The sequence below is a fragment of the Marmota monax genome, unplaced genomic scaffold, assembly GCF_021218885.2.
Source record: "Marmota monax isolate L192 unplaced genomic scaffold, Marmota_monax_Labrador192_F-V1.1 WCK01_AAM20220418_F8-fsc00156, whole genome shotgun sequence".
Taxonomy (NCBI): Eukaryota; Metazoa; Chordata; class Mammalia; order Rodentia; family Sciuridae; genus Marmota; species Marmota monax.
In genome coordinates this window covers 2,416,544-2,488,632 of record NW_026694013.1, presented here as the reverse complement: position 1 = coordinate 2,488,632, position 72,089 = coordinate 2,416,544, and the positions used below count along the sequence as shown (strand labels likewise).

At 35.4% G+C, this 72,089-nt stretch overlaps 1 protein-coding gene across 4 annotated transcripts; it reads left to right on the top strand.

Moving 5' to 3' along the window:
• The first annotated feature begins 24,741 nt into the window (after positions 1-24,741).
• Positions 24,742-69,615, top strand: LOC124106437 (T-cell receptor-associated transmembrane adapter 1). Of its 4 annotated transcripts, none has more exons than XM_046464053.2 (6): positions 24,743-24,964; positions 36,555-36,665; positions 49,119-49,155; positions 60,280-60,341; positions 63,077-63,162; positions 67,856-69,615. In XM_046464053.2, exons 1-6 carry the CDS (start codon positions 24,958-24,960, stop codon positions 68,135-68,137), a joined length of 585 nt encoding a protein of 194 aa, XP_046320009.1. In that variant the 5' UTR covers positions 24,743-24,957; the 3' UTR covers positions 68,138-69,615. The 4 variants fall into 4 exon arrangements, with proteins under 4 accessions (XP_058441451.1, XP_058441450.1, XP_046320009.1 ...); XM_046464052.2 differs by having other exon boundaries at positions 63,074-63,162; XM_058585468.1 differs by lacking the exon at positions 49,119-49,155 and having other exon boundaries at positions 24,742-24,964.
• The last annotated feature ends 2,474 nt before the right edge of the window (positions 69,616-72,089 follow it).

Sequence of the window (72,089 nt, the reverse complement as noted above, 5' to 3'; positions counted from 1 at the left end):
GGGTTATATGGGGGTAATGATTTATAATTACTCCCTACATTGTATATGTGTGCTTTGAATAGTATTGTAAACATATATTTCATGATACAATGGTAAAAAATGTTGCTCAAGGAAGTAATACATTCATACATTCAAAAGGTATGTTGGATATAATTTATGTTTATTTGTATATTTAAGATTTGTGGCTGATGGACATAAAACCAGATATTTTCAGCTAAGTAAAGGAAGTACCATGTTGAGAGCCACAGCTGAAGGGGCCCCAGCAAACTTCCAGCTGCCAGCAAACTTCCAGCTGCCGGCTGATGATTGGCTCACAGCGGCCCCAGCAACATCTAGCTGATTGGCTCCTCTGCGGTGATGCTCATTGGGCTGTTTCCCTGCCCTTTCAGACCACGGAGCTGCTCATTGGGGGACTTTTTTGGCTCCGCCCACATGACCCAGCCAATGGGCCTCAAGAGCAGGAGGATTGTGGGAGGTGGAGAGAAGCTTGTGTGGGAGAGAGAGGCTTGTGGAAAAGCCGGTGGTGGCAGTTGAGGCTCTGAGGGTTTTCCTGAGAGGCTGTTTTGTTTGGCGTGTGTGGTTCTAAAAATAAAGTTAGTTTCTTTTGACAAGTGGCTCCTGATTGTTCCCAGCCAGACTGCGGCAGTACCATATATTCAAAACATGAATTATGATATATAAAATGGTTCTATGGCCTTTTTATTGCTAGTGATAAAAATTTAAATCAGTGGCAGTTGATGTATTGCCAAGAAGAAAAGCACAGACATTTTTGAGACTTAAGTATGAAATTTTTCATCTGCAAAAGGCAACTAATGAAAGTTAAATTCAGACTTTAGCTCTGACATGTAAAGATCCTGGAGGTCATCACTCTCACCCTGACAACAAAAAGTTGGACAAACTGAAAATCAACATCTTGTTTTAGACCCATCAGGAAACTGACTTTTCAGGACAATCCCCCTGAAATCTGGAGAGGCAGGCAAATCTCAAGAGCCACAGCAGGATTTGCTTACTTTGGATAGAAGTCAACAAAGGTGTAAACTGGTGGAAATACTTAAATGGTAGTTTCAATGAAATGCTGAAGGCTAACTGTGGAGTAGTGTGGGAGTAACTCCGAGGGACCTCAGTTTTGAGGGTACTCTCTTTGTGAGCTTTACAACCAGAAGTCCAACAACTTATGGTTCTGGCAGAAAGAAAGAATGAGTAATTACCATGAAGTGTACCTGCCTAGAGACATCTCCTTAACAAAGGCCTAGTTCTCATGGGAAAAATTTAAAGCCTGTTCCAGAGCTTTGGTAGAGAGACAGTTTTGCACTCTGACTCCACCTATCCTTCTGCCTCTCCAAAGAGAGTGGGCATGCTATTCAAGAAGAATCACTTGTGAAAGTCACAGATCAGAGACAGAGGCCCACTAAAAGACTATGAATTAATTGACAGATTAAAGAATGTCCCCCTACACACACCTTTATACTACATCAACAGGATTCCAGGAAAGTATAAATAGATAACCTTTGAAAGACTTGCAAAACACAAATTATCTTTGAGGAAGAGTATTTATGAAGCCCAAAGTGAAGATGGGAGACAAAAAATAAGGAAACTAGATAACTTAAAGCTTCTGTCTTCTATATCTCCAGAAAACATTAAATGGAGCCAACTTCCAGACCTTAAACTATACTACAGAGCAATAGTAACAAAAATAGCATGGTATTGGCACCAAAACAGACTAGTAGGCCAATGGTACAGAATAGAGGACACAGAGACTAACCCATAAAATTACAATTATCTTATATAGACAAAGATGCCAACTTCTAATAATATTAACATAAATCCTGATTCTGGAGGCCTACTGAGCTAAGTTCCTATTACTTAATACAGCGTATCTGACTTTCAACAATGTATAACAAAAGTCAAGAAAAAAGTCTGAAGAGACAAATCATTAGAACCAGATTTATGTATAACATAGGTACTGAATTTATCAGAAAGAAATTTTAAAATAATTATGATGAGTATGTTAAGGACTTCACTGGAAAAAGTAGAAAATATTAAAGAAGAGATGAGTAATATAAACAGAAGTGGAAGCTTTAAGGAAAAATCATTAGAGACATAGGCCCACTAAAAGAATAAGACTTTCAAAAGAAAATTTTATAAATCTTGATATGGCTGAAGGAAGAATCAGTGTATTTGAAGATAGTCCAGTAGAAAATTCCTAAACTGAGAGGTAAAGAAAAAAAGAGTTTTTTGTTACTATAATGAAATACTGGAAGTTGAGTAAATTTTAAAGAAAAGTAGTTTATTTAGTCACAATTTTGGAGTCAGAAAATCCAACTATGGAGCTGGCTCTGGCAAGGGCTGCCTGGCTGCATCACATCATGGCAGATGGTATCAAATGAGAATGTGTGCAAAAAAGTGGGATCATATAGTGTGATAGGGAGCCAGAAAGTAAGTTAAAAAAAAGTGTCTTAACTTTAACTTCAGATTTTATATTCAATGAGATTATGCTTCAAGTGAAGGACAAATGAATAATTTCTCAGACAAATAAAAATTGAGACAATTCATGGTTAACAATGTCTACTCTGTGAATATTAAAATAATTCTTCAGGAAGAAGGAAAATGATAAAGATCAGAAACTTGGATCTACATTTAAAAAGGGAAAGTTTGGAAAGTGAATTTAGGTAAATTTTTTTATTTTCTCTAAAAAGTAACTATTTATCAATAATAGTAAGGTATTACATGATGATAGTATGTGGATAAGTGAATGAAAGGAATGTCACAGGGGATGAGGGAGAAATCAAGAATACTCACTCTATCATAATGCACCTGCACTATAAGTAAAATGGAATAGTTTTACTGGAAGGTGGACTTAGATTAGTATAAAATGTATGTTATAAACCCCAGGATAAATAATAAAGTTTTATTTTTAAAAGTAATTATTAATATTCTAAGAGAAGAGATAAATTGGAGTCTTATAAAATGCTCAAATGAAAAAAAAAATGTTCAAGAGAAATCAGAAAAAGAAGCCTCTAGCAATCAACTGAAAACAATTTCAAACTGGTTGATATGAATTCAAAAATATCAATAATTGCTTTAAATGGGAATGGCTTAAATATGCCATTTAAAAGAAGAGACAGCTGAGGTGGACTATAAAAGAATTCATCGAAGAGAAATTGTTTTAAATAAAACAGACACTAATAGGTTAATAGGAAAGGGGTAGAGAAAGATACATCATGCTAATGCCAATAAAAAGAAAGCTGGAGTAGATATGCTAATTTTAGACAAAACATACTAGGAAAATTGTCAGGGAGAAAATGGATACCACATAATAATAAAGGGGTCAAAATTCTAAGAAAATATACTAATCCTAAACATGCATCTGATGACAGAGTATCAAAATATGAGGCAAAAGTTGACAGAAATGACAGGATAAATAGACAAATGTATAATTATAGGCAGAGTCTTCAACATCCTTCTCTCAGAAACTGAGAAATCAGGCAGGCAGAAAATTGATAAGGATTTAGTCGAGTTGAATAGCACTATCAAAAAATTTGATCTAATTGACATTTTTGGAATACTCCACCCAATAACAGGAGGATAAATATTCTCAAATGTATATGAACATTCATCAAGATAGACTATATTCTGGGTAATAAAAAGTATCTTAGAAAATCTAAATCATGCAAAATATATTCTTAGTCTACAATGGAATTAAAAGTTGACAATAGTAACAAGAAGATAATTAGAAAATCCCCAGACACTTGGAAATGAAATTATGAACTTCTAAATAAAGTGTGGGTCAAAGAAGAAGTCTCAAAAGGAGTTAGAAATTAATTGAATTAAAGAAAATTATAATTTATCAAATGAAAATATAATTAATCAAAATTTGGGGGGAATAACAAAAGCAGCGTATAGAGGGAAATATGTGACATTAAATATATACATTTTTTTAAAAAAGAAAAAAATTGGATATCAATTGCCTAAGTCAATTGTTTGTGTATATTATGTACTTATATGTATCTATAAACCTAAATAGCAATGATGGATAACTGAACTTTGAAATTTAAAGAAGTGATAGAACTCCCAAAATTAAATACTTTGGCATGTGAAGGTTTATGGTAGTTTAATTCAGCTCAAACTGGAAGTGATCAAGATGCCTTTCAACTGGTGAATGAATAAACAAACTGTGGTATGTCCATGCAATGAAAAGAAACTAGTGAGCATATTGCTTAATTACATATTGCTAAGTGAAAGAAGGCATTCTGGAAAAGTTACATTCTATATGACTTCAATTGTATGCTGTTCTGGAAGAGCAAAAGTATGAAGACATATCAGTGGTATAAACAGATCAGTGGTGTTTGGGAGTTTGGAAGTGGGAAGAGTTAAAGTGCAAAAGACTCTTTAGCATGATAAACTCCTCTGTATGAATATACAACATTAGCGATTTAACAAACCTCATAGAATTTCAGAGCACATAGAGTAAACCTTATGTATGCAATTTTTTCAATCATTTATAATACCTGAGTATCCCAGTTTAGAATATAGACTGTGTCAAAATAATTTAAATGTATTACAAATGTTTCAAATGATTTCACTTAATGACATAGGAGAATAAGGTGCTGACCTAAAAACTTTGGAAATGAGTAGAGTGTCAAAACAAACAAACAAACAACTACAATAAAATTTCACAACATTTGATAATGTTGTTTCTCTACGGGGTACGGATTATCAATTCTGAACCCACTGAGTGGGTATACTAGAATTGAACAATTAAATAAACAAATAGCGAAAGGTAAAAGTCAGGTTTCTCACTGACTTTTGAATTTTACAGACAAGCAAGGGAGGAGGAGAGTAAATGCATCCCTATGGTAATGAACTGGAGATGGAGAAAACAGTATGAACCTATATGTTCAGTTTACTATAGGCTTAGATGGATACACATAGAAATATTTGTAGATATGCATATATACATGGGTTAGTATATACACACACATTTCCTTGCTCTGTTCATTGTTGGAACCTAGAAGCAATGACATCCCAGAAGAAATGGCACACCTAGCATTCAGATCTTGATTTCTAAGAGTATTCTCCAGGCAACCAAACCCAGGTTCCTTGAAGAAATGCCCCAGACTAAGATTGGGGCAGGAAATATACAAGACAAATTGGAAGCATAATGTGGTGTCAGAAGATAAGTTGTACACAAAACCAAGAATTTTTTTTTTAATACCAAACACACAATGAGGGTTGTGTGTCAAAGAGACCAAGAGCCAATGGGAAAAGTTTCAATTGGCCAAAACAAAAATGGTTTTAGCAACAAAAAAATAGTATTGGATTATTATCCAAAGCATAAAATAAATATCCATGAGCCCATGACTACATAGGTAAATTATTAAATAATTGAATAGGGCAAAAGAGACAAATACCTATGCAGTATCAAATAATTTAAATGGAACTGGCAACTATCATGTGAAGTGAAATAAACCAATCCCCAAAACCCAAGGGCCAAATGTTCCCTCTTATAGGTGGATACTAACACTCAATTAGGAGGAGTGCAGAACAGAAGTTCCTTGGATTAGACAAAGGGGAATGAAGGAAAGGGAGGGACGATGGAATAGGAAAGACATAGAATGCATGGGACATAAATTTCCTATGTTCATATATGACTTTACAACCAGAGAAACTCCACATCATGTACAACTGCAAGAAGGGGATCCTAATTACAATGTTACCTTCCATGTATGTATGTCAAAACACACTGTACTGTCACGTATACCTAAAAGGAACAAATAAAAGAAAAAAAAAGAAGAAGAAGGCAGAGCATCACTCCTGGCTTCTCAAGCCTGGGCTGTGCATAGTGGCCATCTTCCAAGTGGTACACTGTGAAGAGGAAGATAAAAGAGCTGATTTTCAGTAGAGAAAATTGGTAAGCACTACTTCAATCCATGTGACCAAGGTTAACATCAACCTGGATAGGCTATGTGGCCATGCCTTTGACATGATCTGATAACACTTTACCTCTGTGGTCTTCTTCCTCAAAACATATCACCCCAGTCTAATCAGACAAATCCCAACAGAGGCACATTTTGTTTTTCAAATACTGGAACATAACTCTTTGAAATTACCAAGATCATCAAAAAACAAGGAAAAACAAAAAGAAAAATTTTCAAAATTAAGAGAAGTCTAAGATAATTTGATTATTAATTGCAATGCAGTGTCCTATATGAAAATCTGATATTAAAAAAAGGTACTAAGGGAAAATGGAAGAAATGAACTGAAACATAAAATTTTTAAAATGCATGACAAAATGAAGTCCTTCACATTATTTAATGGTGAATTCTGGGTAAGTCGTTGTATAATACAGAACTGTCTAGGCTTACCAACTTGATTTAGCACTAATTCCATTCTGCTATTAAGTAGACAGGTGAGCACCCACTGTGTTCATTGAGCCCCCTCAAACATTGAGAAGACTAATCCAAATGCATAAGAAATAATTTCTACCTAAAAGGGTAGAAATACAAATAACACAATTTTAAAGCCTTTATGCAAAATTTCTGCATCACTTACCTTTCTTACAAATCCAGCTTTTTTTTTTTTTATTACAACAGAGTAAGTAAATAAGTTGGACTTTCACCATGTGGGAATTTGTATGTTTTACTTATAAGGTATAAGCAGTGTTGATTTCTTCTCAACCACACAATACTTCAGTTGACACTGAGCTAATAGTTCTATTTAAAAAAATAGATTTATCTGCATTTCCATACCTGACTAAAACTAGATTCTCATTTTTCTTTTGGACATAATTAATTAAATGTTCAAATACATGGCAGTTTCTGAACAAGCTGTAAAATACCAATATTTATCCTTGGTCACGATTCTCAAAGTGATTTATCACTCTTTTCTTTTGCCTGTAGGGTTTTAAGTGCTTCAATCTGACAGCTTTTTGGTATCCTATGAGGACCTGGATTTCTGAGCAAAATGATATCCCGGTGCTGTGATATCTTCTACCCAGTTTTGCTTCTATGAAAAACAGAGAGATTATAAGCTCTTTATACACTCAATGACTGATAGTATGAAAATGAAAGTAGGCAAAAGATCTTTTACATAAATTTAATTCTCTCCATAGTGAGAACAGGCTTAAATAGAAAGGGATTGTAGTAATGTATGCAAAGAACTTCAGTAAGAACTAAACAAATACCAATCATATGTGTAACACGTACATGCTCCTTTTTCTATTTCTTCCCTTTTCTCTAGAAATATTGATACTTAAAAATAGTCATTTTAAAAAAGTTGCTCATCTGCAGAGCTTCCTTGGAAATTATGCCAAGTAAGACCCAGAGGTGGGAAGAGGAGGAGGGCTAGAAGTAAAGTGGTGGTTTCCCTCAGGAAATCCATCTTGCAGCTTGTAGTGAAACTGACTTCAAAGGCACGTTAATGAGATTACAGTTTGCTAAGCATCCTGACACCCATCATTTACCATTTCTAAACAAGATGGCAATTATCAGGCAGCTTCATCTTATAACACCAAAACTGCTTAGGTCCATCTCTCAATGCTGATATTGCAAATTATCTAAATATAGAAAAGTGAAAAGTTTCAAAAAGTCATTATATTAGTCTGCTATGATTAGCAGCATGAAACTCCTTCTCATTCTGGCAAAAGCCATGCAAATGTTTTCACTGCACTCATTGCAGATGAAATCATCAGGAAAATACCCTCCCTCAAATTGTACCTGCCATGTGTTTCAACAAATATTTAATAGAATACCATGTGAAAGTCTCTGAGTTATGCAGCTTGAGAGCTATAAAGACAAATAGACTAGGGCACAACAAGTTATGGCTCTAGACATAAGAGAATTGATTAAATGGTTTGGAATGGTAGATAGAGGAATAGTCATACAGGCAAGGTAGGAAAATCATACCTTGGCACTTTCTCCACTTTTTAATGGACCTCTATCCTTAACTCTCAGATATTTTGTCTAACTTCACAAACCCTAGTGATTGCATTGTCCAGAACCCTCCACTTCAGAGTGACATCTAAGCCCAAAATCATCAAGCTCCAAAAAGTCCTCCTTAGACTGCTTCTCCCTCCATAGTTGACGAGTCTCTCACAATCACTAGAAGTGCCAGCTACTTTATCTCTTCTTACAGAATACTTAAGTCTATCTAAACATGATTAGCTGATCTGCAGAGCAGTTTCCACTTGGGCTGGTGAGAACAATGTTGACATTTTTAATCTTGGGGTTAGTAGCAAGTCTGGCTGAGTTGGTTCTCGGGGAGTAGGGTGGCGAGTTGAGAAATCTCAGAAAGGTATCCCTTTAACTTCTGAAATCTCTTAGTTATATTAAGATAACAATAGCCACACTTCTGATAAATGGTCAATTCTGTTCAGTCATGTCTTGCCCCATGCTTCCGGATATTGCATCCCATAAATATTTGTCGAATGAATAAATGTGTGAATGAATGAACGAATACCATGAGCAATTTGACTACCTCTGGGAGGTGTGGTCATAGAACTGGTTATTCTCTCATGCACTCTAGATTGTTTTTAAAGGAGAATACTATATTTACTATGGGAAATTCATATTAGAGATAAAGCTAAATGACTAAATGTCATTGGCTATCATGATTATTTTTTTAAATCAACAAATATTTGGTAAGTATTTACTATATGCAGCCACTTCCCGGGTATTGGTCAACTATGGAAGGAGGAGCAGTCTAGGAGGACTTTTTGGATCTTGATGATATTTGGCTTAGATGTCGCTAAAGGAGTGCTGAAGAAGATAGATCAGGGCCTGACTTCTGGAGCTTAGAATCTATGGAGGAAAATACACAATAAACAAAAACTTGATCAAGAAAGTTTCTATTTCTATTTTAAGATGCTATCCAGAAAACAGTGAGATATAACTAGGTGTAGTATATTGTGAAAAATGTGTTCCCTACTTTATTTAAAGTTACGAAAGAAGGCATAGACAAATGCAAAGGCCAGAGGGAATAAAGAGTTTATCTTAATTACGAAGGGGAAAGGATGCTTTAAAGGAGTGATTGGCCAACTTTTGTCCTAAGAGGCTTGGTGTTAATAGCTTAGTCTTTGTGGGCCAAGTGTTCTCTGTTGCAACTACTCTAATTTGCTATTATAGCACAAAAGCAGCCACAGATGGTATATAAGTCAATAAATGTGGCTATATCATGATAAAATTTTAATTGCAAAAACAAATGATAGGGTGGATTTAGTTCATCAACTCTTGTTCTAGAGAACAGAGCAAAAGAAAAAGCATTAAGTGTTAAGATTGGTTACTGTGTAAGGTCCAGACCATATGGTGCCTTAAGGGATAGTAAGTAATTGGGATTTTATTTTTAGGGCAATGTAAGCCCATTAAGCAAAGGAGTGATTTGATCTGATTTAATTTTAATGTATTCTGGAGGTTATGTGGGGAAAGGATCATAAAATCCATCAATGTAGAAAAGAAGCAAAGAAGCTATTTGCAGTGCTCTGGACAAGAAATGGTGATGTTTTGTGGTAAGCCATTCTTATAGACCATGGCCGCCATTAGAAGATGGCGCCGGCTTCCACTGTGGCCTGTGATAAACAACTCCTTTTTTGGAGAGTTGGCGCGCAATCCCTTACCACCCTATGAGAGAGATCCACGTGGCAGCTTGGGATTGGTATGCGGGAGGCTTTATTAGGCTGTGCTTGGGCGCTCGGCGGGGGGGGTCGCTAGAAGATGATACTTGAATCAAGGCCTGAATAAACTGCTGAAAGAAGAATCCTGTGTCGTGTTTTCCCTTGCCGGCGAGGGGTCGCGACAATGTTTGTCCTGGAGGGGGCAGCAGAGAGGCATTCTAAATGCATTGGTCCCTGTGTGTCTTCTGAATATGGGCGAAAGATGCCCAAGTAGCAAAATGGGCTCCACCTTTCTTTTGAACTAGTAATGATAGCACTATTATCAAGATGTAGAAGCCAGAGATGTCATCAAAAGTTGAGTTTCTGAAAGTTTTTGACAGTTCTGTGAGACATCCTATATCACCTTGATGGAGAATACCTAAATAAATAATTATAAGTAAAAATGAATGACATTTTTAAAGAAGCAGGTGAAAGATTGAAGCAAATACCAAAGCCTCTCTTAACTGATCATGATATATAGAGATGCCAGGCTGTGAAGCTACATATCAAATGCAACTCAGGACTTTGTTAAAGTGTCTACAACCATCACTTTCTGTGTCAGAATAGATCTCCTTCTTCAGTGTAGGAAGTTGACATTTCCACCCTGTGTCTCTGTTTCTGCACTGTCAATAAGCAAATTGGCACAGCAGTAAAGGGGGTTTGATTGCAGATAAAAATAACTGTGTGAGAGACACAGGATGTTACTTGTGACCAGCAAACAATGCTGCAAACATACTGCTATACCTGTTTCTCTGTTGGGTTTTGACCACATCCTAAAACACAGCTCAATGTGTCAATATTGCAGATTTAGTTTGCTTGCTTAACTACTAATCTTTCTTTGGCATAAGAAAAGAGTAACAATATTTTGTTGTTTTTTATTAAATTCAATTTAAACAGGATGCTCCTAGAAATACTGATTCAGCAATCTCAGAAATAGAAAATCAGTTAATAAACTATGAATTAGGACACATGTTAAATAATGTTTCCCACTCCATTCCATGTTAGTAGGTGAAGTTGAAAAAAGTGTCTGTTGGTTAAATATATTTAAGAAGCATATTTTTTTCTGAAGCACACTCTTTGTTTAGATCAGTTTATGTACGGCAGAACATCTGAATGGTAATCACTAATACCACTAATAAAATGAAGCAATAGGAATGTATAGCTTTTGGTGCTTATGAACTTACTGAAAACACACCACAATTTGATAAACACACAAGCACACACACACACACACCCATAAACACTACATATAGATTACATATTTTAGCAAAATCTTCTAATGAGTTATCATCCCAATTTATAATTATAGAATCAGTATGGATTATGCTTTGCTGAAAGTAACAGAATCCCCAATTTTACCTTTCTAAACCATTTGGGCTTATTTTCTTAAAGAGTAAGAATCCCAGAGTTATGTTTATTGCTTCATTTAATAGCTCAGTAATGGCAGAACAAAATCAAAATTTCTCTTGAGCCTTCCCCTTGTTTGCAAGAAGTCTGCTGCAGCTACAGGTATTCAAGAATCAGGATGAGGGAATCAGGATAGGTAAGAGATTGCCATCTACATTTGCTCTTTTTAGTAAAAAAAAAACAAAGGATTTTTTTTCAGCATCCCTATTACAAACAATTCCTTGGGTTGTATTGTCTGGAATTAGGTTATATGACCATATATAACTACAGCAAAGGGTGAGAGGGTAGGGAAGACTCTAGAAAATCAGAGAATAGGATTCTAATAATTGGTTTGGACACTTCCAGTGGAGCTGGGTACATCATTGCTTCAAATAAATGTGACCATAGGGAGTAGCTGGATCTTGGGTAGGCAAATAATGGCCTCTGCTTTGAAGACCCCACATCAGGCAAGCTGAGTATACCTCATTTGTTATTTCTCAAATTGTACTGGACACTGGCAAGTACTATCCAGACCCCCTTTCAGGAATAAAAGACTGATTACCCAGTTGCTAAAAGATGGGTTGCTTAAAAATAGGTCTCAAGCTCCAGGGATTGCCTCAATGGAAGAGAATCACCTTACCAAGAACACACCCCTTTCCAGTGCCACCAGCATGGAAATTGGTCCCTCTCTTCTCTTTCACACTCTTCCCATCTTTTATTCCCTCTCCCCTCACTCCTTGCTCTTCAGAGCTGTTTTACCCATGTTCAGCGCTGGGGGTCTCCCTCTGCCCAATCCTACTTTTCCTTTGCTTGTAAAAACTGTTGATCCCTATAGCACCCCTTTATCCAACCTCCTGCAGGCTGATATCCATTTCAGAGTCTCCTTCTGGAGAATCCACTCGCTTCAGAAATAGAATAGAAACTTAAATGTTCTCAAAACATGTTCCTCTATCTATTTTAGTTTTCAAGTTTATTTGAGATCTCAAAGTAAATTTTTAAAGAAATTTAAAGTTATTAAAGTTAAGATGGAATTTTTAGAGACTGGAAATTCCAGTGAAGTTCTGTGTCACTCAGCATTGGCAAGTGTGATAAATATCTGCCATATGCACCAATTGTTCATTTCCCCAACTGAGTCAACAGTTGATTTTGTTTATAAAGATTTATTTTGGGAAGTAAATTTATTTTTCAGAATACAAAATTAATTCCCACTCATTGTAACATTACAAAAAGAAATAAAAGTTTAAATAAGAAAATCACTAATAATCTGAATACCTGCTCATTATTAACCTTTGGGTAATGTCTGTCCAGACTTTTAGAAAGAGCTAACAGCTGTCTCTTTGGCTTTTCAGTTAGTCTTGGGAGACCCTGAGGATTTCACCAATATTCAATCCTATTGATAATGTTACTGGAAGGAATTTTTATGAGTTTTACTAGAGCAGAGGCACATCAAAAAGAATCTGGCTAAAGAGCAGATATAGGAACAACTACCACACCTCATTGTGGAGACATAGTAATGAATAACTATCATTAATGAGATGCAGCTGCCCCCAGAGGATTGGGGCTAGTCACAAGCAGCTGGGAGAGCAGTGTGACCAATGAAGAGACATGTAGGAGCCCTAAGTTGAGATAGTCTGTACATTTTCATTTTCGTTTCTTTTGATTGTGCATGCTCTATAATCAGCATGGTGGAGACATGATATATTTCCTCTAAGCATTGCTTGAGCTGTGTCCCATAAGTTTTGATCTTCTATTTTCACTTTATTCTAGCTTAAAGTATTTTGCAATTTCCTTGTGATTTCTTCTTTGTTATTTAGAAGTCTGCCATTGAACTTTAAAATATTCGGAGATTTTCCCAAAATCTTTCTGTTATTGATTTCTAATTTAATGTCATTATTATTTTTAAAAGACTATTATTTTAATCCCTTTAATTTTTAAAAACTTTCTTTATGGACTGCCTTGCAGTCTATGCTGATGATTATTCTATGTGCACCTGAAAATAATGAGTATTTTGCTGCTGCTATGTGTAGCACTCTTTGAATGTCAAGTAGGTCCTGGAATTTAATAGTGTTATTCAAGACTACTACATTTCTTACTGATTTTCTCTTTATGACTACTAACTCCTGAGAATAAGACCTCCTAAATCGCCAATTATAACCACTGTATTTTCTATTTTTCTTTAAATTCTGTCAGTTTTTGTTTCATTTTTGGTGCTATAAATGTTATAGGCATGTATATTAGTAATTGTGTCTTTCTGATGTATTCAGCTTTTTATAATTAGGAAATATTAACAAATTTATTCTCAAGTGATATCTTTGTCTTGAAATCTATTTCATCTCATATTAACATAGTCATTCCAACTCTTTTGTCACTGTATGCATGCATATCATTTTTGATGTTTTTACCCTTACCTATTTGGGCCTATTGAAGACAAATAGTGAGGTCTTGATTGTTTATCCATTTTACCTCTGCCTTTTGATTAGGATATTCAGTCCATTTACATTTAACATAATTATTGATATGGTTGAATCTGTATCTTCCCTTTTGCTATTTGTTTTCTGTGTATTTCATTTCTCTTTTTTTCTTTTATTTCTCTATTTCTGTCTTCTTTTGTTTTTAACAAGAACTTACTGAATGCTGTTTTCATTCCTCTGTTAGTATTTTGGCTAATTTTAAAGATTTTTTTTTAAAGATAGATTAAAACATCTCTCTAACTTTCATGATTTGGTTAATGCTAATAGTAACTTAACTCCAGGGAAATATAGCAAATTTGTACCAGTAAAACTTCATTTCATCTTTCCATTTCTCTGTTTTTATTTTATGCAATAATAAAGCATGGCAGAAGAATGTGGCAGAAGAGCACTTTACCATTGGCAGAAGCCAGAAAGCAGAGAGAAAGAGAAAGAGGAGGGTAAGAGAGGAGATATGGAGGGGCCACAGGAAAGACAAACCATTCCGGGGCACACCTTCAGTGATCTATCCTTTCCAGCCACATCCCAACTCCCTATAGTTAGTTCATTCAAACTAGGATGGACCAATTAGGTTACACTTGTTGTCATCTAATCATTTTACCTCCAAATATTCCTGCATTAATACAGAAACTTAGGACCTTTTAGGGGATGCCTTGTATCTAAACCATAACATACATAGACAGAGTCTTTTCCCTTACATAGTTTTTTGTGATCTCCATTTCTTCCAGTAGATCTGAGATACAATCTGATAGTGTTTTCATCAGTCTGAAGCTCTTCCCGTGTTTTTCCTTGTAACTAAAGTCTGCTAGCCATGAATTCTCTCAATTTTTGTTAATCTGGGAATGTTTTTATTTTGCCTTTTTTTTTTTTAGGTATATTTCCCCATGGTATCAAAACCTTGTTTTACTGGGTTCTCTCTTTCAGCATTTTGACTTTGTCATTCCTCTGGCTTATGACATGCATTGTTTTGGGTGAGAAGTCACCCATTGACCATATGGTTGCTTCCTTGTATATGATGAGCTGTTTTATTCTTGTCACTTTCATGATGTTCCCTTTTGTTTGGCTCTTAGATGTTTGAATAGGATGTGCCTACGCTCTTCTTCCTTTGTGTGTATGTTAATTGAGTTCATTAGGTCTGGAACTAAACCAAAATGCAAGTTTTCAGTGATTATATTTTGAAATTATTTTCTGCCCCTTTTTTTCCCTTCTTCCATGACTCTCTGATAAACATGTGCTAGAATTTTTGAAATTGTGTCATAGTTCTTTGAGGTCACATTTTTTTTTTTCTTTTGAATCATTTTTGTCCCTATTCATTGAATTAGGCAATTTCTATTGATTTATCTTTTATTTTATTTTTTTTTATTTTATTTTTTTTTTAATTTTTTTTATTGGTTGTTCAAAACATTATAAAGCTCTTGACATATCATATTTCATACATTAGATTCCAGTTGGTTATGAACTCCCAATTTTACCCCAAATACAGATTGCAGAATCACATCGGTTACACATAAATCACCAAATCTTCTACTATCTCAAATGTGCTGTTGAGTTTACTTTGTGAATCTTTATTTTTGTTCTTATTCCTTTCAACTCTCTTGGAATTTCCATTCAACTCTTTTCTATAGTTTCTATTTTTGTGTTGAGACTTTCATTAGTTAACTCATTGATTTCACATTGTTCAATTCTTTGGATATATTTTCTTTTAATTTTTTCAACATATTCATATAGCTGCTTTGAATTGTCTGCTAAATTCAATATTTGGGTTCCTCAGAGTTGGTTTCTGTTGGTTGCTAACTATCCCCACCCCCCACCCCCCCCGCACTATGATGGGTCATAGTCTTCTGTTTCGTTGCATGTCCACATAATGTGTATGTGAAAGCAAAAATTTGAGGGGAATATGTTTTTATACCTCTGAATTCTATTTTATTTTTCTAAGGCTCCATTCTTGTTATTGTTTGTTTGTTTGCTTAGTAACTTGCTTGGACTTAACTACATAATCTCTGTTCCCCACAGTGTGAATCCAGTGATTTAAAAAAACTCATTTAAAAAACTCAGTTCTGCTTCTTTAGTGCCACCCCTATGTCTGTATAATTTAGTGAATGGCATCTCGATTACCTCTGACTTCCCCAGCCACATCCTACTGAGCTGTATGTGGACTGAAGAACACATTCTCTGCCAGTTCTCAAGTCTACCTTAGTTTCCAATAGACCCTGTTGGATTCCTACCACAACAGGCATAGTTTAGCACACAGGTAAGGATGTGTGTGTGTGGAGAACTTATGTCAGCTCTACTTTGTCACTTACTTTTACATTCGTGTCTAGTGCTACATTCCTCCCAAACCAGACTGGCACTTTGAACTTGCAAAATTGTAGTCTTTACCTATTATTGTGAATTAAAACTAATTTTAACCAGCAACGTGTAGGTTTTCATAAGTTACCTCCATCAGACTTCAAATCAAATATACAAAGCAATGAAGGGTGAAGGAGAAAGAGCAGAAGGATGGCTAGAGTAGGGCAGATCAGAAGGCCATGGACTGTGTATTCTTACTCCAAGCTGTAGCAATTTTCAAAGAATAAACATTTATCTGTAGTTTTTCTTTGCTCAATGAGAGTTGTTTTAGACAAAACCTCTTCTCCTAGGCCAATCCCCAAATACCAAAGGCTGAATGTTTTCTCTGATAAGTGGATGCTAATCCATTATGGGGGTGGGGGCCATGGGACTAGTGGAGGAACTCTGGATTGGGCAAGGCTGAGGGAGCAGAGGGGAGAGGGTGGGGGATAGGTAAGATGATGGAATGAGATGAACATCATTACCCTAAGTACATGTATGATTGCACAAATGGTATGAACCTACTTCATGTGTAACTAGAGAAGTGAAAAATTGTGCTCCATTTGTGTATAATGATTTGAAAAGCATTTCACTGTCATGTATAACTGATTAAAACAAATAAACAAAACAGGATAAAACCTCTTCTCCCCTAGTTTTATAATTATTTTCTACAAAGGGGAATTCTATGATCTTTTCATGCTACACTACCAGAGTACCTCCTTCCTTTTGACTTTTAAAATAGTACATTTGTATAATTTTGAGAAAAGGCACAATCAGCCAGGTGCCATGGCTCATACCTATTATACCAGCTATTGGATAGGTGGAGGCTAAAGGATTGCAAGTTTGAGGTCAGCCTGGGCAACTTAGTGAAAACGTGTCTCAAATAAAAAAGGGCTGTGGATAGATAGCTGTATCAGAGGATTTGATGGTATTTCTTCAATATGATAGAATAGCTGTATTTTTTTTTACTTAACTATTATCTCTGCAATCAAGAATCAATAAATGGATGAACTCAAACTAAAAAGTTTCTTCTCAGCAAAAGAAACAATCTGTGAGGTGAATAGAGAGCCTGCATCTTGGGAGAAAATCTTTACATCTCACCATCATATAGAGCACTAATCTCTAGGGTATATAAAGAACTCAAAAAGCTAAGCACCAAAAAAACAAATAACCCAATCAATAAATGGGCCAAGGACCTGAACAGACACTTCTCAGAAGATGATATACAATCAGTCAACAAATATATGAAAGAATGTTCATCATCACTAGCAATTAGAGAAATGCAAATCAAAACTACTCTAAGATTTCATCTCACTCCAGTCAGAATGGCAGCTATTATGCATACAAACAACAATAAGTGTTGGTGAGGATGTGGGGAAAAAGGTACACTCATACACTGTTGGTGAGACTGCAAATTGGTGCAGCCAATATGAAAAGCAGAATGGAGATTCTTGGAAAATTGGGAATGGAACCACCATTTGACCCAGCTATCCCTCTCCTCGGTCTATACCCAAAGGACTTAAAAACAGCATACTACAGAGACACAGCCACATCAGTGTTTATAGCAGCACAATTCACAATTGCTAAACTGTGGAACCAACCTAGATACCCTTCAATGGATTAATGGATTTTAAAAAATGTGGCATATATACACAATGGAATATTACTCATCAATAACAGAGAATAAAATCATGGCATTTGCAGGTAAATAGATGGAGTTAGAGAAGATAATGCTAAATGAAGTTAGCCAATCCCAAAAAATCAAATACTGAATGTTTTCCTTGATATAAGGAGACTGATTCATAGTGGGATAGGGAGCAGGAGCATGGGAGGAATAGATGAACTCTAGATAGGGCAGAGGGGTGGGAGGGGAAGGGAGGGGGCATGGGGGGTTATAAATGATGGTGAAATGTGATGATCATTATTATCCAAAGTATACGTATGAAGACATGAATTGGTGTGAGTATACTTGGTATACAACCAGAGATATGAAAAATTGTGCTCTATGTGTGTAATAAGAATTGTAATGCATTCTGCTGTCATATATAAATAAAAAAATATTTACCTAACTATAAACCTATACCTCCCCTCTATCTAAAGCCAAATTAGTATCATGTTCAATGTTGAAACGCTAGAAACATTCACATTCAGTATTTCACAATTAAGGGTGATGTGAATTGAATGGAAGGTGTTTGTGTTTTGTTTTTGTTTTTTTTTTGGTAAGTACTCTTAATTATTTTGAGGAAGTTCCCATGTTTTCCTACTTTCCTCAGTTTTATTTATTTTTTTTTAAGTCAGGATACATGTTGGTATTTTGCCAAATCCCTTTTCTGCCTCTATGAGATGATTATGTTTTTGTTTGTTTTCTTTTTGATTTTTAGTGTGTTAATCTGATAATTTGCATCATCTATTTTGGATTCTAAGCCATTTTTGTATTCCTGGAATAAACCCCACTTGGTCATGATATATTATTCCTTTAATATATTGCTGGATTACTTGTTAAAGTTTTGCTAGGAATTTTTTCTATTTTTATGAGAAACAATTTGCCTGTAGTTTTCTTCTCTTGTAATGCCAGGATCTGATTTTGTTATGAGGGTAATACTAACAACATCAATACCAAGTGCTTAATGAGCATTTCACATTTACCAGACTGTCCTAAGTAATTTGCATTTATTTTCAAATTTTTATTTTGACATGAGTTTTGACTTTATAAACAATTGCAAGAATAGTACAAAATATTCTTATATACTTTTAATTCAGTTGCCTCAAATATTACCTATCAACCACATCCACCTATTATTTCCTCATTCTCTCTCTGTCTCTGAGGTTTTCATTTTAAAGATTCATATCTTTTTTTAAGCTCTGGGAAATTTTCATTTGTAGTTTACTAGGTCTTTCTGTCCATCAATTTTATTACAATCTGCAGTTAAATTTTATTCTTGATTTTGTTCTTCTATGCAGACCAGTTAAACAGTATTTAGGACATCTTAGGTATTGCTTCAGGGTCAATAAAATCAACCTGATGAATTTAGTTAAAAAATCTCAAAATAAATAACTTTTATTTACTCTGGAAGATGTCTATTTATAAAATTATGAAGTCCATGTTTGGCAGGCAGGTAGTACCTATCTAAAATTAAGTTCATTCCCTGTGCCCCTTACTCATATGTTTATAATTTCATTCTCTGTGCTTGACCCTTCTTTGAGGTAAAGAAGGGTGACTTCTATTGACTATGTCATCAGCACTGCCTTTCCCTGAGGAACAGAGGAGGGCAGGACTGGGCTGGTTCCTTGCATGGCCACAGCATGGCAATGGCTATGCTTTTTTGATTACTTATTTCTTACTTAAAGCCATGCCTCCTGTCAGGCAGCCCCTTCCTTCCTTCCTTCCCTTCCTTCCTTCCTTCCTTCCTTCCTTCCTTCCTTCCTTCCTTCCTTCCTTCCTTCCTTCCTTCCTTCCTTCCTTCCTTCTTTTGTTCCCAGTACTGGGCATTGAAACCAGCACTGCTACATTCCTACTCCTTTTTATTTTTCTTTTGAGACTGCGTGTCTATAAGTTTCTGAGTCTGGCCCTTGAACTTGAGATTGTCCTGCCTCAGACCCACAACTATCAGGTATTTACAGGTGTGAGTAACCACACCTGGCGTCAGCCCCTTCTTACAGTTACGTATCTCCCTGGGTTCCAGTCACTGTTACTCCTCTGAAACTGTCAAGCCAGGGTGGTCATCAGCTCCCTCTGTGGTTAACCTGAAGTGCTTCACTCTCCCTTGTGCTCTGTCATGCTGCTTACACCTTTGTAAACAGCCCCTACATTTAATTCCTTCTACCGCCTTTTTGACCCTTTGTGTTGTTTTCAGCCAGGACCCGGAGTGGTGCATCAGTTCTCCATGGTGTTCCTAGTTCTAGTGGTTCTCCAGCTAGATTCTCTCTGATTTTGATCAAAATTTAATCAGCTACATGAATGAACAACTAGAAGTAGATTCACTCTGTAAGTTATTCTGAGACTTCTAATTGTTACCTGCCCTAGGGCATTTGAAGTATAAGGGCTCATTTCTTTTTAATCTTAAGAAAATAATTTCTAATGATGCAACTTCATTTTTAGGTGGTAAATTTGATATTGTCGTAGTATCTCTCCAATACGCCAGGCTCTGCATGTAGGAGGAGGCCAGGAAGTAAGAGCTAGTTCAACAGGAAGAAAAACTTGTTTAATCTAGTGTTAAAATACATACTTCACAACAGTAATCCTGCAAAAATCTTTACAAATAAAGGGATGTTACTTTGAAGCAATATTTTTTTTGAAATGCTGCACTGTCTATATTCCTTTCCAGAAATTGAGTATTTAGCCAACTAAAGCTATGAGAAGTCTTACAGTAAATAAACTGATTTACTTTGTTTGAACCAATTATATTTCAGATAAGAGCAAAACTACCTAGGATACTTCAGCTTTGTTGATAGTCCTTCCTCTAGGGCATTTCATAGAAATCTGCATAATGGGCCAAATTTTTGTTTTCCAGAAAACTTGAATGCTTATGACTCTCATGTGTAGGAAAATAGACTATATTTGCTATTAGAAATGTTCTGTACCGCTTCTGAATTTTTGTTATCTGTTCTTTTATTTTAATGTTTGATTTTCCAATAATTCTATTTCTGTAAGGCACAATAAATGTAGTAAAAATACTCAAGAATATTTTACCAAGTCCACGCATTTTCTATTGATTTTCAGTTGTTTTTTCTTTTCCATCTGAATAATTATATTTTTCTGGAGGATCTTAGTCTAGACTCACTGTAAATGTGAATTATAAATACAGTCTAATCATATGCAATTGTATTCACTAATTTTGAATATTTTCACATTTTAAAACAGAATAATTGGAAGCACAGAGATTGCTCCCTTTATTCTTCTCAAAAAGTTGTTTGCTTACTTTGCAGTAGCTTCAGTATGATTAAAGAATGATTCATCAGAATGAAGAAAAATTACAGAGAGAAAAGTTCTGTTTCCATAAAATAAAGGTATTCTAAACAGCCTTTAAAATAAGGGAACATCTTTTATTCAATTATAACAGTAGTATGTGTTATTGTAAACACTGTAAGCAAGAAAAAAGTACAGCTATAAATACATTGTAATATGTACTCTTAACAGTTTGGAACACTTTGAACCACATACAGAGAAAAGCATAAATATACTACATTGATAAAGAATAATTATAAAAACGATAGACGGTCATAAAAATTGAGGTTTGAAAACTGGGCGTCTTTCAACACTCTGTGACCCATTTTTTTGAGTGTGGAACTTTGAATGGCAGCTGCCTTGTTGATAGGTTTTTCATCTCCTTTTGGCAACAAAAACTTCAATTTTGTTGACTTTAAAATTCTAATTTCTTGACAGGTACCAATTAAAACCGCCTCCTGCCAAATTTCCTTTATTTTCAACTGGTTCACATTTGTCAGAGCATTAGTCTAGCTATCTTTTAAACTTCATTTTAATAACCCATCTCATTAAAAAGTACTACAGTGGCCTCTAGTTTATTTATTATTTGAACATGGCTCATGAAACTATTATTCAAATCTCTGAATGCAGTCACTAATATATTCCACAACAAACATATATCCATAAGCCTTTTTATATTCTCCGTGTGCTCAGACATCTATATTTTAATTAAAAACTATCTTTTCTCCCCCTTGGCAAATTTTAAACATCTGTGGAGCTATCTAATACTGAGGCACAGACTTTCTGTGTGACCTTAGACAGTCTTATTATATATCCTAATTACATGTCTATGGAAAGGGGGCACATTGTAATGAAGATCACTTTTCAAAAATATAATAATAATTGACATCACGAAGCGGTTTGGATTTCTTAGACTAAATTTTACTATTTTGGAGACCTTGATTAACTTTTTAAAGCTAATAGGTAATTCCCTTATTGAGCTGAAGCAGGACATGCCCTTCCTTGGTCTCTGCCTGTCTATTCTGCTCTTGTCTTTGCAGATCCTTACAGACTTGTATATGTAAAATCACAAGCATTAGGCAGAGAAGCCCTGGGACAGTGGGCTTGGTCTGGATCTGCACTGGCTGGGCTGTTCTGAGAGATACACCTCCTGGGCCAGCCATAGAATTCTACCATTTTGTCTGTGTCACTCTTGGCTGAGTTTGACCTTCTCTACATTCAAGGCCAACTACTGAACACTGTTACTATTTCTGGAATTGCACTTCATGAACCAGCCAAAATGTAAGCATCTTTCTCCATTTTCTGCAAAATGTAAGCATCTTTCTTCATTCTTCCTGTTGTGTTCTAATAACAGGATGTTTACACCTGAATTTCTGGTCCTGACACCCTTTCTCTCTCCAGTGTCCTCTGCATGTTCCAGGTGATAAGTGATACCTTCTTCGCCCATGTTACAAATTCTTGCTTTGGTAACCTGTACAATCTCCTCTTGGGCTTCTACCCTCTTTTCCAGTTACCATCTTTTAGGATCAGAGCTCAACTCCTCAAGGCCCCCACACAAATGGACCCTCTGCTTTTGAACTTATGTCCTAGTTATCCAAACCTGCCTGGATATTTGGAATTCAGCTCTTCAGCAATCTCCATCTCCGTGTTCCATCTAATTCTAGGATGGCAACTTCTGATTCTTGTTTTCCTCTGGTCCCTGCATGACTACTTTTCCCTTGAAGTCTTGGTCTGTGAGCATTCAGGCCTGCTTCATTGAACCTGTTACACTGCTAATAGATGGCTGCTGAACAAAGTTCTCTGGCCAAATAAGTCTAGAAATGGCTCCAATAAAAAGATTATTTAGTTTTCCTTTTTGCAGGATATATCTTTTAAACACTAATATGTATCAATACAGGTGAAAATGATATATAGTCTCTCTCTATCTATCTATACATAGAGAGAGAGAGAGATAGATAGATATATAGATAGATAGATAGATAGATAGATAGATATTTTGTACCAAGGATCAAACCCAGGGGCACTGTACCACTGAGCCACATCCCCAACCCTTTTTGTTTTTTATTTTGAGACAAGGTCTCATTAGGTTGCTTACAGCCTTGCTAGATTGCTAAGGCTGGCTTGGAACATGTGATCCTCCTGCCTCAACCTCCTGAGCTGCTGGGATTATAAGCATGTACCACCGTGCCCAGCCAATATATTTGTTTTGTAAGCATTTGTTTTCTATGAGTTTCTTAAAGGCCTATTATTTTTGAAAATGCTTTTTAAAGAAGATTAGATTAGGGAATCTCAGAGTCTCTTTCAGTTTATAGACCGATTCTGTGATTCACAGGGAATATTCTGGAGAAAAGTGTAAATTCTGTTAGTGTTTAGCCAACTCCTCCAAAGACTGAAAAAGCACCACACATTCATTACCAGAATGTTGTTTTCTATAAAGGAGCAAAGAGAAAGCAGAAGACTTTGCTATTGGTTTTTTTCTTTTCTTTTTTTTTTTTTTTGGTATTAGTGTAAGATGTTTATAATGTAATATTTTTCAGCCACTAAAAGAAATGAAATCCTGTTATTTATAGCAACATAGATGAAACTAGAGGGTAGCATACTGAGTGAAATAAGCCAGGTACAGAAAGACTAATACCACATAATCTCACTCATATATAGAGGCTAAAAAGTTTATTCTTTAGAAGAAGAGGTTAGGGTAGTGCTTACTACAGACCAGGAATTGGAAGAGGAAAGGGAAGAAAGAATAGAGGGAGGTTAGGTACCAAAATAGGTCTAGATAGGAAGAATTAATTTTAGTATTCTGTAGTCTATAACAAAGTTGGGTAACTATGTTCTATAACCATTTATGATATATTTTAAAATAACTAAAAAAGAAGAGTCTAAACTTTCTCTACACATAGAAATTATATATGTTGGAGGAGATGGGAATGTTAATTACCCTAATTTGATCGCATATTGCATACATATATTGAATTATGTATTATATTGTATCCGATAAACATGTACAAATATTGCTCCAATTAAAATTTTATTAAAAGAGGGAATTGTTAGAGAATAAAAATAAGAGATTGAAAAAAAACGACATTGGAAAGAAATCTGTCTACTGGGCATCATTACCAATGACATACAAAAAATAATAAAATAAACAGGGGTGCTAGAATATGCATATTCTAGGGCTCTACTTTAAATATTCTGCTTCACTAGGGCCCAGAGTTTTTAGCTAGTGCATTTTAAACTAGTGCCACATGGCATACTCATATGCATACTAACATTTAAGAAATTGTAACATTGAGACTCAGGAATGGCAGTGGCATATGAAAAATAATAAAATAAACAGGGGCCCTAGAATATGCATATTCTAGGGCTCTACTTTAAATATTCTGATTCACTAGGGCCCAGAGTTTTTAACTAGTGCATTTTAAACTAGTGCCACATGGCATACTCATGCATACTAACATTTAAGAAATTGTAACATTGAGACTCAGGGATGCCAGTTGAGCTTGTTTAACAGGTGGCTCCAACTTAGAGAGACTTATGCTGGCTGATGTGAGACTAGCAGAAAATAAGTCGGGCTCTTAGTCTTCCAGTGGGTTACTGTACAGTAGACATATGGTGCATAATAAATACTCAAAGGTTTTAATTCTCTCCTCCATCATTGTCTCAAAGAAAACCCAACAAATAGCTGAGCACACCTGGGTCTGCTTACAATTCATCATTAGTTTTGCATTCTTTACTTTATTTTCATGTGAATTCCCTTGTGAGGAAATACCTGGATTCCAGAGATAAGAAAGAGTCCTCCTAGATTAACTCAAACTTTGATTTAATTATTCATTTTAAAATTAGACTCAGGTATTGACAAAAATTCAAATACCAGAGTATAGAGGCCTGAGGGATTTTTTTCTTCCCACGTTATTCAACAATTAAGTCTAGTGGTTTCAGATCTAAACTCTAGAAGCCACCATCACCACATTTCCTGTTTGTAACTGAACAAAGTACACACAAAAGACTTTAAGAAACAGAAGAGAAGAAAAATAACCTGAGACACTGATAAAGATAAGTTTTAGTGTCATGCTGCTTCTAACATAACCGATCAACATTACTTAGGAAAAAAAAGTTTGTGGGAGCATTTTTAATCCATCCATTTGCTTTATGGCTACATCAGGAGTTCTCTGAAAAAAAGAAGCATGCTAGGTAAGTGGCATTTTCAAATCTTTTGTTAATTTTCATGTCAAAATTTCACTTAATTTCCAAGTCCTCACTAAAAGATTCTTAATATTTGGAAAGTAAACTAGTTAGCATAATTATTTTTAAAATGTGCATTAAACTTTATTATAGTTGGAAAATATGTTGAAATACATTACTGAGCATAAATTGAGTATAAATTGACCATTGTCTCTTGAATGAAAACACAGTGGGCACTGTTTTATAATAAAAAGTTTGTTGTAGCTGTTCAATAAGTACTCATTGATAATCATGCCATCTGAAGTATTTGTTATTTTTTAAGAAACTATTTTATTTTGAGCATGCAAATTACTTTTTGGTTTAGATATAAAGCAGGAGAGGAGTAACTACATTCTAATTTTTTAGAAATCAGGCACTACAGTGTCTTCTTAGTAATCAATTCAATTGTCAACATTCAGAGAGACAATTTTAAAACAGTGAAAATTCAGTCTCTTGTGCCATGCATCATAAAGTTTGAATCAACGTAGATTTGATCCTTCGTTCCTTCTGCAGTCTTTATGTACATTTCATTTCTTTAACAAACATCTTTTTGCTTAAGAGAAAAAAAATTGCTTACCATGTAAAGTTGGAAAATTGTGAAATATATTTTTAAAAAAGAAATTAAAAAATCTTAGATATTTTTCATCATCTTAAAAACTACCAATATTATGTTGTATAGTTCCTTGTAATTTTAATTTTTATACATTCTATATAATTTGCATTTTATAACTGAAATAATAATGTGCATAAAATCATGTATCCAGCTTTTTTCACTAACAAACCTAACTACTTCCTTTTTATTATAAGCCTAATCATTTTAAATGAATTCACAAGATACATGTATTTTGTTAATTACAATTTTCTTGTCATTCAATTATGTTTAGACATTTATGCTATATCCAGTTCTTAAATATTTTAAAAGACAGAAAAATGACCAACTCAATAGTTTCTCCTATATTAAGGAACATTTTTTTTAAGGAAAGATAAGTAGAATTGGAATTACTGAATAAGAGATTATGAGCATCTTAAGTCTCATTATTGCCAAATTGCTTCTCCAAGGATGATGCAAATCCCCTCTTATCCTAGCAGTGTTCCTCCTTAACAGGCTGGTCTCATTTAAAAATTTTCGTAAGTACGACATGCTAGACCATTATATTACTTTGATTATATGCATTACTTTGATTATAATGAGGTTGAACATTGGATATATTGCATGGATTTAGTTTCTATATTTTTAGTTGTAGATGGACACAATACTTTTATGTTATTTATTTATTTTTAAGTGGTGCTGAGGATTGAATCCAGTGTCTCAAACATGCTAGGCAAGTGCTCTACCACTAAGCCACAACTGCAGCCCCTGCATAGATATTTAACAGCTTATAATTTTATCATCTGTGCATTGTCTGATTGTATCTTTTGCTTCATTGTTGTGCATAAGGGGCAGTCACAGAGTGAAGGTATCATATGTTTTAATTTCTGTGAATTTGCTTCCCAGTGTTTTGTTTGATGGATCTTAAAACCAATGGATTGGATAAATCACCCAGGGAACATAAGCTAGCATGTGATTTTCACAGTTCTCCTCCTTCTCCTTCTTAGCTTAGCAAAGAACAAAAGCGATTGCTCCAATTTGCTAGTGCACTGTAAGAAATTGACAGAGCAGTAGTACTGTCACTGCCATGAGCTGATGATGGGGAGCGTGGGAGGGTGAGAAGGCCAAAGGCTGAACATGACCTTTCACTATTTCCAGGACTAACGACTCTAAATGAAGAAGGAATATGATGAAGTTTCCTCCATAGCATTTTGTAGTTCAGAGTGTCCCTTCAGGTGCGATAGGAAGCTCCTTCATGTCATTTGAGACCTTTCACAATTTCATAGAAGAGGTACAAATTTAGTATTTGCCCTGAAAGCCTCAGAGACCTTAAAAGCCAAAACAAAACAATATGAAAGAAAAGAACCAGACTTTTTCAAATTCAGATAAGCAAGATAAAAACTACATTAGAACACAGACACAAAAGCACAATTATTCTTAATTAAGTAAAAAAAAGGCTGAAATGAAAGATGCAAACTTTTTTCCTTTTCTTTGTAGTTATTACATCATCAATAAACGTGCTGCTATCACAATTCACACTACTACATTCACACAAAAAAATCAGCATTAGCTGAATCAAATGGTAAAAACAGTTTGGTTACTGATAATTTAAACAATGATTTACAATTTAGTTTACACATTATTGTTTTTAAAATAGGATTCTAATTGTGTTTACTAATTTTCTTTCCATAAGCCTCAATCACCTCTTTGAGAAGAACAAATCCTTTCTTTTAAAGACTTATGAATCATCATATATATATATATATATATATATATATATATATATATATTTAGATGTAGATAGACACAATACCTTTATTTTATTTATTTATTTTTATGTGGTGCTGAGGATCGAACCCAGTGCCTCACATGTGTTAGGCAAGGGCTCTACTACTGAGCTACAGACTCCAAATCATCTTTTTTTTTTAATTGGTTGTTCAAAACATTACAATGCTCTTGACATATCATATTTCATACATTTGATTCAAGTGGGTTATGAACTCCCATTTTTACCACGTGTACAGATTGCAGAATCACATTGGTTACACATCCACGTTTATACATACTGCCATAAATGCAGATGTTCTTAAACTAAAGATGGATCAAAAAGAAAGTTCCACCAGGTAATTTAAGTCATATTTGGCTGTGATGTTAAGAAAAGTCAGTCCAGGAAAGATTGACACTTGAAGGCCATGACTCTGAGAAATGTGTGCAGAAATTGCTGGTGGGTAATAGATCTCATTATTGTGTAATTCTCCAAACATTTAAAATTTCATGTAATTGTCTTGCCATTCCTACATTAAAAGTAAAAAAAAGTAAAAAAAAAAATTAACAGGACTTACTCGAAACATTAAAAGAAACATCGTAGGTAAGTATTTTGTGGGATTAAAGGTTTCATGCAATCATGCTGTCTTCTGAGTCTCTCCAAGGTATTTCTCTAATAAGAAAACAATAAGTACATACATAAAATGAAGTAACTGACTACAGATAAAGAGAAGTTCATTGACAGCAGGGCTTTTGGCAGCTCTTTAAGCCCAACAGGATTTCTGAAGTTTACTAATCTCAATTAAAATTTCATTGTGAAAGCAGCAAGGACACTAACACTGGAGAAATCTTAACACACTCTCTTAAAATCTGCCCACTACCTCACTCCCATGTGTACACTTTCTTAATTAAATTCCATAAGTACTGATAGAGAAGAATCATGATGTGTTAGAAAGGGGTGGCCTGATGTCACACAGATGAAGACATGAATTCCTGTTTTATAGTCAGTTTAGTGAGCTTCAGTGATTGGCACACAACCAGTCATATGACTAGTGAATTGACCACTCTCATTCTCTTTCTTATACTGTTGGAAGACATTTCACAGCCAGTATTTGCTATTTTTCCCTCCCCAGTACAGCCTACTCCACAACCCACACTATGCACATCTCAAAAAAATCCTCTGTTCATTAATAGACATTCATTAAACTTGGTGGGTTTCCAATCTTGCATTAAAAACAGTGTGTTATTTGCTTAAAAGACTCAAACTATTAGCCCCTGGCATTTGAAAGCTAGGTAGAAACTTAAATCATGATTTCCCTAGCTGTCATTTGCTTACTAATAATTTTTCAAGGCCTTTGGCTTGTTAACAGTGTAAATTGTTGAATTCAAATTGTGTGGATGTTCTTTTGAAATTGATAAAAGCTATATAATTGAAAGTAGCTACAGTTAATGAATAATGACTCTAAAGATTGCACTTGTTGGGCAAGAAGTTTTAAGTACTTTGTGCACACAGTGTTTTAAGAGGCACTGTCCCATCCCAAGTAGATTCCCACAGGCTATGGGAGACATTAATTCTACATATGGAGAGTTCTTGAATAAGAGGAGTAGGGAGTGTGTGTGTATGTGTGGGTGTGTGTGTATGTATTTCTACAGACTTGTTGAAAATGTCCACCATTTAGCTACTCTATATCTGCTCTTATGTGTTTTTATGCATATTGTTTTATTCTTCAAAGTTGGAGTGTTTATTGTTGGTAATCAAAAATGTGTGGAAGGTATCAAAAATGTCATGAAATACAAAGCTTATAAATGAAAATCCTCCCGTTGAAAACTCAGTTCATATTACTAATGAAAAAAAAATCTTGGGAAACAGAAGTATTAGGAACTAGGGACTCCTAAAATCAAGGGAGAACTGGAGACCCTACTGAGCCACCTTCTTCACATGGCTAGTCACACTCTGCCTATTATGATTTAGTTTGGGTTTTAAAAGGCCTCCAATTACTTATGTGGAACAGATTTGCTTTTTCAATAAATGAAAAAAAACACAATCCTTAAGTACTGCACACTGTGGTCCTAGTTCTTGATTTAATATTGTTGACATATTCCATGAAATTTATTAGAAAATTTCCTAAAATTTTTAGTGTAAAATGTAGGTTTATGATATTGATTTAGTTGTTTCTTTGTAACTGAGAGCAAAATTATCTCCCTGTAGCAATTAATGGACTGTTATGACTTTTCCAAGCTTCCCTTTAGTGGAAGACAGAAACTAAAACTTCTATTTGAAATATAATTTTGTCCAAGTGATAGGATGATTTATAGCTAGATTTAGTGTAATTTTAAAAATAAGATTAGGGCTTTCTGCTTATGTCCTTGAAGTATGACTTTTTATATTGGACTATATTTTATTTACCCAAACCATAACTATTTATTGAGAGTATGCAAAATACTAGATAAAAGAGGAAATGGAAAAAAACCCTAACTAGAAAAGAGATTGATTTTATTACTTTTCCCAGGGATCATAAATGCTAAAGATTTGTTATTATTTTCTATGTATTTATTTTCTCCTCCCCTAGAAAGAGGGGTGTTAGAAATGGATAATAATAGTGTAAAAGATAACCAAATGAGTCAGGGTAAAGGGAAAATAAGGATCAAGAGACACAATTGGGCAATGAAAGTGAGAGTCATGTAATACTAGAGATTTACTTAAGGAAAACTGTAAAGTCAGAGATGGTGATCAATTAAAATATTCACATGGGCTCTAAACATAAAAATGTACCAGATCCTAAGGAGACACATGGGTCCTTAAACTTGAGACACCAAGTGATATATTAAGCGATGCCTTCTAGTCCTTAGTACACTATAATTAATGAATTTTATGGCAAGTTTCATAGGCTGCTTCTTTTTCTTAAAACATATATTATTTTTCCCTGATAACAAAGGTAGATAATATGGAAATTAAAAGAGTAAAGAGAGCAAGAGAGTTTTAGCTTCTATTTTCTGAATACAACCTGAAGTTCAACTCTGTTGCCACGTTGGGGTAGATTGTGTGCTTTAGTGATCTATCAGATGGATGTGGTGTTGATATCCTCCTCTTAAAGAAATTTTGGGAACATAACTGGAACATGTTGTAGAATAGGAAGCCATCAAAGCAAGCCCACTTAACTTCCTTTTGGGGGAAAGTTCAGATAGCTTCATTCAGGCAGGGTCAAAATTACTATCCAAAATCAATTCTACATCCTTTTCACACATGACAAGCCAAAGAGCATGTTCCCAAATTATATGCCGTAGGGATTTGATGTACCATTTCCATGCTGGATTATTTCCAAAGCAGAGTTACAAGTCCACATTGCCAAAGGTAAATTATTAATACATCAATTAAATGCTTAATTTTAAGCAATGTAGTGTTCTGCTCAACTTTATAATAAGTTAGTTGTAATATGTGTTATTAGGAAAGATATATTATACTATATATACTCAATAATCATCCTTATCCTACTTAATTGATAGATTTAAAATTTAAAAAAGAAAGATGGACATCTTCCAAAAAATAATTGGGATTTAATTGGTACTTTAATCCTTCTTTCTCTGACAATAGCAAGACAGTGTAAATATTTGGGAAGCTACTCTGGTTTATGAAGAAAGAACCATGTTACTAGCATATAGGACAACATTCTTGTTACTAGCATATAGGACAACATTCTTGTTAGTAGGACGGTAGAATTTAACTAGTACAGGTAAACATTTGGGATTTTAAGATAAAAAATTGAGAAGAAAGTGAAAACATATGCCCATTTTATGCTTCTAAAATTATTATGTATTCTGTCAGAAGAATATTTCTGCTCACGCTGACTTTGGTGATTGACATCCTGGTTTTATGCAGCCATGTATTTCCCAGGGTTCTCTCACAGAGCTCACAGAGTCCAGTAGTAGTTTCCAAATAGCTTTTCCCACATAATTTAGTGACACTAAGCAAACTCTCAAAAGAAAATAAATTTACATTTATAGTGATGGACGCCTCCTCTAGTCTAGTCTGATGGCCAGCTGTTAACACCAACTTCCTTATTTCAAGTTTCCTGGAAAAGAAATGAATAGCTTAAGTTTTCTTGGTAAATATAGATTCAGGGAAGACAGAATTAAGGCACTGTTGATCAGCACTTTAGCCAAAGCCACAGTGATTTAATGAGTTACTCTTCTATTCATAAGCATGGATTTCCCAGCTGCTGGGGTTAGATCTTTTCTTCTCAATAATGCTGGAGGTAAGTGGAAGGGAATCTTCAACTACTCCTTTTCTGGGTTGTAGATATGACTAGAACATATCTGGTCAGAACCTTTCTGTTGGCTCTTACTCATTACATTACCCTTTTTAATTTCATCTTCATTTCTTCAGGGAGCTGACACATGTGTAGTGAGCAGTTACATTTTGTTGACTTTGTTGCAGATACAATAGTAGGAGTCTTACCAGTAAGTTAGTAATCAAAGTTATTGATTATTAAGCATCTTACTAGTGAGCAACATTATTCTAAAAAATCTTATTACATCTTACTTCACTTAATCCCACAACAGGCACTATTATTATCACTATTTTTTTTCTTTTTACCAATGAGGAAATTGGGGCATGAAGACAAAGATGAATAGGCAGTTTCTTCCCTTTGCGGAGTTCACAGTTTACTGGGGGAGATTGATTGATACACAAAATTATTACCTCAATATTTTTTTAAAGGTAGAGGGGTCTGTGAGATGTCACCTGTTAGAGGACAGGCAGCACTGAGGGAAAGCTTCAAAGAGAAGGTAACCTTGTAGGATGCCTAGTTATGTTTTAGATGACTAAGAGGAAAGGCATTTTAAGCAAAGAAGTGAATATACAGAGACGTAAGCACATGAAGTAGAAAGCACACATCTATTGAAAATTACAAGTGCTTCAGAATAATAATAATGGGATATAATTGGGAGTTTTGTGAAGTAAATCCCAAAAGATATGCTGGAAATCTGAAGTATCATTTTATGGAAATAGTTTTTGATAAGGAATGAAAGAGGTCATGTCCTCTGTGTCTAAAGCAGAGGTAGGAACAGGTACCTTTTCCTAAAGAATCTATGTCACAATCCACAGAAAAATTTTTAAAGGGACAGTTTTCTCTAGAGTCCATTGGAGAGGGGAGTATAGGGATATAGTGTATAGGAAGATAGCTTGGTCAGGAGCGGTAGTTAATGTGGTGTGGATCATCGGAAAGAGCAAATAAGCATAAGCCCCATGATATAATGGGAACAAAGGTCAGACTGGCCTAAACAAGTCCACATACCGTGGTATTTTAAAAACTTGGATATCAAGAAATCAAAGTTCTTTAATTTAGGTATATACTGTGGTCCAAACATTCATCTTCAAAATTTTTTAACCTGAAATATGAAGCTATGTATATATTTTAGCTATACAAACATTTGTCACAATTTGTTTATAACTAAAAAAAAAGCAACTTAAGTGTTAAATGATAAAGATTGCTTAAATAAATTATGGAATATTCATAAAATGGAATATTAGGCTGCCCAAAGAAATGGAAGCATATTTTGTTCATCGGAAAAGAAAGACATAGTAAAATTATTTGGGGGGGGGGCGAAATAGATAACAATCTAGGGTTTAATGGAATCTTATGTCTGCATCCATAACAATTTCTACACAAAGAAAAATAGGTTTGGAAGTATAACTCTGAGGTTAGGTGCACCCCCTTACTCAGTTGAAAATTTGCATATAACTTTTGGCTCCCTTGAATGTAACTACTTATAGCTTGCTGTTGACCATGAGCCTTACCAATAACATAAAGAGTTGATGAAGACATTTTAAAAATATCATGTGTAATATTTATGGTGAAAAATATGTGAGAAGCTCACTGCCATTTGCAACTTGCTGGCGAGAAGAACAAATTTCTTATACAGGGATGATTAGAGTCATGGGATATTTTAAGCAGACACTTGAGCTCACAGCAATAGTAACTGGAGGTGGCTATGAAATAATTACAGTAGTATTACTATAATTAATCTCATGCAGTTATGATTTAATATTTCATCTTTATGTTTGCTTACTTTTTTCTCAATTGAGAATGGCTCTATGGATAGTCTATGTTTAGTGAATAAAGTTTTAATAAATTTCAACTCTTTGTAATAGAGTTGTGTATATATTTTATGGAAGCAGTTGGTAGAATAGACTATCACCTACATATATTTTATACATTTATGACATATCTTTTTCCTAATTTTTTTCCAATATCTGGACCATGGGGTTCATCGTGAATTTTTTCTAATTGTTGCAAATTTCCAAAAAATGATATCCAGGTACAAGTGGACCTTGCAGTTCAAGGCTGTTGTTCAAGGGTCTATATAGTAACCAAAGTGTTCACAGTGATTGTCTCTTGATAATATGGATAAGCCTGTTTTATCTTTTTGTTTTTGCTTATCTGGGCTTATTAGTTTACTAATTATTTTTGTTTTGAACATAGATGATGTATGTAATACATTTGGCCTTTCTGTAGAAAGTAAAATTTGTTAAGTGTCACCAATACAGAGACTATAGAGGGTGAACTTGACTGAATAATTTGAAATGATAGTTGTAATATAATTCAATGGAATATGTAGTGTGTGCCCTCAGATTTCTTTAACATGGGGGAAGGATTTAGAACTGCACCTAGACTATGGGTGCTTCAATGACATTTGCAAGAAGAGGAAAAGAGCAAGGGTCTTTAACAACAGAAATCACCACCTTTACCCCTGTATTGTGATAGGAAAGAGGGAAACTCAGACCTGTCTGGGAAACGAGACTACTAGCTGGCCTCCTTTGCATAGTTATAGTTGGATCTACCACCTGAAAATGATAGTCATCAATGTGGGGTGGGACTGAAGGTGGGGGCAGGATGAGCAGGTGAGGAGCAATCTCTCTCTGAAAGCTTTCTTAATAATTCCCAAAGTACCCTTTGACCCAGCAATTCCACACCCAGGAACTCTTTTACAATAAGCTCACATATCCACAAAAATGTTCAATGGTGTTTTCTGCATTGTGTGTAAAAGAAAATGTTTTAAAGAATTAGAATGCCCATCTAATGGGAAATGCCCATTTAGGGAAATGACTAGACATTACAGCAACACTGAAAAAATCTAGGCAGCCACTAAAAATAACATAAACACACTATAATAAAAATGGCTAATTAGTATAATAGTCTCCATTTATGTTTTGGTAGAAGATCTTCCAGGTTACTCTATATTGGCATTGCTGAAATTTTTAAAATTTATTATCACAGAGCACTTTTTTTTAACAAGTAGGTAAAAGTGTAAAAAAATCAAATAAATAATTCTAGAAATGCATACAATAGCATGCAATACCCAGAATTTCTGTTAATGTAGTTAATTGTGTTGTCAAATCTCATAAATACTTAATGAAGGCATGTTTATGAGAAATAAATTGGCCTCTTCTCTCCAGAAAAACCTGGTATTAATGAATAGGCAGGTCTCTTGCAGAGGTAAAAAGACTTTTTGAGTCTTTAAATTTTCTTATAATTTATGAAATGTAAACATTCCCTTAAATGAAATAAAACCACACATTTTATCATCATCATTAGTTATTTTTTTCTATTTATTAGTTATTCTTGAAAAAATATTTTAAAGCACACATAATGGCATCACAGAATAAAAGATAGAATAGCCTAATTCTCAGTAAAGATTATTATATTTCCAACATATAGAAATAACATGGCACTAAATTAAAGAGGAAGCATGAGCAGGTGACAATTTTTCTGGCATTAAAAGAGATTTGAACTAATTTGAATAAAAACAATGTATATATGTACAAACAGGTGACATGTAAATTAGATGCATATATATAGACATATTTATACCATAATATGCATACCCATTTTCTGTATTTAATCACTCATATGCATAACTATGCTCATTTAAAAATCAATGATGCCAATTCAAGTACACAATTCAAATGTCAAGAGTGAGATTCAGAAAATAAGGAGTATTGAGCAGCACAAAAGTTATTTTGGTTTAGAAAGTCTTTGCTGGATACTTTAAAAAGAGTAGGGAAGCAAAACTAATTTCCCTTCTGTTACAGTATAGTCTTTACTGGGTTTAACATGGTAGTATTTTCATTTCTTTGAAGAGGTCTAAAATGGGCTCTGATTTTCAGTGACTCATAGCACAAGGTTTGGGACCATGAAGAATTATGATCTCTGTTATAGCTATTTTCACCTTGTATTTCTAATTATGTTTAACGTCTACATTCACAACTTAAGTAGAGGTTCTTGAGCACAAGCATTCTGTTCATTTTTAAATCATTGATTCCTAGTATAGGACATAGTTCTTGCTACAGAAGTGATTTCTCATTGATATTTGTTGAATAAATGTATATGTTGTAATGCAGAATTACAAGTTATTTTTCTGGGGTCAGCATATGATGTGGGCCATACAGATATATGACTACTAAGATATGTATAATTAGGTTAATCATCTGACAGTCCTTCATATAGGTGTAGAGATAGTCATAAACTATCAAGTGCATCTTACATAATATTCCATAAAATGTCTTTCATGACTCAGAAATGAAACAAGGAGAGTTTGTGCCTCTCTTCACAGAGAGGAAAGAGTGGCATAATGAACTCTCTGCTGTTCAGTCATGGAGTTCTAAATAGTATGAGGAGAGCTCCTTGGGGCCAGTCCTAACAGAACTGAGTTGCTTTGATTCCAGAATTATTGTTGTTTTTCAGTACCTGATGTCCTACACTGCAAGGCTTGATGGAAGAGAACCAGTGGTTTTCTGCAGGCAGGGAAAGCACACATGATTTTAGTCTGGATATTAAAGAAAGGGAAAAGATGGCAAATTACGATTCTTGATCATTAGGATATTCTTGTTTTGAATGAAGGTTTTTATAATCAGTGACCACTAGTCACCTTTTAACAGCCAGACTAAAAATATCTTCCATGTCATCAACAGTAGGAATTTGGGAAATTTGTTTCCTTTTGCCCATGCTGAATTCAAGGACTTACTGCCTACACCCACTTTGAAATCTGTAATAAGCTTTTGGTCAATGATGATTAATTTCTTGTTGGAGAATTTTTCCTTTATTACGAATGAATGCAGCCATTTTCATTGTGAGAACAACCAGATCAAAAAAAAAAAAAATGAGGAGTTAACTACTATATCATGGATGTATTTCCTTTTGTTTCCAGGAAACTCTGAATGCCCCTTTTTTCTCTGGGGACTTCTAGCCTTCTTGGGTTTGGCTCTGGTTATTTCGTTGATCTTCAATATCTCCCACTATGTAGAAAAGCAACGACAAGGTAAGACATTTTGACATATATGGTACCTGCGTGAATGGAGAGTGTAGTCACTGGAAAGCCTACAGAAGTAGACAATTTCATGAAATGTCATCCAATAAAATATTTTATCTGCAGAAAATTTGATTTTTTAAAATCCCAAGTGTTTTCTTAATTTAACAATGCAATTATATTAGAAATGTGAAAAAAAAAACCCACCAAATTTAGCTTTACCTTTGCCTTAGGGTATAGACTTGCAAGGGATTACCCTGGTAAAAATTTTCCCCCTCCAATTGGACAACTCGTCAAACTGCAGCCACAAAAGTACTCTCTGATACATGAAGAGGAGAGAGAGGAGTGTCTCTTTAAGGTTCAAGCCTATTCAAATTCTCTCGGGGTCAGCAGGCCCTCTGCAGATCCAAAGAGTGAGGTGGCTTCAGAAGAGAAGTGGAAAGGCCATTGATGGAACCATGGGCTTGTAATCAGCCCATCCCAGGGACTAGGAGAACAGACCAAGAGGATCTGCTACTGTCAGTGCTTCTTTTTCAACAGGCTGGACAGCAGTTTTAACCAGGTGGATTTTACCTGCATATACCATGATTAAAGTAGTGTAAAGGTCAGTAACTAGGACAGCATGCTGTAGGCATTCAACACAGGCATGCTGAGTACATGGATTCATGGATGGAAGAATGAAAGTTGAACCATTTCTGGGAGATATCAATATTCTAGGTCCAGGAAACTTTTGAGGGACAGACTCTACATGGGCCAAAAATAAAGACAATAAAAGATAAAAGCATTGTTTTTTAACAGATGAAAAGAAATAAAACTAAGCTTGCAAAGGTAAGGTAGACACATATGTCCATGAAAACTTGAATCAATTGAGAGCAGTGGTCACATTGCAGGGAGTGCCCTTGGCCCTCTCAGGAGTAGCTTCTTAAGTGTTGGAAATGATAATGTGAAATATGGAGAAGAAGGCATTGTCATACAGATTTTTAAAAAAGATTAGAGGCACTAGAAAATGAAGTGACATAGCTGAGGTCATGCATTGATTCAATAGCAAAATCTGAGTTAAGTGCCCCATTTTTCTAATTCTCTATGCAAAATATTTCTACTAGTACATACGCTTTTGTGTTGATGAAATGTCCTCACCCGGAAACCTAACATTCTTTTAGGACCTCTATACCTCAGATCTGTGTCTAAGGGGAAATGCCAGGCAAGCAATGCTTTTTCACTTACAAGCTTTCCATAATTATTGTTAAAAACAAATGTATCTTCAAACAACCACATTTTATAAGGCAGGTGTATAAATGACTCATCATCAGACTTTTTTTTACAAAGTTTATTTCTTTTATAGAAAAATACAAGCTAAAAGTAGTAGAGGATAGTTTAATTTCTTATTTGAGATCTTTTATGAAGGCAGATGATGATATTACCTGAATTAGAGAAAGACAGTTTGAGAGCTAGAGAGGTAAAGTAATTTAAGGTGGTAAGTATGACGAGAGCGATCATCTGAGCTAGTGCCTCACTTTTCTGTTGATCCAGGTGGTAATTCTTTTAAGATTTTTGTGGGACAAGATAATCAGTGGACTGACATGTCTAACTCGAGCCCAGGTCTCCCTGGAGACTCCCCTCGGACCTGTTTGTCCTGCATAGACAGAAGAGATTCTGTCCTCTCAGTCAGGTTTTCTAAAACTTGGTCTGTAAATGCAATGCTCTTGCATCTGACCTCATGCAACTTTTTGTGTTTGCATTTCTGTGTTACTCTTTGTGGCTAAGAAACTTGCAAGGTCTGACTCCACCTTGGCAAACAGTGGGTGAATAAGTTTTGCTGGTGTATTAAATAGCTTACAAAAGAAAATCTCCATCCTTGTGGCAATATAATATCTGCACATTCAATCAGATAAACAAGATAAGCCTTTCCTTGATGTTTTCTGTAGCAGCTGGGTAGAAGCTTTGAAATAGAGTTCTCTTTTCCTCCCCAAACAAATCTTTCATTTTTATGTGATTCTTTGTCCAGATCTGTTCTTTTAGGAGGATTATATTTATTCATTTTTCTGATAGGAATGCTTTAGCTTTTTCCTTCTTTAAATCCAAGGAACATTACTTCTCCAGTTCTTCCTCTCTGTTTTGAGAAGGATAAAAAAAGTGCACGGTTTGCACATACATCAAAGTCCTGTCAGTGTATCTCCTCTTCACTAGAAAATAATACACATTTTTCACATTTCTCATGGAAAATTAATCAGAAAGATTCTATTGTGGGGATTAAACCATGAACTGTTGTTTCTTGATGTAGTGTATAGTGCTTAGAAGGGTGTACCTTTTAAAGAAGAAAACATAAAAGCAAATACATTTGCTTCTCATCCTCTCTTCTGTGTACCCGACCGCAAGAGTCTGCATCTGAATCACAGGAGAGGATCATGAAAACTCACCCAGCTCTTCTCACACACCATCTTGCACCCTTCACCACTTTATCACAAAGCAGACACTTTGTAATTTTGTTAAATATGATTGAAATGACTAGGCAGCCTTTAAGTCATACCATTTATTTTTAAATAAACTCACCAGCTCTCATGCCAGACCCAGCTCTTTTCAGAAGCCTGAGCTTGCTGACCTTCACACTTAGCTGTCACCCCTCCATTTTCCATTACTACTTCCCATTTAAAGAGATTATAGTTGTTCACCTTCCTCTAGGAAGGACTGTAAAACTAAAATCATCCAAATATTGATGGTCCAGCTCCAGATTACACATTTGAATTCTAAGAATAGCCCAGAATGTGGTGTCCTTGAACTCGCTCAGTGTGCTTCTTCAGTGTAGTTGATCTTGATGGATAATGGTTCCATCACTTATGTTCTTCTCTTTCACATTGATTTCGTCCCCTTCCCTCTCATAGAAGCCTCACACATTTTTCTATTGTGTTCTTTATACAACTACTTCTATGCCCTTTTCCCCACAAAGCTTTATGCTCATACTTTCTTGTGGTGGATTTTGCTCCCCTGCTCTACCTCCTCCACCTTCTCTTTCTCCTTTTCCGCCTCCTCTTCCTTTTGCGTCTTTTACTCCTTATGATATATTTCCCTTTTACATGGTGGCACAAGGGGACTCATTGTATGAGTATACTTTCCAATATTCATACTCAAGTACTTCTCCTTGGAGAATTCATATTATCTTTTAAAAATATTAGTTTGGGGAAATACTTTTACTTACTCCACTATCTACCTATCTTTTTTTTTCCTATCCTTATTAAGCAAGGATATTATTTTATTTTCAAATATTTTTCATTCACAATTTATTTTCAAATTATATATATATAACTCCTCTGTAAGAATATATATATATATATATATATATATATATATATATATATATATATATATATATATATATATATTCTTTATTTTCTTTCATATTAATGTTCATCTGGTGACTGTCCTCTTATCAAAGTGGAGATTTCAACAATTTTATTGCAGGTCAAGCTTTACTTATAAATATTTTTAACTTCAATGTTGAAATACCATCTTAATAATATCAGCCTATTTTCAGCTAGCTCATTTAATAAGGAAATGTCCCAATTCAACTGAACACAATTAAATTGTGGCTTGTTATGTGGTATGTATTTAGAATATGTAACATGAACAAGTAACTTTGTCATTTTGTAAAATGTTTTCACAGAAATCATCTCATTTGTTTTTTAAATATACTGCATGACACAGGAGTAGATTTATTCCTACCTTGTGAATAAGCTGAGAATCAGAATTTTTAAATAATTTGCATGTTGTCACATAACAAATGTATTGCTGAGCTCGTATCATATCCAGTATCTTCTGATTCCTAACCCTAAATTTGTTCTATGATACATCAGACAACAGTTTTACTAAGTTATTGTACATCATTTTAATTATAGGTAAATCTGAATAATAATTCATGGCATGAGTATAAACATTTCTTTCTCACAGAAAGAAATCAATACATACTATATATATATATATATATATATATATATATATATATATATATATATATATATTTTATTTTCCACATTACAATTTTATGGTCTATAATAACTAATTAGTTATTATTGTTAGTTACTGTATAATTATTATCCTTCTAATAATATTGACATATTAATTTATATATCTCAGGCTTCCTGATTTTGCTGGGTGCTCATTAACTTGTAACTACTGTATTGCATCTTTCAGATCACCTTTGGCTTTCACTGGCATTTGTGTGTGTTTACATTCACAAGTCTAATCTGAAAGTAGTTGAAAATACCTGCCTCTATTATATGCAGTTCATGGTAGGGCATTTCCTGTGGGCTGGAAGAAGTGTATTTCTGACAGGTCCCAATGGGTTACATTCATTATTTTGTGTTCCATAGCAGCTTAGTATATATGCTGTGCAAAACCTTTCCTCCTTTGGTCCTTCACAGAATTCTTCCAAACGCATCACAATGTAACATGTTCATTTCATCTGGCAATTTGACTGTTTTCATTTATTCTTCCACCAATATTACTTTACCAGTATATAACTCCTCTGTAAGATAACAACATTGTTGCACTAAATAGAGCTAAAAATAATCTTCACAGCTGCTTGGTGACTTATACTCAATTATTTGAAAATGTTATTGCTAGTTTTTTACCAACTCTCAGTGTTTTTCCTATATTAAAACTAAAAGATAAAGTTACTGCTGTCTCTGGGTCATTGCCATAGACTTAGATAATATTGGTCTCTATTTTTATAGAATAGCTTCTGGAAGGGTTTAGCTTTTATTTAATGTCAGGTTAAAAAATAAGAAATTAAAATATAATAAATATCATGCTATATATCTAGTTCAAAATCAAAGAAAATTTATTGATGGATGGATAATGAAAATCACAATATTGATCTTTTGTTTTTTAAATTTTTTATTGTTGGCTGTTCAAAACATTACATAGTTCTTGATATATCATATTTCACACTTTGATTCAAGTGGGTTATGAGCTCCCATTTTTACCCCATATACAGATTGCAGAATCACATCAGTTACACATCCATTGATTTACATATTGCCATACTAGTGTCTGTTGTGTTCTGCTGCCTTTCCTATCCTCTACTATCCCCCCTCCCCTCCCCTCCCCTCTTCTCTCTCTGCCCCCTCTACTGACATTCATTTGTCCCCCTTGTATTATTTTTCCCTTTCCCCTCACTTCCTCTTGTATGTACTTTTGTATAACTCTGAGGGTCTCCTTCCATTTCCATGCAATTTCCCTTCTCTCTCCCTTTCCCTCCCACCTCTCATCCCTGTTTAATGTTAATCTTCTTCTCATGCTCTTTGACCCTACTCTGTTCTTAGTTACTCTCCTTATATCAAAGAAGACATTTGGCATTTGTTTTTTAGGGATTGGCTAGCTTCACTTAGCATAATCTGCTCTAATGCCATCCATTTCCCTGTAAATTCTATGATTTTGTCATTTTTTAATGCAGAGTAATACTCCATTGTGTATAAATGCCACATTTTTTTATCCATTCATCCATTGAAGGGCATCTAGGTTGGTTCCACAGTCTCGCTATTGTGAACTGTGCTGCTATGAACATCGATGTAGCAGTGTCCCTATAGCATGCTCTTTTTAGGTCTTTAGGGAATAGACCAAGAAGGGGAATAGCTGGATCAAATGGTGGCTCCATTCCCAGCTTTCCAAGAAATCTCCATACTGCTTTCCAAATTGGCTGCACCAATCTGCAGTCCCACCAGCAATGTACAAGTGTACCCTTTTCCCCACATCCTCGCCAGCACTTGTTGTTGTTTGACTTCCTAATGGCTGCCAATCTAACTGGAGTGAGATGGTATCTTAGGGTGGTTTTGATTTGCATTTCTCTAACTGCTAGAGATGGTGACCATTTTTTCATATACTTGTTGATTGATTGTATGTCTTCCTCTGAGAAGTGTCTGTTCAGGTCCTTGGCCCATTTGTTGATTGGGTTGTTTGTTCTCTTATTGTCTAATTTTTTGAGTTCTTTGTATATTCTGGATATTAGGGCTCTATCTGAAGTGTGAGGAGTAAAGATTTGTTCCCAGGATGTAGGCTCTCTATTTACCTCTCTTATTGTTTCTTTTGCTGAGAAAAAACTTTTTAGTTTGAGTAAGTCCCATTTGTTGATTCTAGTTATTAACTTTTGGGCTATGGGTGTCCTATTGAGGAATGTGGAGCCCGACCCCACAGTATGTAGATCGTAGCCAACTTTTTCTTCTATCAGATGGCGTGTCTCTGATTTGATATCAAGCTCCTTGATCCATTTTGAGTTAACTTTTGTGCATGGCGAGAGGAGGGGATTCAGTTTCATTTTGTTACATATGGATTTCCAGTTTTCCCAGCACCATTTGTTGAAGATGCTATCCTTCCTCCATTGCATGCTTTTAGCCCCTTTATCAAATATAAGGTAGTTGTAGTTTTGTGGATTGGTTTCTGTGTCCTCTATTCTGTAGCATTGGTCCACCCGCCTGTTTTGGTACCAGTACCATGCTGTTTTTGTTACTATTGCTCTGTAGTATAGTTTGAAGTCTGGTATCGCTATACCGCCTGATTCACACTTCCTGCTTAGCATTGTTTTTGCTATTCTGGGTCTTTTATTTTTCCATATGAATTTCATGATTGCTTTCTCTATTTCTACAAGAAATGCCGTTGGGAATTTGATTGGCATTGCATTAAACCTATAGAGAACTTTTGGTAATATCGCCATTTTGATGATGTTAGTTCTGCCTATCCATGAACAGGGTATATTTTTCCATCTTCTAAGATCTTCTTCTATTTCTCTCTTTAGGGTTCTGTAGTTTTCATTGTATAAGTCTTTCACCTCTTTTGTTAGGTTGATTCCCAAGTATTTTATTTTTTTTGAAGATATTGTGAATGGAGTAGTTGTCCTCATTTCCATTTCAGAGGATTTGTCGCTGATATACAGGAATGCCTTTGATTTATGCATGTTGATTTTGTATCCTGCCACTTTGCTGAATTCATTTATTAGCTCTAATAGTTTCTTTGTAGACCCTTTTGGGTCTGCTAGGTATAGAATCATGTCATCTGCAAATAGTGATAATTTAAGTTCTTCTATTCCTATTTTGATGCCTTTAATTTCTTTCGTCTGTCTAATTGCTCTGGCCAGCGTTTCGAGAACTATGTTGAACAGAAGTGGTGAGAGAGGGCATCCCTGTCTTGTTCCAGATTTTAGAGGGAATGCCTTCAATTTTTCTCCATTCAGAATGATGCTAGCCTGAGGCTTAGCATAGATTGCTTTTACAATATTGAGGTATGTTCTAGTTTTTCTAGAGTTTTGAACATAAAGGGATGCTGTACTTTGTCGAATGCTTTTTCCGCATCTATCGAGATGATCATATGGTTCTTATTTTTAAGTCTATTGATGTGGTGAATAACATTTATTGATTTCTGTATATTGAACCAGCCTTGCATCCCAGGGATGAATCCTACTTGATCATGGTGCACATTTTTTTTGATATGTTTTTGTATCCGATTCGCCAGAATTTTATTGAGGATTTTTGCATCTAGGTTCATTAGAGATATTGGTCTGTAGTTTTCTTTCTTTGAAGTGTCTTTGTCTGGTTTAGGTATCAGGGTGATGTTGGCCTCGTAGAATGAATTTGGAAGTTCTCCCTCTTTTTCTATTTCCTGAAGTAGCTTGAAAAGTATTGGTATTAGTTCCTCTTTAAAGGTTTTGTAAAACTCTGCTGTATACCCATCCGGTCCTGGGCTTTTCTTAGTTGGTAGTCTTTTGATGGTTTCTTCTATTTCCTCAATTGATATTGGTCTGTTTAGGTTGTCTATATCCTCCTGACTCAATCTGGGCAGATCATATGACTTAAGAAATTTATCGATGCCTTCACTATCTTCTAATTTATTGGAGTATAAGGATTCAAAATAATTTTTGATTATCTTCTGTATATCTGAAGTGTCTGTTGTGATATTGCCTTTTTCATCCCATATGCTAGTAATTTGAGTTCTCTCTCTTCTTCTCTTCGCTAGCATGGCTAAGGGTCTGTTGATTTTGTTTATTTTTTCAAAGAACCAACTTTTAGTTTTGTCAATTTTTTCAATTGTTTCTTTTGTTTCGATTTCATTAATTTCAGCTCTGATTTTAATTATTTCTTGCCTTCTACTTCTTTTGCTGTTGTTTTGCTCTTCTTTTTCTAGGATTTTGAGATGAAGTATGAGATCATTTATTTGTTGGTTTTTTCTTTTTTTAAGGAATGAACTCCAAGCAATGAATTTTCCTCTTAGAACTGCTTTCAATGTGTCCCATAGATTCCGATATGTTGTGTCTGTGTTTTCATTAATCTCTAAGAATTTTTTAATTTCCTCCTTGATGTCTTGTATAACCCATTGATCATTCAGTAACCTATTGTTCATTCTCCAAGTGATGTATGCTTTTTCCTTCCTTCTTTTATCGTTGATTTTCAGTTCCATTCCATTATGATCAGATAGGATGCATGGTATTATCTCTACTCCTTTATATTGTCTAAGAGTTTCCCTGTGACATCATATATGATCTATTTTTGAGAAGGATCCATGTGCTGCTGAGAAAAAAGTGTAACTGCTTGATGTTGGGTGGTATATTCTATATATGTCAATTAAGTCTAGGTTATTAATTGTGTTATTGAGTTCTATAGTTTCCTTATTCAACTTTTGTTTGGAAGATCTGTCCAGTGGTGATAGAGGTGTGTTGAAGTCTCCCATGATTATTGTATGGTGGTCTATTAGACTCTTGAACTTGAGAAGAGTTTGTTTGATGAACATAGCTGCACCATTGTTTGGGGCATATATATTTATGATTGTTATGTCTTGTTGGTGTATGGTTCCCTTAAGCAGTATGTAGTGCCCCTCTTTATCCCTTTTGATTAACTTTGGCTTGAAATCTATTTTATTTGATATGAATATGGACACTCCTGCTTGTTTCCGAAGTCCATATGAGTGATATGATTTTTCCCAACCTTTCACCTTCAGCCTATGTATGTCTTTTCCTATCAAATGCGTCTCCTGTAGGCAGCATATTGTTGGGTCTTGTTTTGTGATCCATTCTACTAGCCTGTGTCTCTTGATTGGTGAGTTTAAGCCATTAACATTTAGGATTATTATTGAGATATGGGTTGTTCTTCCAGCCATATTTGTTTATTTATGTTACTAAACATGGTTTGTTTTCCTCTTTGATTATTTTCCCCCCTTTAGTGTCCTACCTCCCACTGTTGGTTTTCATTGTTATTTTCCATTTCCTCTTCCTGTAATGTTTTGCCAAGGATGTTTTGAAGAGATGGTTTTCTAGCTGCAAATTCTTTTAACTTTTGTTTATCGTGGAAGGTTTTAATTTCATCTTCCATCCTGAAGCTTAATTTCGCTGGAAACACAATTCTTGGTTGGAACCCATTTTCTTTCAGTGTTTGAAATATGTTATTCCAGGATCTTCTAGCTTTCAGGGTCTGTGTTGAAAGATCAGCTGTTATCCTGATTGGCTTACCCCGAAATGTGATCTGCTTCCTTTCTCTTGTAGCTTTTAAAATTCTCTCCTTATTCTGTATGTTGGGCATCTTCATTATAATGTGTCTAGGTGTGGGTCTCTTATGATTTTGCACATTTGGCGTCCTGTAGGCTTCTAGGATTTGGGATTCTGTCTCATTCTTCAAGTCTGGGAAATTTTCTCGTATTATTTCATTGAATAGATTGCTCATTCCTTTCGTTTGAAACTCTGTCCCTTCCTGTATCCCAATGACTCTTAAATTTGGTTTCTTGATGTTATCCTATATTTCTTGGATGTTCTGCTCATGGTTTCTTAACAGTCTTGCTGAGCTGTCTATGTTCTTTTCAAGTTGAAATACTTTATCTTCATTGTCTGATGTTCTGTCTTCTAAGTGTTCTACTCTGCTGGTAGTATTCTCAATTGAGTTTTTAAGTTGGTCTATTGCTTCCTGCATTTCTAGGATTTCTGTTTGTTTGTTTTTTATAACCTCTATCTCCCAGTATAGTTGATCTTTTGCTTCTTGGATTTGTTTATGTAATTCATTGTTGAAGTGATCTTTCATTGTCTGATTTTGCTGTCTGATGTCTTCCTTGAGACTCCAGATCATCTGAAGCATGTATATCCTGAATTCTTTATCTGATATTCCATCTGCTGCAGCTATTACCTCTTCTAACGTTGAGTTGACCTGCATTGCTTGTGGTCCTTTCTTTCCTTGTCTCTTCATACTGTTCACGTTCCTTTCTACTTGGTGAAACTGTTGTGCTATTGAATTTTCCCCCTATATATTTATATTGGTCTTGTATAGTTGCAAAGTCTCCCTCGCAGGCACGGGCGGCGGCTCTGCCCCTCCTCCAATTGGGGCAATGTGCCTACCACGCTGGCAGGCCGCTGGGCCTGCTCTGCCGGTCGGTAGTAGGTCCGCCTACCTTGCAGGTGCGGGCGGCAGCTCTGTCCCTCTGCGGGCCGCTAGGCTTGTTCTGTCAGTGGTCGCAGTTCTGCCTACTTTGCAGGCGCAGGCAGCGGCACTGCCCCTCTGCAGAGCTCTGGGGCTATTCTGCCAGTGGGTCGCAGGTCTGCCTACCTTGCAGGCGTGGGGGGGGGGCGGCTCTACCCTTCCTCAGGCCACTGGGCCTGTTCTGTCTGTCGGTTGCAGGTCTGGCCTGTTCTGTTGGTGTCACAGTTGCATCTACCTTGCAGGCGCGGGGGGAGGGGGCGGCTCTGCCTCTCAGCAGGCTGCTGCTCCTCTTCTGCCGGTGGGTCGCAGGCCCGCCTTCCTTGCAGGAGTGATTGGAAGCGCTGCCCCTCTGTGGGCCACTGGGCCTTTTCTGTTGGTGGTCACAGTTCCGCCTACCTGGCAGTCGCGGGGGGTGGGGGGCGGCTCTGCCCCTCAGCAGGCTGCTGGGCCTGCTCTGTGGGTGGTCACATTTCCGTCTACCTTGCCGGCGCAGGGGGAGGGAGCGGCTCTGCCTCTCAGCAGGCTGCTGCTCCTCTTCTGCCAGTGGGTCACAGGCCCGCCTACCTTGCAGGAGTGATTGGAAGCTCTGCCCCTCCGCGGGCCACAATATTGATCTTAATTACCAAAAATGTTCCCTGAATATTTCTTAACATACTCCAAAAATTCATTATGAATTGATTGCCTTCACCAAATAAATTTCTTAAAACTGTATTTTCCAATATCTTTTGAATACATATTTAACTAGAAATTATTGACCTTTGATGTGCAAGTTTCAAGGTTCAACAGTGGGTTACTTTCTGAGATTTGGCACATAATTGTTTTTATGGTTTCATTGTCCAATATTATATTCCTGGTCAGTCTTGTATTTTCAGACTAAAGAAAACTATTTCTTTTAGAAGCTATTTTACTGTTTTGATTAATTTTAAAGGTTAAGTTTCACCTTTTCCCCAGTCTCTTCTCCCTAGAACTGTCACCTGTACTTACCACTATTTGCATGTAGATAAGAAGGATTTATGATTGGAACTACTTTCTTAGCATCACTTTTATGTTGCTGTTCAGATGCCAAAAAATGTTAACACTTTAAAAATAGATAAATAGATAGATAGATAGATAGATAGTAAAAGGACTTTCTCTTAGGATTATTATTATTATTTTTTGAGTGGTAACAAATAAAAGCCTACTCAAACCAATATGGCAAAGAAGAAAGCTAACAGAAGGATGCAGAAGTGTTGATGGAATTCAAAGGCAGAAAAATGTGTCCATGTTCCACAATGGACAGGAGCCACAAGGAAGGCAGGAATAGAAGTTCCAGCTTTCTCTGCCTAGTGTTTCCTCTGTATAAAATGGCCTTGCCTCTGGCTTCTGTATCATTTCATATTACCATGATAGAATCTGATTGGCCCAAACAGAAGAATGTCATCTCTTGTACTAGTCAGCTTCAATCACTACAATGAAATGCCTGAGGCAGCTAACTTTATACAGAAAACAGGTTTGTTTAGCTCATAGTCTTGATGATTCAAAATGCAAACAGCATAATGCAAGCTCTATATTGCTGCTTCTTGACCAAATCACCTCATGGCAGATAACAATGGCAGGAGCATGGGTTGAAGTAAGTCATAGCTGCTCCAGCCAGAAGGCAGAGAGGGAGTGGCCAGTCTTACTCCTATTATATTAACCCTCTGCTGAGAACTACTTAGGGGTTCCTGAGAAAATACCTAATCCCTTCTGAGGGTAATATACTTAATGTCCAAGGACCCCCCCACCCCAGGCACCAGTTCTTAAAGGTTCCACAGCACTTGCCAATACTGCCATTCTGGGGAACAAGCATTTAAAACATGGACCCTCAGGGGACAATCAAACCATATTCAAACCATAGCATCTCTAGTTCAATTAGTGGTGGCCTGAATGGCATGATCAAAGATGTTAGATTACACGGAAGCTAAGCTCCCCTCAGAACACTCTGTAGAAGATTTAGCAAATGTATGGCAAAGTTTCTTTTAATTTGTATATTTTGGATATTTTTCAGATAAAATGTACAGATGCTCTGATGACTTCATTCCCAGGTATGTTGAAACTGAATCATCTTTTATGTTTCCCAATTATTGAGGGAAAGTAACAAAGGCTATATTGCTTATAGATTTGATTCAGGGATGTTGCACCTGGGTTAAAATAAAATGAAAGTGAATTTTAATTATTTTTACTCTCATCTGAAGATTAGATGCTCTAACATTATTATCCACTCTAGTTATTAACAAATCCTGAGTCAATCAAACAGCCGAGTGAAGAATGAAACGAGACTCTAACCTCGCATCTATAATTCTCATTAATTCCAAAAGCAGATATACTAGATTATGATTCAACTAAAATTTTAAAAGCACTGTTGAATTTTATATAGAATTATGCTGCACTTCGGAATCTGGAGTAGAGAAAAATCTGGCAATGTCTCATATACCAATAAGCCTAGTGGCCCGCTCTTTGTTTATAAGGGTCATGTGAATAAATGGTAAGTGGAATGAATCAATTCTCTAATAGAGCATCCAGTTACAGTTATTCTTTAATATTTATTCCCTTTCATATTTATTGATCTAGTTACAGAGAAATTTGTATAGTTTAATACTTTTAAAAAATGTTTACAGCATAAATCATAATAAAGAAATTTCATTTTTCAGACAGTATTTCTGACACTAATGTGTCATTTCAGTGGAGATTCCATTTTAGGAGTAAAAAACAATCTAAATAAAGAGAATTTCTTAGAGGTCTTCAAGGCCTCTTCAAGGCTCTGAAACGGCAGACTGACAGGCCTTTGAAAAACAGAGAACTTTCTAACTGCATAGCCTTTGGGATTCCAGTGGTTTTAGTTGCTCTCTACGTAAAACGTCTAACAGATGGAAGATCTGGGCTGCAGGCAGACCTACTCACACACAAAATTTTTAGTTTTATGACTTTTTTTTTGCATTGGAGTTCCTATAAAGCATGAGATAATTTTCAAGTCATTAGTTCATATCAGGAATGATTTGCTCATTACTCTTTTGTTTATTATCAAAAATATGACAAAAATAATCCTATATAACCATGGAGTAGAGGCTAATCTCCTTGATGACTGATTGTCATCTGAAGGTTAATTAAGATGCAGTGTGATAGAAATCTGTGACTAGATCATTTAGCTAAAGAATGGTTTGTGAATTAGAATAGGAGGGGTTGGAAGGGAAATTTGGTAAAATACCCATCTCCATGTAAACAGGCTCTTTGCTGCAGGGCATAGGTGAAAAAGAAGCTGGTTTTGATTGTTTGTTTGTTTGTGGTGGTACTGGGGACTGAACTCAGGGTTGTTTTACCACTGACCTATGTTCCCAGGCTTTTTTACTTTTTATTTTTAGACAGAATTTCACTAAGATGCCCAGGCTAACCTCAAACTTGTGATCCTCCTGCTTCAGCCTTCTGAGTAGCTGGGATTACAGGCAAGCCTCATAGTGACTGGTTCTTTATAACATTCATTCATTCCATAAATATTCACTCAACAAATAAGCACTGTTTTAGACAATTGCAAAACCAGATCACTAATGACCAAACCCAAGGGAAGATCTACACTGCACAGAGGAAAACAAAGATCATCACTATGGCAACCACCAGGAGACAGAGTTCTATCACTTCAGCCTGCTGCATCTTTGGCTGCTGGTTTCTACTTGCTTGTGTCTTGTGTGACAAGACACACAACATACATAATTAGCTACATGTAGAAGATCTATTAAATACAGATATGAAGCAATGGAAAACAAAAGCCTAGAACTCATTGGGAGCTAGTTTTTCAGTGCTCAGGAAAATTGTCCAGGAATAGTATCTCATTTGCATGTGACCCCCTTGCACTGGAATTAAGAGACCTCAGAAAGCAGCCCACCTTGTTCTCGTTTTTTTTTTTTTTTTATTGTACCAGGGATTGAACCCAGGGGCACTTAACCACTGAGCCACATCTCCAGCCTTTTAAAATTATTTATTTATTTATTTTTCCTTTAGAGACAGGGTCTCACTGAGTTGCGTAGGGCCTTGCTAAATTGCTGAGGCTGGGTTTGAATGAGATCCTCCTGCCTTAGCCTCCTGAGCTGGCTCCACATTGGGTTTTATACCCTGGAGCAAAATGCTATGGTGGGCTAATGATGAAGGATCCCCTGTCTCTATGGGGGACTAGAGTCTGTTCTGCTGAAGCCAGTTACTCTTCATCCCTGGAGGTTGTTCTTTAGAACATTTTTACTTGTTCTTGAGAATTACAAATGACAGAGGAGGAGAACTTGATTGTTTCAAGGCCACCTGGAGAACTGTCCTGCAACAATAGAAATACAAAGATGAAAAGACACAGATCCTTCCTTCAAGGATTCAATCATCTCTTGTCTTGTGTAATAAATCTCCACTTAGGCAAAATCTGAATATGCAATACAGACGTTATCTATAGAAAAGCATGCTAATTCACAGCATCCGGGTATAAACTTCATAACTTCTCTATTTCTCTTGATTATGTAGTTCAAAAATAAAATTACTTTTGTATGGGAGCTTTAAAGCTCTAGGAAAAAAAATCTACAGCCACTAAAATTAAAAATATTAAAACAGAGTAAGTGGAAACAAGGCCATCTTTTAAAGGTAAGTCTAGAATTAGTTATGCCTTTTCAGTTCCAAAGTGGCTTATAGCAATAAAGAAGGTAGTTAGCTTCCATCACACTGGGTTTTCCATTATGCTTCTTCCCTGCCCCCAACAGCATCTGTCTAGGTGGGAAGCTAGGCCAAAAGGGGAAAAGTTTTTCTTCTTTCACCTTCATTGTCCTGCTTCCCCAAATCCCTGCTCTTCCTGTACTTGTAGGTCAGAAACATGATCAATTTAAGAACAGCATAAATCTACAGAAAGTCAAATACTCACTTTCTGGTATTTACCCTGGGGCCACTTCGTTTTTCATTTAAACTGTAATTCTATACAATTCTTGGCTTTTTATTTGTGTAAGAAAGTTAGTGTAGTGGGAATACCATGGGTCTAGGATCCAGACTAGTATGAATTTTAATCAAATTCTCTCAATGGTAGTTTTGTAGTGTTGGGAAAATAAGCATTGGTGAATTTTACAGAGGTTATTTGAAAAAAAAAAAGGTGCTACTTTATTGGATGAGAATTAAAATCTAAGACTACTCATACCCATTTGAAGCTTGTTCAGCCTACTCTAGGAAAGCAGTCCTGGATTACAATGACTTCAAGTTTATCATGACTCCTCAGTTTTCAGTTTCTCTCAGAAAGCTTGGGACATGTTCCCACCAGCATTACAAAACATCTCTGCTCAGCTACTCTTCAACCTTAGGGCTATTTCCTGGATGGTTAGAGCTCTGCAGGATGGGACCCTTTTTATTTCCCCTCTGTGCTAAATACACTCATCAAATATAACTAGTGCCCTAAATATAACTAGTCTCCATTGTCTTCTTGACCTTTTCTCAGGGTTGAGAATGCTGAAGACAGTGGAACTCCTGGATTGTGTTTTCCTGATATAACACACTCCCAGTGGGGTATGCAAATGAGCCCCTTTTCTGACTGCTACTCAAGTGTCTCCCAGCTTTCCACCCTCCTGTTTTAATGTACAAATAACCATAACCCCAACCTTACCTGTATGTAACTGCATAAGTCTAGTCCCCTTCATAAGTATTTTTTGCAGTTCTAATGATGACATTTTATTATGATAGAAATGACTTAATTAATTGATGATAATATATTAATCCATAAAGTAAGTGGATAAAGGATATAAAAAGTTTTCCAGCTGAAGATAGTATAAAACCATTTTAATTGTTTAGGATTTTTTTCAAGAGTAAACCTTTATGATTCTTATTCTTGCAAAACGGTGCAAATTTCTTTTTGTTCCCATTTTTTAGATTTTAATTTGTTATATACGACAGCAGAATGCATTACAATTCATATTACACATATTTTTGAGTTCTTTATATACCTTAGAGATTAGTGCTCTATCTGAAGTGCATGTGGTAAAAATTGGCTCCCAAAACATAGGCTCTTTATGCACTTCACTGATTGTTTCTTTTGCTGAGAAGAAGCTTTTTAGTTTGAATCCATCCCATTTATTTATTTTTGGCTTTAATTCTTGCACTATAGGAATCTTATTAAGGAGGTCAGGGCCTAATCTGACATGATGGAGATTTAGGCTTACTTTTTCTTCTATTAGACGCAGAGTCTCTGGTTTAATTCCTAGGTCCTTGATCCACTTTGAGTTTTGTGCATGGTGAGAAATAGGGGCTTAATTTCACTTTGTTGCCTATGGATTTCCCAGCACCATTTGTTGAGGAGGCTATCTTTTCTCTAATGTATGTTTTTGGTGCCTTTGTTTAATATAAGATAACTGTAATTATATGGGTTTGTCTCTGTGTCCTCTGTTCTGTACCATTGGTCTACAAGTCTGTTTTGGTGCCAATACCATGCTGTTTTTGTTACTATTACTCTGTAGTATAGTTTAAGGTCTGATATAGTGATGCTATCTGCTTCAGTCTTCTTGCTGAGGATTGCTTTAGCTATTCTGGGTTTCTTATTTTTCCAGATGAATTTCATGACTGCTCTTTCTATTTCCATGAGGAATGCCAATGGCTTTTGTAAATGTGATAATTTTCCTTGTTTCCCTTTCAGAGGTTTTGTCACTGATATACAGAAATGCCTTTGATTTATGTGTGTTGATTTTGTATCCTGCTACGTTGCTGAATTCATTTACTAGTTCTAGAAGTTTTCTGGTGGAATTTTTTGGGTCTTCTAGGCATGGAATTGTGTTGTCAGCAAATAGTGCTAATTTGAGTTCTTCTTTTCCTATCTGTATCCCTTTAATTCCTTTTGTCTATATAATTGCTCTGGTCAATGTTTCAAATACTATGTTAAATAGAAGTGGCAAAAGAGGGCATCCCTGTCTTATTCCAGTTTTTAGAGGGAATGCCTTCATTTTTTTCTCCATTTAGAATGATGTTGTCCTGGGGCTTAGAATAGATAGCTTTTAAATATTGAGATATGTTCCTGTTATCCCTAGTTTTTTGAACATGAAGGGGTGCTGTATTTTGTCAGATGCTTTTTCTGCATCTATTGAGATGATCATATGATCCTTCTCTTTAAGTCTATTGATGTGATAAATTACATTTATTGATTTTTGTATGTTGAACCAACCTTGCATCCCTCAGATGAATCCCATTTGATCGTGGAGCATGATCTTTTTGATATGTTTTTGTATTTGATTTTTCAGAATTTTATTGAGAATTTTTGAATCTATGTTCATTAGAGATATTGGTCTGAATTTTTTTTGATATGTCTTTAACTTGTTTGGAAATCAGGGTGATATTGGCCTCATAGAATGAGTATGGAAGTCCTCCCTCTTTTTCTATTTCCTGGAATAAATTGAAGAATATTGGTATTAGTTCTTCTTTAAAGGTTTTGTAGAAACTTTGCTGTGTATCTATCTGGTCCTGGGCTTTTCTTGGTTGGTAGGTTTCTGATGGCATCTTCTATTTCATTGCTTGAAATTGATCTGTTTAAATCATGATTCAATTTGTGCAAATCATATGACTCTAAAAATTTGTCAATGCCTTTTATATTTTCTATTTTATTGGAGTACAAGTTTTCAAAATAATTTCTAATTATCTTCTGTACTTTTGTAGTGTCTGTTGTGATATTTACTTTTTCATCATGTATGTTAGCAGTCTGAGTTTTCTCTCTCCTTCTCTTCATTAGCACGACTAAGGATTTATGAATTTTATTTATTTTTTTCAAAGAAACGACTTTTTTCAATTATTTCTTGTTTCAATTTCATTGATTTCAGCTCTGATTTTAAATATTTCCTGTCTTCTACTAATTTTGGTGTTGTTTTGTTCTTCTTTTTCTAGGGCTTTGAGATGTAATGTTAGGTCATTTATTTGTTGGCTTTTTCTTCTTTTAAGGAATGAATTCCATGCAATGAACTTTCCTTTTAGAACTGCTTTCATATTGTTCCAGAGATTTCAATATGTTGTATCTGTGTTCTCATTCACCTGTAAAATTTTTTTAATCTCCTCCTTGATGTCTTCTGCAACTCATTGTTCATTCAGTGGCATATTATATAACCTCCATGTATTGGAGTAATTTTTTTAAATTTTATCATTGATTTCTAATTTTATTCCATTAGGATCTGATAGAATGCAGGATAGTCTCTCTACTTTTTTGTATTTGCTAAGAGTTGCTTTGCACAGTACTTGGTTTCACATATGTTGGGGATGTGAGGACAGAAGAATAGAGAGGGAGAAGGAAACAAATAAAAACTTGAAGGAAAAAACAAAGATTGTTTTGGTTGGTGATGTGCATCTTTTTTGCTTCGCTTCTCATCCAATAGGTGGAGTTGTCTGTTCTTAGCTGGTATCTCCACCCTCAGGATGTTGGTTACCAGGGTATGAGGGTTGACTTGGGTGCAGGGCACCTGGAGGTGGGGTATGGCACTCACAGGTCCCGATGGGAGGCTGCACCTCAAGGATCTCCTTTGGGTCCTGCTTTTGTGATGTGGGCGCCTGGTCTTATCTCCTCATCGTGCCTGTAGACCTCACAGTTCCTGGTCTCTATGTTAGTCTCTAAAATGTGTCTCATTCACCCTCTCCTTTCTACTTCCTAATATGGGACCTTGCTCTCTGGGGGTCTTATGTATTGCCCTTTGACAGCTGTGCATCCTTTGCGGACAGCTGTTTTGTACTGGGCAGTCACGGTGCCAGGTTAGCAGCTGCTGGGGAGAGGGAGGAGTTAGAAACTATGGGTACCTGGCTATCCTGTGTTCCAAACTTGTAGTTGCCCCAACTAAAGATGGAGATGTTGGTGACCCAAGATGGAGGCAGCTGCTTTCAGTGAAGGGGTGTCAGGTCAGGTCGGCGGGAGCTGCTTGATGGCATTGTGCAACGTGTTCAGAGATGGGCTCTGTGGCATGTAGAGTTGTGGCTGTTGGCTGTCTTCACAGCCTTGGCGATGTCCGCGGGTGCAGGCAGGCTACCATGTACATAGGGGACTATGGCAGTAGCTGCCAAATCCCAATATGGAGGTGACGAGGGGAGCCCCACTTTGGTAGATGGGGGTCCACACGGGAGTGGCAGCTGGAGTTCCTGTGCGTGGGTAGTGGCTGAGTGTCCTGCATGGGAAGGGCGTCTGGGAATTTTGCACTGGTGCTGATGCTAGTGGTCCAGCTAAGGCACCCGTGAGACCTGCATGGGCGAGTAGACTGGAGTCTGGAGCCCCGCGCCGGCACTGGGGCTGTAGTTCCTGAGAGGGAGCAGCTGTTGAGGGGTCCTCAATCACTCTCAGAGAAGCAGTATTCCCACTAGTTGAGACCCAGGTCACAGAGCAACACAGAATGCCGCCTCCCTCTGGCCTGCCATCTTGGATCCCCCCCTTCGTAAGTATTTTTGGAAATCCCTAAGAAGTCCTTATGTGCTCTAAAAAATATTATTCTGCCTTGTCCCTTTGCCATGCCCAGCTCAGTATCACTGCTCCAGGGTCTCTTTATAAGTCTTCATTCTGGTAGTTCTTTTTAGTCTGCTTTCCCCACAGATCTGGCAAGAGACTCTTCTTTTCTAAGTACCCTAATGCACTAGCAAGCTCTTTTTTTGTTTAAAAGACTTCCAAAGAATCTGCCATTTTGGAGAGGAACTTGAATCCTAATCAAGAGAATGAAAACTTGGTATTAGATATGAAGGCTGAGAGTCCAGTGGTCTCTTCACAGGGGATTCACTTCTCAACCTCCAGCCAACACAAAACAGTTGACACTGTTCTCCTGGATCAGGATTTCATCACTGGTGCCCTTTTACTCTAAATTCAAGATGCACATACCCATGGCACAGTTCCGGCCAGGGAAAACAAAACTTCAGTAGTCACATGCTCAGGAACACATCACTCTAAACTCCCATTTTCTCTCCTGCATCAATATTTTTTCTTTCTCTCTTGTATCATTCCCCTCAATATATAAATGACTGTATTATCCATACCTTAAGACAAATAGAAAATGCTCCTTCTATACTAGATTGTCCCACAGATACCTCCCCATTGTTTGGTACCATTTACATAAACCTTGAAGTTTCCATCTCCATTCTGTACACATTTTTCTAGTTCTTCCTCCTCTTTTCCTCTTCTGTCTTGAATTTACTCTAATCAATCTTTGGACCTCTCTAATCCACAGCCCCTGTCAAAGGACATCAATGAATTCCACTGTTTCAAATATCATCTTACTGGATCCCTCAGGAGCATCTGGCACTCTAACATTCTCTTGAAACATTTGCTTTTTCTGGATTGTGAGCCATTATACCCTATGCCCTCTGGATTTTCCTCTTCTCTTTCTGGCAGGTCCTTTTTCTTCTATGGTTCCTGGACCTTAAATAACAGAACATTCCTGAACTCCTCTAGTGAATGTCTTCCCTACCCATACTCATTCCATAAATGATTTCATACTCCAAGGCTCCCAAAAACATATGCCAATAGAACCCAAACTTACATCTCTGCCTATTCAAAGAAATATCTGTCAAGAAAATCAAGTTGGCATTTGCCAAAATTTCTGAAAGATTCTGAAGCTTGCTTTTTCCTCAATTTGACAATTTCTCAGTTCTTTTAAACAATTTTACTTAGGTTTTTTTTTTTTGTTGTTGTTTGTTTGTTTTTTTTGTGTGTGTGTGTGGTGCTGAGGATTGAACCCAGGGCCTTGTGCATGCAAGGCAAGCACTCTACCAACTGAGCTATATCCCCAGCCCCAATTTTATTTAGTTTTGTAGAATTGTCTTTAATTTTTATTTGGATTTTGGAAGCCTATGTTTATATAATAGAATTTCGGAACTGAAAAGAATAGAAATCAACTAGTTTAATAATCTTGATTTATAAATAAGACAGTTGAAACTTAAGGAATTGAAGCCCAAGGGCGTTTAGAAAGAAGTAATGATCTTTTTTAAAAAAAAAATTGAATGAATTATTTAAATCCCCATAGATCATAAAGTATTTGACTAATTAAAAGATATTTCACAAAAAAATTAAAAATAAGAATTTAAAAAACAAGATAAAGAGAAAAATCTGTTAAAACACAAAATTTGGGCTACAGTAAAAGATATAATTAATTCATCCTTAAATTTTGGTGTGCGAGTAAATGTATTTATTGGTGAAAGGGCCACTTGAGTCATTCTCAGAGCAATGGAGAGTCCCAAACTCAGGCCCAAACTCAGATAGAGGTACACTAGCCTCTCCGCTGTGGGATGATATCTTAATTTATTTTAAAAAGTAATTACTATAATCTGCCACATAAAATACTTCCAAACACATGTTGAAGTTTATTACATGTCTGCAATAAGCTGGAGCTAGTTGGTATTTTTAAGTAAAAATACATTTTTAAAATTTGTTCGTTAGGCACTGCTCCTGAATAATAGTTTATTTGAGATGATTAATCATTTGAGACCTGCCTGTAGACACAGGGCACCGCATTATAAATCACATCTTATTTTCATTCATAGGGAATGAAACAATATTCATTTTTTGGACATGATTTATCATTTGCAGGTTGTGTCTGCTATCTATATGGGCTAGGAAAATGGATGGGTCATCTTATTAAAAATTTGAAAAACCTGAGCAGGGACCACTCTGTATCCTAATATTAAGCTGTGTTGAATTACTGGCTGGAAAGAAAGGTTACAGATGAGTTCCTCTGTTATAAGCTAAGTGAAAGACATGCTAGTACCTGGACTGTGAAACCATTTCATGCAGGCATTCTTTGAACTGCTATTTTTTAAGGATACTTACAATTTATACATACTGTGTCTTCTTTTAGAAGCATGGGGAATAATGCAGGTGTCAGGCCTTAAGATAAGAGTTCCCTTTTCTTTTGATGCAATTCCTTCCAGCTCTCAGTGACGTGTAATCTCCAAGTTAAAGTGCTTGGTACTATTTTATGAAATGCCACTTTTCACCACCTGATACGTTCCTCTGTTCCCAGCCTGCCATTGTGAAAGCTGGTTACTAGGGGTGTTGTCAATGGGAGGATATCATAGGTAGAGTGACAGTATGATGACAATAGTAAGATGTCTATTTTAATAGTAGCATCACTCACATGAGGCTGGCAGGAAACTTAATCAAGGAACAAGAACAAATAGTCATGTGTTCTTGTCAATTTTCTTGACTAGAGGCGCACAAAGCTATGGTCCTGGTATGACTTCCTAGACTGTTTTCCTATAGCTGTTTAGTAGTACCACCTTCTGCAAGTCTTCCTCATGATGTGGACAGAGAACAGGCTTTAGGATCAAATTTGCATTACTATCCTAGCACTGCCAGTTACTATGTGTCTTTGAGAAATTTAACTACCTGCTATGAGTTTCAAATTCCTTATATGTACAATAGAAGTAAATATATGCATATTGTAGGATTGTACCGAGGATTGAATGAGCACTGGCAAAGTGGACCGTTTTCATAATCGGTCATTGTTGATGACATTACACATAGGACTAAGGAAAACAAATTCATTTATTGAATCTCAGTCTTCTCTTCTATAAAGTGGGGAATAATAACACTGTCTTTGCAGAATTTCCATAGGTTTTTAACATGGTGTATGTAAAACATTTAACCTAGCATCTAGATGCAATAGCTAATCAATCATTTTATTACAGCTGCCAATCTAATTAGTCTGAAATACTACTTATTAAACATAATCTTAAGGGACTGTTAAGAGTGATATTCAAGGTGAAAGAATATCATTAGACAGTATGGTTATACAGTTAGTACAGATAGATTCTAATCTCAACTCTTCTATTTATTAGACTTATGACCTTGAACAAGTTCTATAACCTCTGTGTGCCTAGGGTATCTTATCTGTAAAATGGGAAGGACACGGTTCTTTTCTTTTGGACTTTTTGTGAGAATAAAATGTACAAAAAATGAAATGCACTTCAAGTAGCACCTGACACACAATGAATACTAAATAAGCATTCCCTAAAAGAAAGTCCCATTTTCAACTATTTAAATTTACATGCATACATTCATACATGGATGTGCTCACTCACAGATAAACACATCTACCTTGGTTGGTTGAGGCTGAATAAGAACATGCAGTATTTAACTCAGTACTGACTTTGGCTAAGTTAGGAACGTTAGTAGTGAATTATTCATAAAATGGACTTTAATCATGTAAATTTTTTCCTTGTTATAGGGTTGATGAATATTATATTGAAGACACACCAATTTACGGTAATTTAGATAATATAATCCCAGGTAAGTTTTATTCTTTCATAACCTATCAATAAGTAGACCCACATAATTCTACAAAGAATTTGACAAAACTCATTTTTCAAACACAATCACATTTAAAAAATCCTTGGAGTAACTATAAATTCAAATATATTTAGTATATCATTTAGGATATGCTTCCAATGGTGTTTATTATAAATTGCATTGATACTAAGAGTAAATCATCATCCTGCTTTTCTATATTCTCTTTCTTTCACTCTATTAGTAATGAGAATACAGGAAGATCCTATTACCATGCATTTTGACACACAGAGAATTCATGAAATAAAGTTATTTCTAGAAAAGAAAATGTTTTACAGAAACAGTGCTTTGTGCTCTATAAACAAAAGCAAATCTGCTGTAAATAATATGGAACAATAAATACTTCCTCTGGATTCCTGTGTTCTAACTGGTTCTTTTAAAATAGAGGACCTGGAGCTGGATGGATGGCAGATAGGGAAAGAACAGCTAAATCATCACTAGGTGATTTATACATTTTTGTTCTTATATAACAAGTGCTCTTCAGTTACCAGCATCCATTATTCCTTGAATAACCACCTAAAAAACAAAGCACCCTAGATTCCTTGAAATAGAAAGCCTTGGTCTAGTCTCAGAACTGGTGAGAAAAGCTACTGCCCTTTCCCTATCAATCTCCACTCAATTCAAGAGAGAAGACTCTGGGGTTATAACTCCTGTTCATCTCTAAGGACCAAACACAGAGATTTCCTGTAATGTACTAGATGTAGCTGAATATCTATACTCAAAACAATATGGAACCCTCCAAAAATTAGAAATGTGAGGTTTTTATCAGATCCAAGAATTTTATTAATTATATCTTTAATTGCAAATTGTCCTCTAAGCACTGAACTCTAAAGAATCAGAAACTATTACTCAGAAATACATTGTTAAAAATAATTTGCCCTCTTGTTTCCCTTTGCAGAATTGTTGTGCCCATTAGTAATATTTGAGAATTTAAATTCTCATGTATTCTATTGACCATCCCTGTAATTTCCATACACAAGTAAGCTCAGGTGTCATTTCCCCATAATCTGAGTTAAGTATGTACTGGACTGGGTTTATGAACCTGCTATTTAACAACAGATGATTTTGATGCAGATTTTTTTATTGACTATGTTTTGAGAACCTTGGACTATTTTTCCGTCTAGCTTTTTCAGAAAGGGTTGAAAGATTATTAGATATCTTTTATCATAGTAATGTTTCTTTTTTCTCTGAGGGCAAATTGGTGCAGTCCATATTTCTGTTAGGTAACTGTGCATCCTAAGTGGGGGTATCTAGTGAAATATTTGGAAGAAGAAAGATGTGGATGATTTAAAAAACTCATCCTCATAGGATGAAAGTATAAGTCTGCTGGCTTTTACACACTGAACAGAAGTCCCAAATATATAGGAACAGCACTGTACAGACTTGGACCTTTAGGTTGTGACTGTGCTATCTTGTCACTGACTATTGAGATAAAAATCTTAATGTAAGGCTTCTTTTCAGAATCAGAATGTTTGATTCATGACTATGAATAAAAATTCTTACTCATAGAATTAAAGAATTGTACTTACTAATATATATATATATATATATATATATATATATATATGAACTTGTACTTTTTGCCACCATGTATCTTTTGCAATTATATCTAAGTAACAAGGAATACAGGTGATCCTTTACACATGGGGTCTTTATAACATCTAAATGGTAGCTTAAGATGAGACTGTCATATCCTATAATGGTAAACATTTTTTATCCCAAGGACTTTTATTTGTCTCATTATTAATGCTGTGAAGCAAAAGACTTCACTGTCAGCCTGGCATGGTGGTGAACACCTGTCATCCCAGCAGCTTTGGAGGCTGAAGCAGGAGGATCACAAGTTTAAAGCCAGTGTCAGCAACTTGGCAAGGCCCTGAGCAACTTAGTGAGACCCTGTCTCAAAAAATAAAAAATAAAGAAAGGCAGGGATGTGGTTCAGTGGTTAAGCATCCCTGGGTTCAATCCCTAGTACAAAAAAAAATTAAAAATAAATAAAAAGAAAAGAAAAAGACTTCACTATCTGATCTGCAGGTAGCAGTGTTTCCTTAACCTCTTTGCAACTCCACCAAAAAGATTGTTAAGTAATTCTTTGGGGTTTCTTATTTACATTTGAATGTTTTTTTGGTCATGTATTTTTTTTCTTTTGCTAGTGCATTATAGTTATACATAATAGTTGGGTTAATTTTGACAAAATCATACATGCATGAAATTTAATTTACTCCATTTCAGTCCCTGGTGCCCCCCGCCCCTTTCTCTCCCCTCCTCTGTTTCCCCTTTCTCGACTCTACTGGTTTTCCTTTCATTTATTTATTTATTTTTAATGGAAGCTTTATAGGTATACACAAAGGTAGAATTCACTGTGATATAATTATACATAATATAATTTTGTCAAATTCATTTTGCATTTTCTCCCCTTTCCTGTCCCTCCTTCCTCCCTTTCAATCTCCTTCTTCCACTTCACTGATTTTCCCTTTATCTGTATGATATCCAAACTCCCCATCTTTTCCACTTACTTTATCCTTACCTCTGCATATGAGAGAAAACATTTGATCTTTGCTTTTCTGAGTCTGGTTTATTTCATTTAGCATGATGTTCTCCTGAATAGTGTGTTTTTATTTGTGCTCACATTCTTTACTTCTTTTCTGTTGTACATCACAATCTTTTCAACTCTCAAGAAGAAATGGGTGAAAATTGCTATGAACAAATGAAAGCCCGACCAGAGAGACCTGTAAATAATATGCGAGAAGCTGCTCCATCTGCACACGTGAGTTTTCTTTTTCTGTACCAAAAACCAAGTTCAGTCTAGGTCAAAGCACATGGGCATGTTTCAAGAGCATAAGAGCATTGCATTCTGATATGCACTGGAAGTAGTCTGCTGGAAATTTTGTAGCATGAATCAAATATCAAGTTCTGAGACCTGAGCTCTACAGCAATCAGAGGCAAGTAAACATAATCTGAAGCACACTCAAAGAGTCAAACTTATGTAAAGATACAAAGGCAAGATTTGAAGGTAAAAGCTGGATTATTCCTAAAGAATGCATGAAGATTTTCCTTTCAGAATAAAAAGTTCATGTGCAGCACAAAGATAAATGTAAAAGCTGACATTCATACAAACTCACAAGAACCAGACCTTAGAAATCCATGAGAAAGAGAGAGAATAACATAAGCTATAGTATAACTTAGCTGGATATGAAACAGCATACCTCTATTTTAAAAGGCAAATGAGTGTACATTGTAATATAATTCTCTGACTGTACTTTTTTTTTTTTGTGTGTGTGTGTGTGTGTGTGTGGTGCCAGGGATTGAACCCAGGGCCTTGTGCATGGGAGGCAAGCACTCTACCAACTGAGCTACATCCCCAGCCCTCTGACTGTACTTTTATGGCATGAAATTGTGAAATATACACACAGTTTGTGTGGACAGGCAGGACAGAAACTTAAGCAGAAACAAAAACTCAGGAAAAATATATAGTTTCTCCTTTTCCTGTCACAATCAGTTCAACCTCATCAAACATAGCACTAATCCTTATTAAAAATCATTCAGAAGTCTTAGCCTTCATGTTTCCAAAGTGCCATAAATTTCAGTTAAAATAGTTCTCTTCAATTATATTATTTCTCCTTACTACCTTGAAATAGCATAAAGGACAGCATTTCCTAAGCAATTGTTAGGTGTCAGGCCTGATATTCTGTGCTTTATATGTACTATCTCTTTAGATGACTATGAGGAAAGCAGCATTATTATTCCCACTTTACCAATGCTTGTGAAGGTGAAAATCTTGTCCTGGGGCACCAAGGTACTAAGGATGGAAACAGAATCCAACCTATCCTGTCTAATGGAAAACATTCTGTCCCCCAAATGGGTCACATCTCAGAAACTTCCCATTAAAGTAGAATTTCTCTCTTTTTTATTTATGTGAATTCCCTAAGATATCAGACTTCTTGAAATTTTTATTATGAAATCAAGATGTGATGAGGTTGGGCAAAAATATAAAGGCTTCAAATCTATCATCTGATGTTCAGATAATTGTAAAATATATTTTAAGATAAAATATGCATGATATAATATGATCTGCTAAATCCATGATAATAAAAGGACACCTCTCATAGAAGATTAAAATATAACCATGCCATCTGAAATGTAGGGATTTTGCAGGACTTTAGTTGTAAAGTACTGAGAATTCTGAATAGAAGTTATTACATAGGAATTGTATAAATTAGCTTTTTTGAGCTACATCTGGTTTTCACTCAAGTGGAAATTACACAAAGCCATATAACATTGTTAAGCGTGCTCTTTTATAAATTGTATATTTAAATATACCACTCACAAAATTAATCTCTGTTCTATCACATTCCTCTTACAAATTTAGTTTCACACATTAGAAGTAATATATTTATATTTGTTCAATTCCATTTTATAAGAAAAATCATGATCTATTCAGGTTGCCTTATCATACTTTGTTACTTTGGTCAACCACAGAAGTATAAAAAGTCTTCAATTTTATATTGTAAAACTTGAGGGAGAATATTTCTTTGTTAGAAAAAATGTAAATAATCTTCTTAGCCTTTGAAAGTGATATATGTGGTTTAGAGATTATAATTCCAATACCTCAATCTCCAATAACTAGAAAGAGTTGATCAGGAAACCTAGTAATAAAATGAATCCACAGGAGTCCCACATCATATAAAATTTGAGGGATACAAGTGTGAGCTTTTTCCTTTTGCCTTCATGTCCATCTCTAACCAACCTCTGCTTTCCTTCCTATGTCAGGCACCCTCTCTCCTTGTCAAATTCAATACTCACACTTATGCTCTTGACCATTTCTCATTTTTCTTTTAGGATTCTATACCTGCAAGTACTTAACTCTTCTCCATCTTACATTTTAAAAATAAATCATCACTAATTATCTAGTAATATGCATAAATATTCTCAATATTTAAAATGAAAACAAACAGAACAACAAAACTTGTTTTAACCAGTTTTCTCTCTAATTTCTCAACTGACTCTTAACATTCTCTTTTGTTTCCATTTTTCTCTGTAGGTACACATTCCTTTATCCCTGTCATCCATCCATACACTCAACTGAAACAGTACTTATGGAAGCCTCAAGTGATTATTAAATATATAATTTTTGGTTCTTTCTCAGGACTCACATTCTATGAACGCTACAGCATTTGATAAAGTTGACCAAGTGTTGACCAGACATGTATTATTTGAAATGCATTTATTATTTGAAATTTGAAATTATTTGAAGTGCAGAAGCCAAATTCAAACCACTTTGGCATAAAAGGAATACCATTGCTCTCTATGACTGAGAGATCTAAGGGTGTACTTTGGTTTTGAGATGATTAAATATGGAGGTGACCTCCATGTCTCCTCATGAAGTTACTGGCTTCATTATCTTCTCCTATCAACAGACTGTTTGACTAAGGGTGAGCAAGTAATTGGAAAGCTCAGATTTGTTTTTCTAAACCCTGGGAAAAAGACATCTTTCAATCCTTGAATGTATATATCAATCCTAAAAATTTTATCTAATTGGATCTGGTGAAATCACATGCCCATCCTGGGATACCCTCTATTGCTAGTGGGATCAGAGGCAACTGATGATTGGTCCAGCCTTGGTTACATGCTTAGTCTTTTGCTGAACTTGAGGTATAGCACTATAATTGACAGCCTGCCCAAAACTAGATATGAAGACTTTACCAAAAGAAGAGGGAGAAAATTATCAAAGAAAGAACAATAGAATAAAGTGACAGACCGAAAAAAAAAAGATAGGCATCCTTTTGTGTTACCTAATATCTTTCAAACTTCACTGATAGCTTTTCTGTCTGGGCAAAGACAAAGCAGATAACAGTACAAGGTATGGTAGGAAACTGTAAATTGTCCAGTTTTCCTGGAATACAGAATTTATGTTGGGCATAGTGGGAATAGAAATAGAAAACCTTAAAGGGCAGGATATGAATTTCAGACTTTAGTCTTTATGCTAATATTTTGGGGGATAGGATGATAAAATGAAAGTTGTGCCTTACAAAGATACTTTAAACAAAGTACATGGGATTAATGGCAGAAGGGAAAGATTAAAGCAAGGATACCACTTAGGCAATTGTTGCAATTTTTTTTTAGAAATCACTTATTTTAAGAATAGAAAGTTTGACAAAGAAACCAGAGAGTTTGTAAGCAGAACCATCTCTTCTGCCTGACAGAAAATATAAGACATCCTACTCTTAGCATGAAGATGAGTACCAATAGGAAGATATCTACTCAAGAATTAACATTTGTTAATCCAAATGTTACTTCCTCACTCCCGCATCCACAAATTGATATAATTTTGGCCTATTCTTAAAAGTAAACCCCGAATACAGAAATCTTTGGTTGGTTCAATGGCTATCCTTAAGTTTTAGCCTGGAACTTCTAATAATTATGATATCATTGTACTTTTGGACAATAATTACAGCTTCCATACATATTATCTTTATCTACTGATCATAACTGATAACTGTGAGGCAGACATTACTACTTTTATTTTTAAGGCAAGAAAGCTGAGGTTTTAAAACTGATTTTTTTTAAAGTTGCTTGAGGTTCCATGATTAGTATATTGTAGTGTTGAAATTCAAATCTAGGTTTTTCTAACACCAAATTAAAGGTCCTGGCTTCAGCTTTGTTGCTTCTCCAAGTTGCTCTAGCATTTTATCCTTTTTGTCATAGTTCTGACCTAGCTCTAGGCCAGAGAGACTACTAGACCGTCTTACATCTTAGATGTGAATGGACATCTCCAAGGCCAACTTAAAATGAACTCAAAGGGGATTTGGGCACAGATACACAAGAAGGAAATAACAGGGAAGGATGGGAAATTTAATTCTTTGTCAAGTATCAGTCACTTAAATGGATGCTGTTATCTTGATACTTATGAATCTTAAAGTGTAGGGAAAAAATGGGGACTTTTGTGGGTACCATTAAATGACCTTGTAAACACATGTAAAGTAGAACTTGTCATATGTTTAATCCCTTTCTACCATGATTATTCCCAACAAACTGAGGTATTTTTACTTGGTAAGAACAACGTAGGGTAAGAATCACCTGAGGTAAAGGTGGAGACAGGGACTGGTGAGCGTCAATCTAAAACAGTTATGTCCACTTTGAGTGGACATAAGAAAGAAATAAAAATCCAGGGAAAAGAGTCATCGAAACATTCTTCAAAACTTGACAGCTTTTATAAAAATCATGAGTGCATAAAATATCAAAGACAGTTTTCTTTTGGTGAACAGTTGTTAACTTTGCACCTTTTTCAACTCAAAAGCTTTGAGTTGGTTATTGATTTTTGTTCTGTTATCCTAATTGATGGGTTAGGTAGCTGAAGCCAAAACCAAGTTACTTGTTTTTCATAAGACATACAAATTTCAGAATTTATGAAAGTGAATGAACAGACTAACAATGAAGAATCAACATACCATTCTCTTTAGGTGCCTGCTGAAACACAGATGTGCTACGCCTCACTTGATCACAGCTTCAAGGGGAAGCGCAGGAAGCCCAGAAAACAGAATGCTCACTTGTCAGAGGAGGAGAAAGACAAGCAATTACATGCAGTGGATGCCAGCATTTCTACGACCAACTTGGCAGAGAGTTTCTCACCAGAAAGCCAGGCAATAGAGGAAAACATTCATGATGACCCCATCAGACTGTTTGGTCTGATCCGTGCCAAGAGAGAACCTATAAACCAGGCAGAGTATGATCCAAGTCAATGATAATGCTCCTATTGGAGATGGTTTTGAAGAAAACAAGATCCCCACCTAGCACAGAATGACCTGGCAGAGTGACAGTCTGATCATTTGTTGATGGGATGGTGGTTTACGTCTTATTCAGAGACTATATCCATATGCACTAAATGTAGTGCCATTAAAATTAGTGATATGTCCATGTATATAGAATATGTCAAAATGCACTCTACTGTCATGTATATCTAAAAAGAACAAATAGAGAAAAATAAAGTGCAAATGTAAAATAAAAATTAGTGATATGAATTCACCTAAAAATTGCCTAAGTAGTAAAAGTAAAACAAAATTCAGCTTGCAAATTAAGCCTGGTAGCAAAGTCAAAACGTTACAAAAATACCAAATAGAGAAATAAACAAAAAAGTTTTAAAGCATAAATGTGTTCTGAAACATGTTAAAAGAATCATAAAAAACCAATAATTAAACAACAACAACAACAAAGTTTTCCTCATTCACCAAAGTGAAACACTCTGTAATTAGAAGAAATTTTTGATTGAAAGATGTAGGAGAAATTAAAATACATATGTAAGAGAAGTGGGATAATCCTCTTAAGAGGTATTTTCCCAAATGGAATAGCTTCATTAGTTTAACAATTATTATAAAATTAATGTGTCTTTCTTGCAACAATAAACTAATACCAAAATAAATTTAGAAATTCCACTAACTAGAGAAAATTACTATGGAAAACTGTCTATATATCCTTCTAGATATTTTACTATTGAGCATACCCATGAAAACACATCACTTGTTTCTTTATTATTTTTCACTAAAAAAAGAAAAGAGGATTATTTTATATATATTATTTAAACTCTCTTCATTTAAGGATATATTGTGGATTTATTCACACTGCTATATTTCACTATATCAAAATACAGTTATATACCATAATTTTAATGTCTGCAGGTATTCTGTTGATGGCTAAATCAAATTTATTTAAATATTTTGAAGGATATTTAGCTTACTTTTTTTCTTTTACAAATTACATTAGAATGAGAATCTTCTCTACATGTCTGGATAATTGTCTAATTTCTTATTAGATTAAATGCTTACAGAGGAATTGCTTTATTAAAAAGGTGTTCATATTGCAAATCTCTGTAAGATAGATTTATGAAGGGTCAAGAGTTAGATCAAACTATGCATGCCATTAAAATTCTGAAAAATACTCCTAAATTGTCCTCTATACAGTTATTTAAAAAACAAAAACCTCCTGTTATCTTTACCCATTGAGAAAGGGGAATTTAACAGGCTTATAATAGACATCTTCAACTTATCCCAGTCTACATGCAAATGATGTGTCACTTTGGTATAGATCTGTAGAATAAGATAGTTCAATTTCTTTCTTTCTGGCTATGTATTACAGAGTTTATATTTTACACATTGTGATTTTCCCTCTATATGATTGATTATCATCTTAAAAAATTATATAATAATAAAAAGTGTTTTCATACTTATCCATGCTGTTTGAATTTCTGTAACTCTCCAGTTCTTTTTATAGATTTGGGATTCTGTTTAGTATCAGTATCTTTTAGCTTTAAGGACTATTTCTTGATTTATTTTTATTGTTGCATTATAATTATTCATAACAGTGGGATTCATGATACCAGATTTGTCCATGCACATAGCATAATTTGATCAAATATATTTTTTGTACATCAGGTGATAAAATACACCAATTTTTGTGTATCTGAAAAAGTATTTGTTTTCATTTTTGAAAGATATTTTCTCTGGGTTAAAAAAAATTCATGTTTTGGCTGATGATTTTTTTTTTACTTATCTGCAGATGCTGCTCTGCTATCTTCTCACTTGCATTGCTTCTGATGAAAAATCTATGATCACACTTGTCTCTTCCTCTCTGTGTTTTATGTACTGTTTGCTTTAAGATTTTTTTTATCACTGGTTCCAATTTGATTATAATATGCCTTGGTGTTTTTTTTAATGTGCCTTACACAGGAATTTGGTGAGCATCTTCAAAATATGTGTTTACAATTTACATCAAACTTAGAAAAAAGTGACAGGTGGTTCTTTAAATATTTTTTTCTGTAACTACCCCCTTCTTTTTCAGGTTAGTCCATTATTTGCAAATTATCCCATATTGCACTGATGTATTCATTTTATTTCAGTCTTTTTTCTAATTTTGGATGGCTTTTCTTGCTGTATCTTCAAGTTCATTAATCTTTTCTTGTAAAATATCTAATCTTCGATAGTTTCGGATAAGATATATCTATGTAATTTCATATAATTGGTTTTTATCTTTGAAAACTCAGTTTGGGACTCACATCCTCACCTTTCAAATCTTTTATAAAAAATGCTTAATCTTTCTTCTAACTTCTTAAATACATGGGATAGTTATGATAACTGTTTTAATCTTTTTATATATAAATTCTATCATTTCTGTCAGTCTGAGTCAACTGATTTTTCTATTATGAGTTGTATTTTTCTGCTTCCTTTAAATGTCATTTTTCATTAGGCAGAATATATTGTGAATTTTACTTTAGTGACAGCTAATTTTGCATTCTTATAAATATTTTTGAACTCTGTTTTGTTAAGTGTTGAATTAATTAGACACAATTTTATCTTTCAGAGTCTTGCTTTCAAACTCTCTCAGATAGGACCAGAGCAGCTTGTAGACCTAGTTAAATCTACTACTGAGATGAGAACTTCTTTAGTACTTAGTACCAACCCAAACCCCAATGAATGAGAAGGTTTTTCATTTCAGCTGTTGAAAAACAGATGCTATTCCCAGCCTTCTATGAGTAATGGGCACTATCTCTCTCTCTCTCTCTCTCTCTCTCTCTCTCTCTCTCTCTCTCTCTCTCTCTCTCTCTCTTTCAGATGGATCTTTCCCCAAGTTTGGATAGTAGCACTAGCACACACTCAGTATTGAACTGAATGCTTGAGGGGGACCCTTTAGATATCTTGTTTTCTTCTATATGCAAGCACTCTCCTCTACAGTACTCTTCTTGTTTTTTGACTTCTCGTCTCCTATGACTCCATTTTCTCCATTCTGCAAACCTAGTTTCCCCTTACCTGTGCCAGGGCCTGCAAACTTTCTGCAGGCCATACGATAGGGCAAGGGGAGGATTCATCTCATTTTTTATCCATCTTTCAGGAACCATTGATTGTCCTACATTGCTTGATGTTCAGTGTCTTGATTTCTATTGTTTCATTTATTTTGTCTGAATTTTACTATCCAATATCCTGGATAGTAATCAGTAGGGGCAAAATCAAAGGGTAAGTCTAAGATGTTATTTCATCTTGACCAGAAGCAGAAGTCACTTTATTTACTGAGTCCACTTTATTGCAATTCTACAATACATTTTTAGTTGAATTTAGTGTAACTTCATAAGCTAACCAGTACACTTTGAAATGTTAATAAGCTATGAATTACTGCTCATCATGTAATGATTAAGGGAATATGTATACTTCACCTGAAAACTCAGTTTGGATTCCAGAGCTTATGTTTCAGAAGGAGCATAAGCTTTTCCATTTCAGCTGAAATAAAAATGTACAGAGAAAAATAAAATAGAAAATTTATGACTAGAAAAGAGATAAATTCCAAAATCTTGAGCATTTCACTGAAAATGTTAAAGTCTCCCAAATCTCAAGATATGAACAATAACTCACTTCCCTTTGAAATGAAATGACTTATTTCTGTTAAAGGCACATGATCAGTCTGCTTTAAATCTCTCTCTGAGCTTTTGTCTTCATCTGATTAACAATGCAGGTAACTATATTAAGACAGAAAAAGCAGAGAACATCAAATTTTATAGAAGGGAGAAAGACTATGAATTCAACAAAGATATACTCTTCAGTTCTGTTTGTCATTGCTTTAACCCCTTCTGAGGGAAACCATCCCAACTACCCCCAAATCCTACTAACTAGCATCACAAGTGGTGCTATTAATAATTACTTAGAGGTGGATTGT

Bases quoted from the DNA above. Each gene is read 5' to 3' on its own strand.
- LOC124106437 (XM_046464052.2), top strand. The intron at 36,666-49,118 runs GTAAGACATTTT...GATATTTTTCAG, and splicing joins TGTAGAAAAGCAACGACAAG to ATAAAATGTACAGATGCTCT. The intron at 49,156-60,279 runs GTATGTTGAAAC...TCCTTGTTATAG, and splicing joins TCTGATGACTTCATTCCCAG to GGTTGATGAATATTATATTG.